Raw genomic sequence first — 58651 nt, 5'->3', positions numbered from 1 at the left:
ACGAGAGTGATCTTTTTGGGAAATTAGTTCTTTTATCAGATGCCTGAGCCTCTTTTTGCATGCTTCACATTTTCCTTTGGAGCTCTACGTGTGGTATGTTCTTATCTTGAGCTCCTCGGCGAGCCTGCCTCGGCACCTCCAGGCACGGCTGAATCACTCCGCTTTTAAAGAAGCCAACTTGCACTGTTCAATGACATGAAGGCCCTTGAACTTTGCATACACATTCACAGAAGTGGAGAAGTAGGACAGCCTCCACGGTCACAAGGCTAATTAGTGACTCGCGCACCGTGATGCAGCGGATCATATATGGACACACACACATTCACTGACTGAGTGCTTTAGCTGCCAGCAGCGGGCATAAAGACTTTAACACATCAAACCAGTCCTTTAATGAAACATCCACCCCCCCTTCCACATGCACACATGCTCTTAAAATGGACTTTGCTGCATTCGTCAGTGTTTGATGAGATGACTGCTGCCATTGGAGCAGGCAGAAATCTCTCCTCTGTGTTGTAGCTGCACAGTAAATTCACTGTTTCAGCTCAGCAGTTCTGTCTCTCCCTCAGTCCGGTCCTGCCACGATAGCTGATCAGATGCTGTGAATGTTCAGAGCACACACTGTCCTTTACATGAGGCCCAGCACAGGGGAACTGTAGCCCTAGTAATGCAGCACATGCTGCAGCAGATACATGTTGGCAGTCCGACCTGTTTACCATAAAATTTTGACTTTTAGTGCTGTTTTTTATCCTACAGACTACTTGGGCTGTTGCAATAACTGAAGGTGTGCGACCCCATGATATTGATAGGTGACCCACAGGGGATGTCACACAACTGCCACAACCATGATCCAGTTTGCACATAAAATATGTCGAACCAAAGTTTGAAAGCATCACTGCCCATTTTCCATCACTCTATTTGAGGCTTGAGGGAGTCTTCTGCCACCTGGCCGTCCACATATTTCCCCACAGCAAAATAACCGTCCTAGACCTCGCTATCCACCAAGATGACAGCACTCCCAGCATGCCACTCAGAGGGCTCAGCAACAGTGCTATTTGAGTGCGGCTGTAGTTCCAAAGGAAGAGCAGTCGTCTTCCAACCGGAAGGCCGACTACAGATTTCCCCTATCCACATCAGGGTGTGAATGGGTGATTGTGACAGGTAGTGTAAAGTGCTTTGAGTGGTCAAGTTGACTGGAAAAGCAGTACAAGACCACTTACCATTTGAGTACATATAGCAGTGGGGTACAGGGTGCTCTTCTTGTGACTCGTGGTGCCAATCCTGAACCTCAACAATAAAAATATCTGCAAACCAGAACAAATGAGCTTGACTTTGAGTTTGCAAGTAACTAACGAGTGTTAGCATGCCAGTACTATAAACTAGGACAATAAAGGTGGTAAAAATTGTGAGCATTAACATGTTAGAACTGTTATGTTGAATATGAAAGCATTTTGGTGAGATCAGTAAGTAAAAATATACAATGCTGAAGAACACTGAAGCTCTGCTTCCACAAGTCTAACAAAGGAATTTCTGCAAGTCTTATTATGATGCAGTTTTCATGCCTATACATAAATGACATTTGTTATCTTGGCTGAGATAAAGTCCCTCATGTTACTCATGGTAAGAAGATGGTACTGAGATTTTACTTTTGGACAGAGCCAGGTTTTTATCAGTATTTATGTCAAGATAAGCTAAGTGGGTTCAGTCAGGTGCTAGAGTTTCTGCTCATCCCATAAAATATAGAACTATCCCCTTGGAAATAAATTGCATTGACATGTACTTGTACAATTCACCAGCTTTCTTGCATCCTGTCTCTTCTCTGAGCTCTCTCCAGCCAGTAAAAGTCTGGACATGTACAGGCTGGAACGCAAAGTTGTGAAGTGTAAATAAATGTCAGTGTGCCATCAAAATGAGTCAGTAGTACAGTTTTAAGGTCAGAAATGTATCAAGTATTGCTTTAAATGAGAATTTGCATGAAGGAAGGACACCTAAACTAATAAGAAAATGTTCTGTCTCAACATTAGCTTATCCCTGATTTCTCTTCCTAGACTAAATTTACAGCAATTCTTCATACATTTATGCAACTTAAAGGGTTGCCTAAATTTGCAAACCCTTTAGCATAAGAATAAAACATTGGTAAAGTTATATGTCTGTATGTAAGGATACCATTAATACTAAACTTTATCTATTAGGACAGATATATGATCTCTGTAATCTAGTGCAGATTTATATAATATATAAACGTACAAAGAAAATTCAAAAGAACGGCTTTAAAATTTTTAAAGGCTTTTCTTGTGAATTTTCCTTGTTTGTACGTTAACAAAGTGAACCAAGCCTTCCCATCCTCATCTCTAAACCCACAGAGCCTCTCAACCTCAGAGCCCTGCTGTAGTAGTGTGTCATCCAGTGACTGTGCGTCTAGGTAATTTGAAGTCCATTTAATCCTAATCTCTAATCCCATTTGACTAAATATTCTCTGCCATCTGGCCCTGGCTAGACAAAAAAATACTCATGCAACTACACGCAGACAGACGTGCTTGCAGCTAATCAGACAGAGACGCAGCTGTAGCTGAAGACGCTGTTGACAACCAGCTCCAAAAAAGTTCTGGTTCATGTGCCGCCTGTTTGGAGACGGCTCAGACTGTGAAATATCTGCAAGCGGCAAAATACTAGACACCACACGGTTGTGTAATCTCATTGTGTGTATTGTGAAGGACTTAGTTCACGGTGTGTTTCTCTTTTGTTTCCACAAGACGAAAACAATTAAGAGCTGCAAAAGGTCAAAAATCAGTCTGCCAGCTGTTGTGTGTTTATGTGAGGCTCATTTTGAACACAGAGTTATCATATTTGCACATGAATGTGGCTGTTTTTTCTTTAAAAGATCTGTGTGTGTGTTTATTGGTCAGGGTCAGTGTTTTGCTGTCTACAGAAGGAGACAAAAACTTGGATGTTGCACAACTAAGTATGAAACATGACACTGTCAGGTGTGACTCAAACAGATAAAGAAGCTTTGTATTGTTGTCTTGTGTTCAGTGTGCGTGTGTGTGTGTGTGTGTGTGTGTGTGTGTGTGTGTGTGTGCGTTCATGCTCTTGTTAATCCAATTTGATTAGAAACAAACCCGAACAGCTTCATGCACTCTACTGCTCCTGTGTCTGAAGTTCCGCCTAGAATAACTCGTATAGATGTGTGTGTGTGTGTGTGTGTGTGTGTGTGTGTGTGTGTGTGTGTGTGTGTGTGTGTGTTGTATGGATTACACACATAAATAGAGCCAGAGGTGCACAATGAGAGATGAGTGTCGCAGCCTAATTCAGCGCAGTCCAGAGGTGTTTGTGTTTTCAAACATTTGAATGCGAGGTATACCTCCAGAGCCAAGTGCAGACCATCATTTATTCATGGACTTGTGTGTGTGTGAGTGCATCTATAGGAACGAACAGAGTTCAACGGGTTCATGCAACTCATCACTTCGTCACGCTGACGAAGAGCGAGAAGCAGCAGAAGGAAGAGATGTGATGAGATGTGAACAGCCTGTAGGAGACTGTCATAGGTGCAGTGTGTGCCTGCCTCCCTATAGCCTGCCTTTCTCTCTCTCTTTCTGCCGCAAATTTCCTGCCTGGTTATGTAATGCGGGGGCTGCCCAGTACTCTTTTTCCCTTCTACCCTCCCCAATCCAGAGCATGACATGCCTTCCTGTTTTTCCAGCAACCCAGTGAACTCGTTCCCAGGGCAGCAGTTACCAGGACTAACACTTGTCATTTATCATATGTAATATGTTTTAGACAAATCTCTTCCTCTGTGTTACATCTGTTTGAATATTTACTGCCACATAAGCACATCATTCCTCACTGTTTTGGCTTTTTATTGAACGTAAATTACTTTTTTTCTCTCATTTCTCTGTCTACTTGTTTTCACTTTTGCTCTTAGGCAGGAAATGGGTGTGTTTTGTGTAAGTATACATGCTTTTTTTTCAGAGAGAAATGTATTTTCTCTGCAGTGCACAGTATGTGAGACTAAGTGTGTGTGTTTGTGAGTCTACATCTGGGTCTCTCCATTGTTATTGTGTGTTGGGTGCTGGAGCCGGCTTTTTCCCGCCAGTGCAGTGTTTTGTGGGTGGGGTGTTAACTGAGCTCAGCAGCAACACAGGGCCACAGCTTCCCGCCCGATATGTAAATATGCTGAGAGTGGGCGGAGCCGGGAACCTCCCCTACTGCAGCGTTTAACACCTGCACTGCCAGGCTGGAACTCAGTAAGGCGCACACAGGCTGCCAAATTTAAGAGGTTCAGCTTTAACTAACCTTTTAAAACCTTTTAAAAACAGATGGCCAAAACTGACCTCACCTGAACTGTCCGTCTTAAAACCTCTCTAATTTTATTCTGCTTCACTTTATGAGAGTTGGCCTTTGCTGAGATGATGTACGCATTGATTTAATCAAGGGACAGAGCTGCAGCTGCATCATTCCAAAGGGATATTCATGGTTATTGTGATTATTTTTTTTTTTGTCAAGCCTTAAACTTTTTTTCATTTCTGCTATGTGCCACCTTCATTTATTCTTTCCAAGTAACACACTTACTGATAATTATACATCTCAACAATTTTAGTATGACTCCAAATGTTTTCTGACAGTGTTGGTGCTGAGATGTACTCATTTTATTATGGGTATATAATTTACAAGCGGAGGCCTAAAAAGTAAGGACAGGGCTCAAAGAGATTGGCATAAATAAAGAAAAGTTCATGAAACAAACTGATGACACAAGCTGGCCTGTTAGTTTTATATGCGAATATGCAACATATATAAAGACACAAAATATGACGTAAATACATTGTTTTGTTACAAAAATGACAGAATGATCAAAGTGATCAAAAATAACATGTACACAAAAAGACACAAAATAACCAAAAATGACACAAGAATGATCAAAATAACAGAAATGTTACACCAAATGATCAAATATAAACAAAAATCTGGCACAAAGCAGCTGTGGATCTAAGAAAGATTCAAAATGACCACAAAGATGCTGAAATTACAAAAACTAGATCTCTGTTGATGAAAAGTCTCTGTAAGACAAACACGGTTTAAATTGCAGCATTCCCACAAATCATGTTTGCGTTAGTTGGTCATGGTTAGGTTGATGTTTTGCGTTCTGCTTCAGATATTTTGACTCAGTCTTCAAAAGGTTTGTCCTATTGGAAAATATCTTTTTTTCTTTCTCTCTCTCCAGCTGCCTTGTTTCAGTCGGACTTCTTTATAGGAATTCTCCTGTGTTGGTGGAGAATGTTGTTGGGGCACAGTTGCAGTTCCCAGTTCAAGACTCTCCTCCTCAGCATTCAACTTAACAGAGTATGACACTGATCTTGTTTTGTTTTTAATTTTAATTTATTCCAATTCTATGGCTCTGGGTTTTATGTTTTTATTTTTACATTTTATATTTTTAACTGATTATTTTGTTTTTATTTTTCAAATTTTGTGAAGCACTTTGGTCAATGCTTGTTCTTAAATGTGCTGTATAAATAAACTTGACCTGCAGATTCGCTGAATATCAGCTGATAAAGGGAGAACAGGGAGATCATGGGCATTTGTGGGTGAACCCATTGACACACAGCAGCTCTGAAGCTAAAGTAATTTATAACTTAAATGTCATTTTTAGTTGTGAAAGTGGTTTAAACTGGGCTGAACTTAAACCATAGCCGCTGTATTTCTCACATTTTCCAAAAACACTTGATCCTGCTCTGATCGTTGGAGCTCCAGCTGAGTTCTTCTGGTATTTAAAACACGTGAGTCGACATGCGTGTGCAAAAACACATGGCTCACTCATGTTTTAAACATATTATGCAACCCAGTGTAACATTAGAAGACATGTAGACCAGCAGCAAGTGTTGGACACACGTGCATGCTCACACCCTCTTTGCCCCATTTCAAGGGCCTCATTATATGAAGTTTCAACATGCCTTGCAGGATGCATTGCTAAACCTGGTCTCACACAACTTGTACACTCAGATATTTAAAATACTTTTATTGTACTGTCATTGTGTGCAGCTGTCAGTTTGTCTGCTTGATTCCTTGGAAACATCGTTGTCATGCAGTTGAACAGGAACACAGATGATGAGCCCAATCAACATGCCAACATTCTCACCTGTATGAGGCCATAACCACACGTACATGAAACTGGCTTTGTGATGATTCGTACTGCACGTCCACATTTTGCCACAATGACACTTACAAAATAAAAAAACATAAAGTGACATAGTGCTATATTACCAGGAAAAATGTTCTAATGATAACTAAAAACAAGTTAAATTACTTGCAATCTATATACACTTCACAGCCACTTTATTAGGTACACCTGCTCTTTTGCTTGTTACTGCAAATGGTTAATCAGCCAATCACACAGCAGCAACTCTGTGCATTAAGTCATATATGGTCAAGATGACTTGAAGTTCAATCTTAGCATCAGAATGAGGAAGAAAGGGGATTTAAGTGTCTTTGAATGTGGCATTGTTGTTGGTGCCAGATGAGCTGAGTATTTCAGAAGCTGCTGATCTACTGGGATTTTCACACTTATCTCAGTTTGCAGAGAATGGTCTGAAAAATAGAAAATATCCAGTAAGCAGCAGTTTTCTCAACCAAAATGCCTCGTTAATGTCAGGGGAGAATAGACAGACTGGTGGGAGATTATAAAAAAGGCAACAGTAACTAAATAACCACTGTTCACAAACAAGATATGTCTGTGACATATCGATCTAAATCTATATTCCTGAACATGCAGCACATCGAACATTGAAGCAGATGGACATCAGGTGACAGTTTGTCGGCTAAGAACAGTAAACTGTAGCTGCAATTCACATAGACTCATTAAAACTGGACAAGAAGTTCAGAAGAATACTGCTTCGTGAGCCCTTATGTGTGTGTTTGTCTGGTAGGGTTCAAGATTCAGCGCTAATTTAGCAAACACATGAATACTTTCTTTCCTTTGGATGCTTGCAGAGAAAATCCGCTGTAACATTCAGATGGTAGGGTTAGAATTAGGAGTAAACAACATAAAAAAAAAAGGATGGACCCATCCTGCGTTGTATAATCATTTCAGCCTGACTGTGGCATAAGAATGTTGGATAAGAATGAGGATATTTTCTTGATGCACATTAAGCCCTTTAGTACCCAGTGAGCATGGTTTAACCACCACAGCCTGCCTGAGTATTGTTTTTGACCATGTCCATCCCTTTATGACCACAGTGTAGCATCTTCTGATGGCTACTTCCACCAGGATAATGCACCATGTCACAAAGCTCAAATCATCTCCACCTGCTTTCTTGAATATGTCAATGAGTTCACTGACCTCCACTGTCACCAGATCTCAATCCAACAGAGCAGCTTTGGGACTTGGTGGAACGGGAGATTCTCATCATGGATGCACCAACAAATCTGCAGCAACTTTGTGATGCTGTCATGTCAATATGGAGCAAAACCTCTGAGGAATGTTTCCAACACCTTATTGAATGTATACAGTTCTGAAGACAAAAAGGGGGTCTAATCTGGTTCAAGCAAGATGAACCTAAAAAAGTGACTGAGTATGTACTGCTTGTATATTCATCAGCATTCAGCATTTTAGGGATTTATCCACGTGCACCACTTTCTTAAAAAGACACATTAGCAGAGGAAACAAGGGGATCATTTTAAAGACTCATAAAAAGCAGTGTTTTCTTGAGCAAATTGGTGTTTTTATTAGACATAAAAGCACCAATCTGCTCAAGAAAACATTGCAAAAATCTATAAACAACAATTCAAAGACTTATGCAACCAAAGGCAGAGGACCAGATCATTTCATCAGTGTTTGTGGGCATCTTGCTGTGCTGTACTTATGCCCTGCAGGAATTTCTGTTCACCTACTTAAAGATAAATGGAGAAAAGAAAAATGTGAAGCGATCAAAACTCCAAACACATTCATTATGTATAAACCCCAGATGGTGGCCACGAGCTGAAATGCACTCATCTTACAGTAAACCTTGAAAAATATTGCTGTAGTTTTGATTTTCTCTGCAAGCATCCAAAGGAAAGAAAGTATTCATGTGATTGCTGAATTAGCGCAGAGTCTTGAACCCTACCAGACAAACACTCACATAAGGGCTTGTTAAAATCCACATATACACATTTTTTGCTCAGCATATTTGCACTGCACAGCAGTTGGTGACCTGCCTTGACAACAGTCTGGCTGATTTACATTAGGTAACGCCTGTGGCTGATATGAACCATGTCAGGAGTGGTACTGATTAGTTGTGTGTGAGATGAGAATGGAACAAAGAAAGTTTGTGTGTGCGTTCTGTGTCAGAGTTCTTAAAAAGGCGGCAGGGGGAAGCCAGCAGAGGGAAACCACTGATCGTGTATCATGCTCCGTTTGGCTGATAAGGTGTTCCCTCCTCGGGGCAGTTAACGGTTAATGCTTGATCCGTTTGGGCCGAGTCCTTCTGCTGTGGCGGGAAGGGGAGGCAACAAAGCAAGAGGGAACTTTGCAAAACATTTCAGAGGAACTTCAGAGAGATAACTTTTGTCTGTTAGGGGGAAAAAACCAAAAATCAACAGAGAATTTCGGTAGTCATGATGCTCTCTGGTTAGATATTATATGATCACCACTTCAGATACATAAAACATGTTTGGATTGTTTGCTTAAATAAGCCACAGTTTTTAATTTGCATATTTAAACACTTCTTTTCTTTCTAAAGTTAATCAAGAATAGGCTCTTTGTTAGACTTAGACAATTAAAATGTTGGGTTGGCTTGAAATGGTGCAGTTACTCCATGAACCCGCAAAGCATCCCTTTATATCAGATCTAACTGGTAAATTGTTTTTCACATTGTCTTTTGAAAGGCACTAAATAACTGTCAAGATTAAGGCTGCTGTGAATTTGAATGGTTGCCATTAGGGAAGTAAATTGAGACACGGGTTCCTTATTTATTGCATGGCAGTTAGGGCACAAAGCCAGGCCCATAGAGACCTGTCAGACTAACACACAGACAAAGATATGAGTTCAGTTTGTTTTATGTCTGATGTTTTACACTTACAGCTAAGGGTGCATTTTGTCTAATGAGATGGTACAGAGTGATCCTGCTGCTCTCTTTTCCATATATAACTTCTGACTAGCTCTCCTGTGTCCCCCTGCCCTACTTTACAGTTCTCAGTGATCGCACTGTACGGCACCATCAGATGGACCTCACAGCTGAACAGACTTGAGATCTGAGCTCAGACTGGAGGTGAAACCCCCAAACTGATGATTAACCATCAAGCCTGTACAAGAGCATTAATGATTAATCATTAAAGTTTATGTGCAACTGAGACTTTTTTTTATTATAAGTGACTGGACTGAAGTTAATTTCTTCTGTTGTGATCCAGGTTAAGCAGGTTACTAGGTTATATATACATGTATTATAGTAGGTTCAGATTGTTGTCTTTTCTTAGGATGATCTCTTGCTGCCTCCTTGTGGTAAGATGTATTTCATGCAACGGTTGGAGATGCCACACAAAAAAAAAAATGATAACATGTTCAATGAAAGTTTCTAAACTCTTTGGGATTTCACACATTTTCCACTGATTTCTCGTAAAATGTGAATGCAACCTTTAAATGTTTTTCTTTTTAGATTAATGGCCTCAATTACAGCAACATTAACAGGATCATAGAGGCATTACAGAGACTAATGAAGCTGAAGAAGGCTGTCATGCAACTCAGAAGAACTGAACTTTCCACAATGAGAAAAACTTACAATAACTAAATACTGATCAACTTTATTAGACTGTTCAAGCATTAATTGCTTAAATAAAATAAAATAATTTAAACAGAAAAATCTCTAGTTGATCAAATCGTTGTTTCCCTTTTTTTTTCATGTTTTCAAGTAAAATTTTCCAACACTGAAGACGAAGTTGCCTAAAGTACAAGCTGCGAAGCACGGTGGAGGAAGCATCATGATTTTAGGGTTGCTTTCAGTGTTGAAGGTTTCCCAAACAACATTTTAAAAAGAGAACATCCAGAAGGGCAGCAGTCTTTAAATTTGTTTGGGGGAGTCCAAAGTTAAGTTGAAATGAATTGGGTTGATTTGAAGAGGCCTCCTTAAGGAAGACATCCCAGAATCATCAGTGGACTGAAACACCTTTGTTGGGACGACTGTTTCTGAATTCTTCCACAACGTCTTCTGAATCTACAAGCGACCGCTGAAAACATCAAGAAATGACTCTGCGTTCATAAAGACAAGAAAAGTTCAATTTTGTTTTTGTGTGTATGTTATTAATTTGATTGTGTTTGCCCATCATTGTGACTTAAATGAAAATCACTTATAATGCCAGGAGTAGTAGTCATGGCAGGACTGAACTGCAGTGGTTGATTACTTATACATAAAAACAAATATTGCAATTTTTCTTATATTTGCACTCAAATATATAAGTAAAGGAAATTTTAACAAATTCACAGATATAAAATTGACACATGGCAACCAAAGCATTTTTACGGAAGCAGGGAGCAGCTGAGCTTGAATATTTTTTTTCTCATTTTCTCAAGATAACTAGAAATTAAACTCGTTATCTAAAGCTAACGATTAAAAAACAATAATAGCCAACAACGGCCACTCTCAGCTTATTTTATAGGAGTCTTTCTTTCTTTCTTTCTTGTTTGTTTTTGGAGCGACTCATAAACACACAGAATGTCAGCTGTTGAATGTAATAAATGACAAGTTTATTGTTGCACAAAATATACAAAATAACAAGCAAATGGACAGCCCCTGCCCCTCCCCACCCTCTCAGTGTCCCTCCCTTTCCCCCTTCATTTGCAATAATGAAGCTGAATTTTTGGAAACCTATGACTACGGCAAGTCCGATGGTCCAAGCCAAACGCATGGTAATTCTGAGAGACAACACACATCCAACTTCAGCATCACTGAACAATTAAAAATGAATAAAAACACCTTATTTACACATTTCTGTCAGAACTTTTACAACATGCCATCTATGTATTTATACAGAATATGCTTGTGCACATACCCCTGTATAGAAAATATATTATAAGGTCAAATTAAATTAGACTAAGGTCTATAGACATCCAAAGTACAGCACTTCTTTATAATCTCCTTCAGAATTTTTTTCATCTTCGATTTTAATTTCTCACTTATTGAAAGACTCATCGGCCTCATACTGTTGATGTTGGTTGTGTTTTTTTCCTTTGAGGACGCAAAGTCTCACTTATTTACAAAGGAGCTCTCCTTTTAAAAGTCTGTGCCGAAGCCTGACCACTCCCTGACTCTTCTGTCATTTCATATCCTTTCTAACCCGCACAAGTAATTAAAATGGATGAGCAGTGACTCCACTGTAGCCTATTCTTTTGACGGATGAATGAGGATAGTGTAAACTAATCAGCTTTGGCACTGGGTGAGAAAGTAATGTGTCTCTCAGATCTTTGCTCTTTAGAGCAGATCTGCTGCTCTCAGAACGTGAGATTGAAACTGAAAAGAGCCAGATGATATCTAAGAAGCAAGCACTGTCATCTAAACCGCTTTAGCACCATGGAGAGAAAGATGCAAAGAGTGAAAGGTGTTGTTCAAGTAAAGCCAGACAATTCACAAAGATTTTGTTCTGGGGTGGAAATGGGTGTCCAGGTACACTACATGGGTGGACATTTTTTTATTGTAACAAAGAAAAACCAGAAATCCTGCAGATGCTTGGATGAGTGGGGAGATGGATGGCGAGGAAGATATCAGAGGATTTCTAAAAACACTGCTTCTGTTCGTTCATCCTGTCCCTCAGCTGCACTGATGTAGAAAAGAAGGTGGGAGCAAATCTCCGGAGTGCATCCATCACATTGCCCAATGATCCACCTGTATGTGGAGATCGGTGCAGCTGAGGGAGACAGGAGAGGCTGGAAGTGTGTGAGTGTTTGTGTGAGGCGGGGATCAGGAAGGGCTCAGGGAACCAGTCTGGAGTCAGATTTCAGGGGAAATAACATGGCATTGTTCTCAAAGTGTGTGCAAAAATACTTGTCAGACTACTGCTGAAACACAAACCCTTTTTTTTTTTTTTTTGTACATTTTGGTTCTGACCTTAAATTTTCCAATATAGCATCCTCTTTTATCCTACCTACTCTTAATCTGCTGCTTGTGTTTTGCTTCTTTTAATATATATCTATATATTCTGGCTTTTTTTCTTCTGTTTTCTTACTTTACAAAATGAGAGACAGAATGATGGACAGCTGACAATATATATAATTAAATTCCTCTTCTTATTATCACCAGGTCGCTTTTAACCCAGAGATGAATTTCTTTGTTCGTTGTAAACAAACAGGTTTTCCAGCCAGTGGTGTTTCTTTCCTCGGCTCCTCCTTTTCTGCCTCTCCTCTCTTCCTTTCATTGCAGGAGGGCTCTGATTTGTTTGGAGGTGCTGTCATCGTTTAGATGCCGTGTCGTATACCTGAAGATGGTGGAAGATAAAAAGAAAAAAGATGAGAATACATTCTTTTCTGTAACATCTATATATTAAGATTTCTACATCCACACACACCTCAGTGCGTTCAGAAGTCCCTCCACACTGTTGGACGGTTGCTCTTTCAGTACTTTGATGCAGCCCTTCATCTGCCAGCCACAGAGACGAAACAAGGCATTAGAGCATAAAAAAACACAAAGGCCAGCAGCCTCAGATCAGCCTCATCTCCAGCTGCTGATACTGCTGCAGCCAAACACGCTCAAAAACACACATTTATGTCAGGAGACCTCACCTACAGGTGTATGACGCCACCTCATTAACTCACAGTAGAATACATTTAAATTACAGGCACATTCACTATAAGTTCATTTGTAATTTTTTTTATAATGTTGGTATGAAGAGGACAATAACTGCATAAGTTCTGGTGGCGTGTTCTTCCTTCCTGGTGGAGCTGCAGGCTGTTAAATCCTGGATCAAGCTCATCAAGCCCAACCACATGCAACTTGGGAGGATGTTTAGGTTTATTGTATCATGTTTACTTATTTACATCCATTTTATTTTCCCCTTTGTAGGTTATTTGGTTTGGTCAAACCAGTTTTCTGCAGCAGAGTTAGTTGCTTATTTTTTGAGTGATCTTTTTTTGTGTATAGTTTTATGTACTGAACCTCTATTTTCAGGTCTGCTACTCATGAGTTCTGTTTGGTATTTACTTTGGCTTGGTTCCCAACAAACTGTCACATTGGACAGGGATCATCACAGATGTATTTAGAGACAGTTTTCATGGCTTTATTCTGTCATCTGTGTGGTCACGTCGCCTCTGTGGTTAGTTTAAATCTTTTAGTCCCCATTTTATTTGTTAGTAAAATCAGTGTCTGTTTGTGTCCCACTTGAGTCTTATTGGAGCCATTTTCCATCTTTTCATGGGTGTTTTTTTCTTTCACTATGTTAATATTTCCATGGTAGTTTTTTTTCTCTTCAACTATTTTGTCACACGAATACCAAAGGATTTGGGGGGAGGCTCTCAGAAAAGTTGCTGTTCACACATTTTCTTCACAGCTGGAGATGCTTTCACAACAAAAAATACTCCAGTCCAGATAGGCCTGGATGGAAAATCTGCAGAATGTAATGCAGAAAGGATGAAAGGACAAGGCTCCTTCATGACTGCTGTCCTGCTGGTATAAACTCTGTATATCTGAACATAACAAAAACATCAAGCATTGGAAAGCACACACAAGTCTAGACGTCATAGATAAAGTAAAGTTTAGAGGTAAAGTATAAAGCAGCAGTTAAGTACTGGTGTTTGTTGCTGTATTCACTGGCTCATCAGCTGGTCAAACAACCTCTGCAGGAAGTCAGTGAAACAGATGTTCACTTTCTTGCCTGCGTTCAGATCATGTCCAAAAAATGTCAACACTGCAGACATCTCACAGACTTGTTTGGCTTTTTATTAGGAGTTTAGATTGTTCCAGTCAAAAACCAACACCAGCTATGATGTTTTTGTGTTGTGTGCATGTCTCGATGGGTAGGATGAAATGTTAGAATACTTTCAGAAATGTGAATAATAGATGTCAATGTGGCATCAACAGAAGTCCAGAGTCCTTAATGCAAAGCTTTATGGTTGGAAAGTTACGTAATGTGTCTTTAAGCATGAAGAACATTTCCTAAAAACTGTTCTTTGCTTGTCAAAGTAAAATCTGACATCAAAGTCAGTTTATCCAGGTATAAAAATATTCATTCATTAGTTTTCTAAACTGCTTAAGCCAATTTAGGGTTGCAGGAAAGCTGGAGCCTATCCCAGCACTTAGCAGGCGACAGGCAGGGTGCACCCTGGGCAGGTTGCCAGTCCATCGCAGTATAAAAGTATTTATGATACACATTTCTTATTGGGTAACATATAGATGCTAATTAGGTAAATATTTGCCACAACTGGTAAGACAGCTGTTCATTATAGCCGCTGCAGAGTAAATTAAACCAAAGTGGATCAAGTGAAAAAAAGTTTTATTCTGCTGCTCTTTAAGCTGCAGCTTTTGGCTTGTTTGCAGGTTTTTGATGAAGTTTGAGACTTTTGACAAAAATGTTTTATTTGTTACAGTAACGTTCATTTATTCTGCTTCAGTTTTTAATTGTATATATATATATATTTATTTTTTATTTATATATTTATTTATTTTTTTTACAAATTTTCCATTCGGTCTCATTTTATGTATGCGATGCCATTGGTGTTAAAAAACTTGAACTTGTTTCATTTAGCTTTAAAAGAAGAAAAATGTCTATTTGTTAAGTGAAAATGGATGATTAAATGAGTTTTTAGAAGCTGTGATTTATCAACAGATGGTGCAGTTTCCCCTAACCTGGAGCAAATTAAGCCAGAGGGACACTGTTTATGAGAAGCAGTAGTTTAAAAAGAAAAACCCTAGAATCTCCTGAAATTTGGTTAGAGGCTTTCACTGTCTTATTTTCTCTTATCCTGAGGACCAAATAAGTTCACACTGCCTCACAGCAACCCATTCTTCTCTGTTAGATTAACCATCACTAGTGATGCCTTTTCTTCTAAATGTAAGCTTTCAAGCACTCACATCAATTTTGGAGGTTTTAGCAAAAGCTCCGACAGGATGAACGTGGTCGTACAGGATGATGACTCCCACCATCACCCTCATGCAGAAGAGCATGGTGTCTGTGTTGGTAAACCGGCAACGGTACTCCCTGAGCCAAAAAAAGTGTGTTACATGACATGGAGTTAACCATCAGATGACAGAGAGATAAAGATTTAAATTTTAAAATAAACACCTCCATAATTATTTACATATTTTCTTTGGATGGGGTCTGTTATTAGAATTTAGTAATCTGACATTCAGAGTATAAGACAGGGAGAGAATGAGCACTTACGGAGTCTCCAACATGACGCGGCACACGCAGGCCATGGTGCTCAGGCAGTCTGTGGTGTCCTCTATGGGCAGGGTCTTATTCTAAAGAAAGACAAAAGAGACTGTTGCTTCCATTTTGATGTTTGGATGTGGGAACATCTTGTGCAGTTTGAAGGGACAAAATGTTCCACCACAAGGTGGAGACAAAATACAGCTGCAGATAAAAACACTCAGTGGCAGTTATGAACATGTCCTCTACATTTTTCATGAATCTTGACAGGATTTCTCAGATGTGCGAACCAACAGGGTGCACTGAGGTGGAAGGTTAGCAAATACTGCTGCTTCTGCAGCAAAACTGTGTTTTGACAGCAAATAAAAGGAGAATTGTTTTACCTGGAGTTAAATGTAATGCAGCATGACACAGTAAGGCTTTAATAAACAAGCAAACCATGAAAAGAAAGCTAAGAATTATGCTTGGCTGTTATTGACAAGGATTAAAAATAAAAAGGCACAAGGAAAGGATGAAACAGACAAAACAGGACAAATTATAAATCACAGCAGGAATACATGCATTGGCATGAGTTTGGGAATGATTAATTTTCAGTACACAATGGCTTTGCAATATCATTATTTAAAAAAAAAGATACTGACTGAGCAGGTCATGTTATAGCTGAGGAGCTCAAACAACAAAACCCCCTTTAGTTTTTAAGCTTGAGGTGGGAAGAGCTGGCAGATTCAGGTTATGTACTGGTTGGTAGAGTTGCATCATTCTGATTCAGGGATCCAGGCTAAGAACTGCTTTAGATGTGTTAAGTTAAATCTTAAAATCAACCTTAATACTAATGGGTAGCCTGTACTGAGACATGACAATAGGGGATGTGATCAGCCTGCTACTAAATTCATATTATATAGTTTAACTCTGTAATGGTAACAAGAACCATCTTTCTTTTGCCATTTTTATACCTACATTAAACTAATGTTAATGTAGTTTCTTTTAAGAAGTTTAAAATGCAATAATTTGCAAATATAATACACCCATATTTTATTTCCAATAAAACAAAAACAACATATCAGATGATGAAATTGGGGCATTTCATAAGTTCTTGGAAAATAATAGCCCATTTTGAATTCAACGGCGGCAACACAAAAGTTGGAACAGGGGCAGCAAAAGGCTGGGAAAGCAATTTTTACTAATCAAAAACAACTAGAAGAGCATTTGACATCTGATTAGGTTAACTGGCAGCAAGCCAGTAACATTACTGGGTATAAAAGGAGCATTTTACATTTCCTCTTAGATGTAAAGATGGGCATAAATATGTTCCTTAACATTTTTGGCATTGGGGTTGTCAGAAAGAAAAATGTTTCTTTTTTTTCTGTCTTCATAATCAAACTTGTCACTCTGACTTGCTTAGTAACCGATCCTAACCGTACCTCTGAAACAAACTTAGTGGTGGCGTTACTCAGAGTTTTCAGCATTGGCGTCGCTTCAGCGTAGAACAGGGACATCCGATTGGCCATCTCATTGTTAACCTCATTCTCTGCTTCCAGCTGTGTGCGAAGACAAAACAGATGTTGCATTTAAAACAACAACAAAAAACAAACAAACAAACAAAACAAAACAAGATTAACCATTAACTGCACAAGTCCAATGATCGTATCATGAAGCTGGTAAAATAACAGCTCTAATTTGTATAAGTTGAAAGCCAAATGAAATATTAATCATGCATCTCTTTGTGCTGGTAGGGGGAAACCAGCACCCCAATTTCAGTCATTAATGATCAAAGAGACAAAGTAATGCCATGCTGCTTTAGATCATCTCATCATGTAAACCTCAACAACCTCACCTGCTGGTTGTTCAACCTGTTCCTGCTTATAGTCCTCCTGTAGTAGCTGAAGTCATTCTGAATGGCTGGATTTGTCATCTGCATGGTGAGAGAAAATGGGATCGGGTTTTATAAGATTATACAATAATTATGATTTTCTGTACAAAGCTTCTGTTTGAGGGCGTTAATCAGAGCAAAAATTATTCCTTTCACCTTTAGCTCATCAAAGCTGAGAGTAAAATGAAGGATCTCAGCAAACTGTTTGGCCAGGGCCTGCTCTCGCTCCAGGTGCTGCATGGGAGCGTAGGGTGGGCTCGTCAGCGCCTCCAGCAGGCTGCGCAGGGCATTCTCTGAAACAATGAACACACCTTAAAAATCCATCTATTCTAGCTGGCATCTGACTGTTTATTCCTCACAAGCTTTCATTTCCCGAAAACTCTTTTGTGCCAGCAGCTTAGAAACAAAATGCAGAAACAACAGGATTTTAATTACACAGGTTTTGTCTTCTTTTTGCTGGATAACAGGACACCTGTTGCCCTTTTTGCTTATGGGATCTGACATCAAGCAGAAAAGTAGACCTTTAGATCCCGTCTGAGCAGACAGGTCAGATCAGCCAGCTGGGAAACTCTAAATGTGACCGCAGTAACTTTGACTCTACAACACAAACTATAGAAACATACATTGCGGTCCTCAGAGATCACATGGTGGCTGATCCTACAGCCTCAGCATCCCCGTGGCTACTGTATCACTTACCATACAAATCCCCTTGTGTCACACATGGTATTGAACTAAGCCTTTTTGTTGCTTTGCAACCTGTAACAAATCAGACATCGGAGGCTGACCTCAGAGGCTACATGCTGTAGCGATGCCTCAGAAGCAAAGCCTCCTGAGGCTCCATCCCTTCCTCTGCATTAAAAATGTATAAGGGCCTTCTATAAATACAGCAGTGAAGTGTTTAATCTAAAGGGCCTGGGTAGAAACTCCAACCACCCTGCTGCTGTTGGCACAAAGCACATCTCAAATCCATCTCCATCCTGATGGTTAAAAGTGACCAGCTAGATGAAAGGAAAAAGCAGCTGTTTGTTTATTGCACATCTTGATTCGTTACCAACTAATTTCATTAATAAATAAATACAAAGGTAGTGCAAGAAAGTGGAAGAATATTTTAGCTTATACTCTCTGCATAATTAGGATTGGATCTCTTTCTCCCCAACTCTGTGGACACTTTGATGTTTTTGATGTTTCTGATGGATACATTAGCACAGAGACATTATCATCAATTATTAGTCAGCCTTCACTCTTACAGTATGGTAAGCTGAGAACACAATGTCCCTGAGATGGAGGTATTATTCGAAGGCAGAGCAGAGGCGGCAGCTGAACTCCGTTTCACTCTCTCTGTCTCTCTCAGTTCTGGACAAGCATGTACCACTGTTTCCGTAGCAACGGCTGCCTAGCTGCTGGGTCAGGATGCTGCAGAGATGGTTGAGAGGACATTGCAGCAGATGAGAGTGTAGGTGTGTTTAGGAATGCTGTCAGACCGAAATGGCATGCAAAACGGCTGAGCTTCTCCACATCACTTCTCATCTTCAGCGGTTTCAAAGAAATCTTTCTCCATTTTTAAGTAAAGGTGTACAATGCCCACTGTGCTGCGATTAGACAGCATTTGTCACATCACAAAGCTCTGACAGTACTGGCTGTAAAGACAATACATTTCTCATCCCAAGCCTGTTGAATCGCTGTTGAGAAAGCACAATAGCATAATAACAGGCATTCCACACAAAATGTAACAAACACAGAAAAGATGTTACATCTTTGTCATAAAACAAGAAAAACCCGTTGTGGTTTGTCTTGCTAAAAACCACAAGATCTCCCTCCTGTGTGTACCCGTCATCTCCTCATCTGCTGCACTTTTTCTGTGCAGTTGAAGTGGAGTTGAAAAAAACAAAAGCACACTTTTTATAGCTACACTGAACGCTTTGCTGTGTTTCAGCTAACCACAGATACTTTCCATTTAGATTTAGCTCAAAGCTGCAGCTATAACTGACATGGCCACCAGACAGTGTGCTGTCTCACTCTCTGAGATCATTTTCTGGACTAAACATAGCTATTGTGCTCACCCAGTCGGAGGGAGAACTCGTAGAACCTCTTCAGCTTGGCAACCAGAGGACATACTGCGTTCCAGGCCTTCTCCTGAAGAGCAAGGTCGCCTGGGTTTTGGATGGCCTGCAGGGCAAGGAACACAGACAGATGTTACTCTCAAAAACTTCCATATTTCCTCCCTTTTTGTCCTTAAAACCATATTTGACATTTGAGAAACATTTTCAGACTTTACATTACTTTCATAATAACTCACCAGCTAATGATCTAGATATCTAAATCGAATGAGATGCAGATGCTGTTTGCCAAACTACCCCACAGAAACACAAATAGAAAACATCGTTCCTTAATGAGGGAGCTAAATTTTTTTTCTCTTACTGTCAATGAATGCCACAAAAAGCCTGAAACCAACATATGTTAGTTGCACTTCCCTGCTCTATTTGTTGCACGCCTCAAGCCAGTTCTGTAAGATCAGATATCTGTTTTGCATGAGACTCATTCACTCCCTGAAGCTTGAACTTAACAACAGTAAAATGTGGTTTTGTTAGGCCACCACTTTCAGTGGTGAATTAACACACAATTGATGCTCCACTGATAGTGAGTATTCAAGGCAAAAGGATGGCACTTGGGGGACTGTTCATTTTCATAATGCCAAATTGGATTTTTAGCAGAAATTTACAGGCAGAGTTGCTCTCTTCAGTAGAATAAATAAGGCAGAAAGTGTCAGTGTATGTGGTAGCACAGCCTGCTGCTGAGGTTTGACTAACTACAGGTGTAATGCTAACAGTAAAATATAATCAAGCCATGTAAAACTGGCTAAGGGTTTGTTCCTTTAACATGCTTTGAGTTCTAAGCCTAAACAAGCAGGGAGAAGAAATGATTTAGCATTTCTGATGTTTATGCTAACAGTTAAGCTCTCTCTTCATGCTGCATAAGAAACAGATGTAAAGCTTAATATGGAAATGAATGATATTGTGACATTTGCCATGAAAGAAAATATTTATTCTGCACATTTCTTGTCAGAATGTGACTGGCAGGCTTTATGAATCACACTAGAGTTATCCTTCCACTTTGGCTCACTAGCTTATTTGTGTTCAAGCACTTATTGACTGCTTCTCACTCACTTCTCGTATCTCCTGCCCAGCTCCGTTATAGGACTGCAGCTCGGCCAGGATCCCGTGAGCCTCCTCCAGTACAGCACTGACCTGGTTCCACACGGCTGTCTCTGCCTCTGTGGGCTGGGCATCTGCGAGGTGGGGAGGAGGAGGAGGAGGAGAAGAGAGGCGAGGGAAGCAAAGAGGAAGACAGTGAGCGGGAAGTGAAAGTGTGATGCAAGGTGCGGGAAGAGATGAAAATATTCAGGGAAGGAGGGGGCAGAGAAAAGAGGGGAAGTGATACATAGAGTGGAGAGAGAATGAGAGAAGATTTAAGGAGAGAGGGAGATTAGAAATGGAGGAAGAGCTTAAATGATTATATCCTAGAAGGCCAGATAAAAACCTAAGATCATTGTCTCCACAAGTGAAGATTACTGCATTTCATCCACGTTAGCAGTTCAATAATCAGTGCAGCTGTAAATATCTGATGTCGAATCTGGCCACTGAATTAATGATTCAATTTACCCTCAGAATTATATCAAGAGACACTCTCTGTCACACAGTGAAGTTTGATTACAGTTTGAAAGCCCAATACAACAAAGAAGATGACCAGTCAATTTCACTTCAGGTAATAATGACGGCTAATAATTTAACAGGGTAGTTTTAACTTGAATGATGTGTCTAAACCTCTGAACTGTTAATGTTTCTACTGTCCAATCAGCAGAGATTTATAAAGACCAGGATGAGATTACTGCCTCATAAGATTCATGAAATAATCCTAACCATCTATTCTCTCTTTTAATTTCTCTCCCTGCCTGCAGATAGGTTCACACTTTTTTTTTTTTTAGATTTTTTTTTTAAGATATGTTATGAGGTTTAATTTTAAGATATGTTCAAACAAACAGGCAGCAGGAGATCTGGGCAGTCTTCTTCTCAGTTCCAGTGCACATAGCGTTTTTTTTTTTTTTTTTTTTTTTTTTTTTGTTTTTTTTTTTTTGTGCTGCAGGCCTCCTCCCAGTCCCAGTTTTGCTTTCTTTGTCTATGTGGTGTTCTGTATGGTGTGCATTCAGCTGGGATTCAGTGTTTGAGCAACTCAATTTAAGACGTGTCCTCTTGAGTCATGATTTCACTTGCTTTTCTTGTCGTTGTCTGACTCAGGTGCAAAGTGAGAGTGGGAGTGTGCCCAGGCAGCTCTTAAAATGCAGCAACACTGATGATTACTTTTTGCACCCTGAGGTGCTGCCACCCTGCAGAGAAATAACAATCTTCTGGTATTTGCTACTCTATGTGCACAGCGGCTGTCCTATTAAGCCCAGCAAGCTCAGCTATTTTTGTAACTTCTTACTAATGCTGCTTTTATTCTTCTTGTAAACAACAACTTAAAAGGTACTAAATAAAGTATAACATGATCTCATTTCCTGACTACCAATGAGATGAAAAGGTCAGTACCACTAGTAAGTATGCAGAATATGGGTTTGCAGCCAAGACATGATTAGTTTAGCTCAGCATAAAGAAAAGATGCAACAGGTTACCTGGCTTTGTCCAAATATTTGTCTTTCCTACAATACCTGAAAGATTTTCAGCTGTGTCCAAAATGGAGTTTTTTTGGAGTTTGTGATATTTTCCTTTATATAAGGATAAATCCTCTTACAGTAAATACATATTGTCTCACCAAATATGTAAATTTAAAAGGTGCTTCCCTTGACGACTGCAGCCACTGAGAACCATAGAAGCATGTAAGACGTCGCCACATGTGAATGTGTTGCTGCATGACTGAAAGCTAACCTACATAAAAAAGCAGATTATTAACCTTCAGGCTCTGGGGACTACACTGTATTCAGAAATGGTTCAGTAACTACCATTACTTTGCAGGGGACAAGCCTGTGAACTATTACAACAGGAAATAATGACATTTCACTGTGTGTTGCAGGTTGTGTTTGACCAAAGTTTCTAATATTCACAACTTTCTGTGATAATAATGCTGTTTTATTACTTTTGACAGGACATTAGTCCAAACAGCGGGAACGAGGGCGAGCTATTAGCTTTCTTGGCATCAGGTAAAATCATTTAATCTTGTCTATTTTGTCCGCAGGTAGCTTCTATTAGTTTTAAAGCATCCATGCGAGATGTTACAGTCTATTAACATCTGCTTCCGTGAAGGTAAAGTGAGTTTTGTCCATTCTTGCAGCCCTGACAGCAGCACCTTTAGCTAACATTAGTACATGCTTCACTTCAATGCTGTTTTGAGCCATACCCATGACTCTGGGCTGAATTTACTCATACACTACGCTACAAACACAATCAAAAGCCAGATTTCAGTGGCTGTTAGCCAGTTTAGTTGAGTGGGTTGATGTGACATTGGCTGTTTTTAGGTCATGACTAAACAAGTGATCCTGCACCTTGCCTGTGACTGAAGTATGCTAGCTTATAAATCAGAATATATGAAGTGTAAAAAGCAAACTGTGTCTAAGAAAAAGTTTCATTATGTCCATCAGTAAAAATCCTTCATCTGTTCAAAATGAAATGATGCCTAATAATGAGTATCATCCACCCTTGTGGTCATATGGCTACGGGATGATGCAGTTTTCTTACACTGATGTCTTTTATGTCCACTCACATAGCTAAGCTCTGTCTCAGCAGTAAATTCATAGTCATTTCTGGGGCAAAAGGAAAAATTAATCTGATCAAATATTTGTTCTTTGAACAAATTAAAGCTTGCACAGAACAAAGTCCATGAAGGAAAATTGGTGAGAAAATATGCAACAAAGTTCCTGAAATTTGACAAATTCTGTACCATATTAGATATAGATCTTTATAACAGGGATGTCGGGGTTTCTGGCTTTCACTGTTATCATGACTAAAAAAATACTTGGTAACTATATTATTTTAATATCAGTAAAAAATTTAAATAAATATACTGCCACCAGATTACTTCTTACTTCAACTTTGTCTTAGTTTTTCTCTCATTTTTGGCAACTTTAAGCAATACTTAGATTTTACTTGATCAAACTCAGGTCAAACCATACGTATTATAAGCTGGATATCAATAGTCGATTACCTAATTATCATGATTATCAACAATACAAGTCTATCTCAACACCCCGACTTTATAGCCCTTTGTCAGTGGAAGCATAAATACCTGACTTGATTTATGGCTAATGTTCATCAGAATTATTTTTAGAAGATATGTTCCAATTCTGGGTGTTGCTTTATCCTGTAGCATAAGAGATTTTGAAAACGTGCTGCTAGCAGAGGAACTGCAGAGTCCTGCTGGGTGTTAGTAACCAATTTAGGGCTAATAATTCAGACTAAAACAAAATCAAAAGTATTATCAATCTTCTCATCTAAATCCCATCCCTAAAATTTCAAAGCTTTTCTTGAAGACATTTTAAGAAATAATGATTTCTTTATTTCAGTCTTCTTTTGCATGGCTTCATTTTCACAGATTATTACTTATGGGATGTCTGTGTGTCAGATAAAATCTTTAAATGAAATCAGCTTGTTTTTGTTTGTTGTGAAGCCTTTTTAATGAAGTGTGATGATTCACTTTTAATGATCTCTGACTGCAGTTTAAAACTTGGATCTGTGTGACAGAGGTGAGTGTGTCCCTGGCTTGAGAGGGAGAGCTCACAGATGGCTCAGGGGATGGGTGGGTGAAAATATAAGGGGGGGTCTACTGCTGCCATTCCCAAGTCTGACTCATTCCACTCGCTTTTGAAGTAGAGTGAATCACATGCATAATAAAAGAGGGGGGAAATTCAACCTATTTGACAGCTGACGTCTCTCGCCAGCAGTGAGCTCTCCCACTCCCACAAAAACATACAGCTGGTAGAAGAGGAGGAGGAGGAGGAAGCCAGCTGTTAAGGGGGGGGCAGAAGAGGAGCAGAATATGCTGGGATCCAGTGCAAAATATCTGCATCTTAACAGTTCATCTACTCTTATAAGCAGTTTTAAAATCTTCAGTCTAAAAGTGAAAACTTAAGAAAATGATCAAAATTTGCCCTGAAAGAAATGACTGAATATTTCAGTTTACTTTAGGTCTTCAGTCATGCAATCAGTAAGAATTTGTAGGAAAATCTGTTAGCAGTTGCATGAGATTTTAATCCTGGAAATAGAATAAAAATGGCTTGTTAGGATGGATGCTTTCACACTGCAAAGTTCACTGATAGGGAAAATGGGAAAGGAAGGTGTAAATATTTAGTTTCTCTTTATCATTCTCACACATACATTTACATTTTAGTAGAACACACACACACACACACACACACACAGAGGTAGGTCAGACACACAATAGGGGATGGGGAGATGATGAGGTGGATGGATGACGATGGACTTTCTTTTGTCAGACATCGTCATCCCTGAGCAAGAGAAACCCACGCGGGACTGACATTTACTGTTTTTCTTCACCTCAGTTTTTGTTGCTGTGGAGGTCTGAGTTTATTGTTGTCTCGTTGCAACAACGTGAGCAATCTTTTGTGTATCTGTCTGTGCCTAATAAGATGGAGTCTTTAGAAAAAAGCCAAATGACTTTCAAATGCCAGTCCCAGGAACAGAAACCAAAAGATAAAGAAGAAAGGTGAAAAGAGGAAGAGCTAAGGAAACGGGAACGGTGGCACAATGGTAAGCTGAGACGGATGGAATGACAAAAAAAGATAAAACAAAAAAAAAAGGAAAGGCAACAAAGAGAAAGGGATAACTTAAAAAAAATAAGAAGCGGATGGTCTCACGTTCAAAGTCAAGGAAAACTATTGGGCCATGCTCAAGTTCGGCGCAAGCCAGCACTTTCAGGAGGTTTCCCATGAGCCCCCTGGAACAGAGAGAGGGGAGAAGTCTGAGGGTGATGAGGGGGTGGGTGTCGGGGCTGTGCGCGTTTGAGTGTGTGTATATGTGTGTGTGTTTTTGTGGTATGTGGGAGGTGAAGGTGTGGAGGTGGGGGGCTGGATGAGAGGGGAGGGTTGTTGGAATGGCATGATGGGAGTATGTCCTGGGTGAAGCATGGCAACATGGACACGGAGCTTCTTTAATCCCACTCTCATGGATTCTCTTTCATTCACGGGTTAAAAATGACCAACATTCGGAGGCACAGATGGTCCCAGGTCTCATGTTAAAGGTAAATTGTTAAATGCAAACTTAAATTTGAAGGGCAGCAGTAAATATGAGACTATGTACCTCAGATACAACCCATTTTGTTGCACAGATTCTATACGTATAAAAGATGAACAAACCGAATAATTGTAAAACTAAATAAGACTGCCTTATTTAATCTGAGTCTCAATAGATCAGGAAAAACCCTTTAAAGAGGTGCATTTCCAAGCAATAAAAGCAGAAATTTCTATTATCAGATGTAGGTTTATGCAATGTTGTAGTGGGGAATACCTCTGATGTAACTATGTAATTTTCACTTTTGTTTCCTTTGATTTCCTTTGATTGCTTTGGGATTCCCCTCAGTAAATATTACTGTTATGATTCAAATTAATGCTTGTTTGTCTCACAGTAATGGCCAAAGCCAGCTGTAGTTGCATATCTTTACTATTATCAGTCAGAGAGTGGGACTAAAGATCATCTGATAATGGCAAACCACACCCTCAACAACACTCCATCACCATCAACAACTCAGCGGCTCGCATCCGCACACGCCCCACTGACCTCCCACCGCACACCTCTGCTCCACACTTACAATTCAAGCACACAGACACATGCACACACCCTGGCGCTCACTTACTTTCAAAGTCCAGGAAAAAATGTGGACAGTTCTCTAAATCCTTGCCAAGGACCTTAATGAGGTTCCCCATGGCTGGCGACCTGGACGGGAGGAAACAACAAAATGCATACAGTACGCAGAACCTGGCAGTCTGCATGAGAACACACAACAGGCACACGGAGAACACAGCAGGTTGTGACCGTTTTCATTTTTTTACCCATCTGCTTTACTCTAATTACCCTGTCTTCCTTGTCTCCCCCATCCTTCTGTTTCAGCATTGTGTCCAGAGAAAAGTCAGACATTCTAGTCATAAGTGACACTGATCACAGTTTGCATCCAATACATAGCGTATGCTGTATTCAATTACAGCAGGGTCCAAATCCACTACTGAATCATTTACATCACTCATTGGAAGTCACTAGAGCTCAGAAGTGGTTTTAATCCATTTACATTACTAAAGTAACCTAATAAAATCCTGCCATGTACGGACTGCTCCCCTCTAATGCTTTTTATGTCCAGCAGTCTATAGATGCTCAACAACAAGCTTTTTATACCTTCTACCCAAAGGCCAGATGCCAGAGCTTTATGAAACCAGTGATGCAAGTTTCATTATATAATACCATGGCTCAGACATACTGAATATACAGGTCTGCATGTCCATACTCTGAATCGGACTAAATTAATTTATTCATAAAAGACCTTTACAACCCTAGTTCCAAAAAAGTTGGGATTCTGAGTTATATGTAAATAAAGACAGGATGCAATGATCTGCACATCTCAGGACAGGGTTTAGGAGTGTTTCAGAGAAGTCACTCTGGTGTAAAGAAGGAAAGAGGTTCACTAATCTGCAACAAACTGCATCTTGATATTGTGTAAAAAGTTTAGAAAAATGTTCCTCAATTTGAAATTGCAATGAAATTGCAATGAAAGATTCCATAATTTACAGAGTACAATATCGTCAAAAGATTTAGAGAATCAGAAGGAATCTCTGTGTGCGTGGGACAAGGCAGAAGGTTAAAACTGGACTTGTGAGCTTTGGCCTTTAGGCAGCACTGCATTAACAATCAAGACTATTTAAAACCGTTGCATGGAATCAGGAAGACTTCCAATAATTATCACTATCTGTGAACACAGTTTGCTGTGCAATCCATAGATGAAGGTTAAAGCTCCAACATGCAAACAAGAAGCTATGTGTGAACATGATCTAGAAATGCTTCTCTGGACAAAAGCTCATTTAAAATGGTCTGAGGCAAAGTACAAAACTGTTCTGTGGTCACATGGATCAAAATTTTAAATTTGTTTTGGAAATCATGGATGCCATGTCCTGCAGACTATAGAGGAGAGGACTGTCCAGCCTGTTAGACCAGAACTGGACATCATTCCTCTCCTAAAATGCCACCAAGTGGTCTCCTCCCTTTTCCAGATGTTTACGGACTGTTGTTAAAAGAAGAGGGAATGATACACAGTGCTAAACATCACCCTGTTTCAACTTTTTTAGATGTGTTGCTGCTATCAAATGTAAAATGAGCTAATATTTTCTGTTAATATTCTGTTTTTATTTACATTTTACACAGCATGCCAATTTTATCTGAATTGGGGTTTTAAAACAATATAAGTTAACCAAACTGCAGCATAAAGTAAAGGGTATAGAACAGGGGTGTTCAGCTCTGGTCCTCGAGGGCCACAATCATGCAGGTTTTCGGTGTGTCCCTGCTCCAAAACTACCTGATTCAAATTAATGAGTAATTGTGCAAAACTTAATTGGCTGTTGGATCTATTTAATTTGAGTCAGGTGTGTTGAAGCAGGAAACACTGAAAACCTGCAGGACAGCGACCCTCAAGGACCTACTTTGGACACCCCTGGTATAGAACTGTGATGGCTGCATCTACAGCCACACAGGAGTGTTGTTTCAGTGGCTCCAGTCCTTTGGCATGGGAACCAGCAGGTGGCCACAGGGTGGAGCCAACTAATTGGACCAGATCACACACCAGCATCAAGAGGGGGGGGAAATTGGGTTTTCCTTTGTTAGCTTAGTTAGGTTTTTGTGTGTTACCCCTTTGTGTCTTTTGTTTGGGCTGATCAGCCACTTTAAGTTTACCCTTGTGTCTCAGTTGTCAGGTCAGTTTGTTACATTTGTTTGGTTGGTTTGTTTGAGTTATTTTTGCGACAAGTTCTTTAAGTAGAGTTATGTTATGTTGACCTCTTTTATGGGTTAGATTATTCATTGATTTACTACTTGTTTGGATGACTTTTTTTGGGTGAAAATAAAACCCTCTTTTTTTGAACTTTAAATCTGTGCCTGATTGTCCTTCACTGCTCGGTCCATCACATTTGGTGTCAGAAGTGGGATCTTGCAGTGTAAGGCACAGAATTTTTTTTCTCTACATTCCCTCCCAACGTACTGGACTATGCAGAAAACAGGAAGGAGTTGCAAAGGAGCAAAAGGAGATGGTCAAAACCAGCCTGTTGGAGAGGAGCTCACTCATGGAGGAGAGAATCATGGAGCCTCTGGGGGGGTGGACAGCACTGAAGGCCAAGGTAGGGAGCCAACCATGTCAGAATTGGTGTCTATTCTCCATTCTCATGGCCATCAGCAGGAGGCTCAGGAGGCAAGACGGAAGGAGGACTTTGCCCGCCAGGAACAGCGTTTTAGAGCACTGCAGCATCAGTTTCAGCTCCTGCAGATGGAAGTGCAGGCTCGTACCTCCCCAGTCTTAGAAGCCCACGAGGAAGAACCATCTGAATCTGATAATCCTCCCTGCGTGGACTCCTGTGGTAAGGAAATGCATGCTCCACCAGGTCAGTCTCGGTTTTGTGAGCCCAGATTGGAGAAATTAACGGATCATGATGACATTGAACATTTTTTAATGACTTTTGAACGCATGGCTCTGGCTTGCCGGTGGCCGGACGAGGATTGGGCTTTTCACCTGGTTCCGCTACTGACGGGGAAAGCAAGAGGTGCGTATGTTCACATGGATATGGATGATTCCTTAGAGTATGACAAAGTCAAGGCAGCCATTCTACAGAAGTATGATGTTAATCCTGAGACGTACAGACAGAGGTTCCGTTCCCTGGAAGTTAAATTGGATGAAAATCCAAAAGAACTGTATGCACGCTTAAAAGAGCTGTATGGGAAATGGATAAAACCAAAAGGAAAATCTGTACAAGAAATCAGTGAAATAATTATTCTGGAACAATACTTGAGAATGCTGTCTCCTGAGTTACAGGTCTGGATCAAGGAACATAACCCAAACTCTGCAGCGGAGGCTGCACAGCTGGCAGACGTGTTTGTGGCAGCACGGAAAAAAGGACAGCCTTGGAGTAACACAGCGTGGAAGGCAAAGGATGGTCAGAAGGCCACCTCTCATTACCAGAAAGTGGGTGTGAGTAGACCTCCAGGGAGTCAGCCATTTAATGGGCCCATGAGATCTTCAGCCAAACCAGTGATTTGTTACTTGTGTGGAATGGAGGGTCACACAAGGCCAATGTGTCCCAGAAATTCTGCAAAGATAACACAAGTTTGTTTTGTGCCCCGACAGAGAATTCAACCAAAAATTGAGTTTGATAATGGGTTAAAGATGACATCTATTGAGCTAAATGGCAGAACAATAAAGGCTCTTATTGATTCAGGAAGTACTCAGACTCTTGTGCACAGAGATTTTGTCCCAGCTAATAAAGTTAACATTACTGACCCAATCCCTGTTCGCTGTGTTCATGGTGATGAAAAGCCATATCCGACAGCCGATATGTACATCAAGGTACAAGGACAAACTTACCTTTTAAATATTGGGGTTGCTGAGAACTTGCCATTTCCAGCGGTGCTGGGCCAAGATCTACCTGTGTTATTTGACTTGCTTAATTCCAGTCATGCATGTAATGTTGCAGTAACCAGAACTCGAGCTAAGAGAAAAGAGGAATCTGCTTACACACTTGGTGCCCTGCCCTTTTATGACGCAGACTTGGAGACGATGCCCGGGAAGTCTCGTAAGTCATGCAGACAAAGAAGGACAGAGAAATTCCAACACACTGCTAAGGTATCTTCTAACGCTGAACCTGAGTTGCCTTTGGGTTTTAAAATCCCTGATAATATTGGTGAAATGCAACATGACGATCCAACACTGGCACCTCTCTTTGAGAAAGTTGAAAAAGAGCCAAAATCTGATAGGGATATCAGCACCAGAGAGGAGTTTTTGCTGAAAAATGGTGTGCTTTATCGTCAACAGGGGTCAGCATTGCAGCTGATTGTTCCTAAAACAGTCCAGGAGGTTGTGTTAGCACTGGGGCACTCCATTCCCTGGGCTGGCCATCTGGGAAAGCACAAGACCATGGCCCGTATCAGGAAATATTTTCACTGGCCTGGATTACGGACGGATGTGGCATTGTTCTGTAAGAGCTGTCCTCAGTGCCAAAAGTCCTCCCTGAAAATCCCCTCCAGAGCTCCACTACAGCCTTTACCACTCATCAGCACTCCATTTGAACGGATTGGAATGGACATTGTTGGTCCTCTGGAGAGGAGTAAAACAGGCAATCGTTACATGCTGGTGATAACAGACTATGCTACTAAATATCCAGAAGTTTATCCTTTAAAAGGCATAAAAGCAAAAGCAGTTGCTTTATGTCTGGTTCAGCTTTTCTCAAGGGTGGGTTTTCCACAGGAAATTCTTACTGATCGTGGAACTAATTTTATGTCCAGTCTGTTGAAACAGGTGTACCAGCTCCTGGGGATCAAGAGTTTAAGGACTACTCCGTACCATCCTCAGACTGATGGACTTACAGAGCGTTTCAACCAGACGCTGAAACAAATGTTACGCAAGTTTGTCAATGAAACCGGTACAGACTGGGATCAATGGCTGCCCTACCTCCTCTTTGCATACAGAGAAGTACCCCAAGCTTCTACTGGTTTTTCACCCTTTGAACTGTTATATGGCCATGAAGTGAGGGGTCCCCTGTCTCTGCTGAGAGAGATCTGGGAGGGTGATCAAAAAGGATCTGAAGCGATTAACGTTGTCTCTTATGTTGTCCAGATGCAGGAGCGGCTGCAAAAGATGACAGAGCTTGCCCAAGCGCATATGGCCAAGGCACAGCAGCACCAGAAGGTCTGGTATGACCAGTCTGCTCGGCGGAGGTCTTTTAGTCCTGGCCAGAAAGTGCTGGTGCTCCTGCCAACAGATGATAGCAAGCTACTAGCTAAGTGGCAGGGGCCATATGAGATTGAGCAGAAACTTGGGCAGACTACCTACCAAGTAGCCATCCCAGATCAGCCCCGCTCTCGCAGAGTGTTGCACATCAACCTGCTTAAAGAATGGATGGAGAGACCAAAGACTGCAGATGTTTTATTGATCCAGGATGTTCCAGAGGATGAGGAAGTGGATGAACAATATTTGCCGGCACCCACTCCTCAGGACCTGGACCTCAACCATCTTTCTGGAGAGCAGCAGGCTCAGGTGAGAAATCTGTGCAATTCACCGGTGTTCAAGGAGAATCCGGGCAAAACTGACCTTGTGGAGCATGATATTGTGCTGAAAGATGGAGCTTCTGTGAGACGAATGAGTTACAGGATACCTGAGCGACTGCTGGTTGCACTGAAAGAGGAGGTCAGTTTGATGCTATCATTGGGAATAATTGAACCATCAAGGAGTGAGTGGTGTAATCCGGTGGTCCTGGTTCCAAAGAAGGATGGCAGTATCCGGTTTTGCATCGACTTCAGGTATCTGAATGCCATATCACAATTTGACTCATATCCCACCCCTCGTATTGATGATATTGGTTGAGCGCCTGGGGAAGGCCAGATATCTTACCACCATAGATCTTTCTAAGGGTTATTGGCAGGTTCCACTTACAGAGCGCTCCAAAATGCTGACCGCCTTCCGGACTCCATGGGGCCTGTTCCAATTTACAGTTATGCCTTTTGGACTACACGGTGCCCCAGCAACATTCCAGAGGCTGATGGATCAGGTACTGTTGGACATGTCTGATTTTGCTGCAGCATACCTTGATGACATTGTCATTTTCAGTTCCACCTGGGAAGAACACCTCAGACATCTGGAGGCGGTGCTGGCACGTCTTCAGTCTGCTGGTCTGACAGTTAATCCAGCAAAATGTGCCTTCGCCAAAGCGGAAACTGAGTATCTTGGGTTTGTCATTGGAAATGGAGTTATCAAACCACAAGTGAATAAAGTTGCTGCCATAGAGTCCTGTCCCCTGCCAGAGACCAGAAAGCAGTTAAGGTCATTTTTGGGGATGGCAGGATTCTATCACCGCTTTATTCCTCATTTCTCTGCCAGGGCGGCGCCTCTGACAGATCTGACAGGTACCCGCAGCCCAAATAAGATCTGCTGGACTGAGGACACCAGAGCTGCATTCCAAGACCTGCGACAATCACTGAGTAGGAGCCCAGTTTTGCATAGCCCTGATTTTGATGAACTGTTTGTTCTCCAGACAGATGCCTCAGAGAGAGGACTGGGAGCGGTTCTGTTGCAGGGACCACCTGATGAGCGCCATCCAGTGGCTTTCATTAGCCGTAAGCTGTTTCCAAGGGAGGTCCGATATTCTACAGTTGAGAAGGAGGCACTGGCCATCAAGTGGGCCTTGGATTCCTTCAGGTATTATTTGCTAGGACGGGAGTTCAGGTTGGAAACGGACCACAAAGCTCTCCAATGGATTGAGAGGATGAAGGACACTAATGGGAGGATTACCCGGTGGTACTTGGCAATCCAGCCATTCCGGTTCACGGTGAACCACATTCCCGGCAAGGACAACTGCACGGCGGACTGTCTCTCTCGCTGTCCCAGCGAGCGATTTGAAGAGGGGGAGTGTGTGATGGCTGCATCTACAGCCACACAGGAGTGTTGTTTCAGTGGCTCCAGTCCTTTGGCATGGGAACCAGCAGGTGGCCACAGGGTGGAGCCAACTAATTGGACCAGATCACACACCAGCATCAAGAGGGGGGGGAAATTGGGTTTTCCTTTGTTAGCTTAGTTAGGTTTTTGTGTGTTACCCCTTTGTGTCTTTTGTTTGGGCTGATCAGCCACTTTAAGTTTACCCTTGTGTCTCAGTTGTCAGGTCAGTTTGTTACATTTGTTTGGTTGGTTTGTTTGAGTTATTTTTGCGACAAGTTCTTTAAGTAGAGTTATGTTATGTTGACCTCTTTTATGGGTTAGATTATTCATTGATTTACTACTTGTTTGGATGACTTTTTTTGGGTGAAAATAAAACCCTCTTTTTTTGAACTTTAAATCTGTGCCTGATTGTCCTTCACTGCTCGGTCCATCACAAGAACAATAACAGCATTACACAATAAAATGGCAAAAATACCCAAAACAAAATACTAAAAATAGTCAAACATAATTAAATTGCAGGGATGGGGAGATCTCAGAGAGATTTAAAGTACTGGAGGGACCAATAGATGCCCTGTTGTAAATCTTTGTCTTACCTTTGAATCTCAGCTTTCTAAAAAGTGAGGAAATCTGCTTGTCTAATATAGAAATTCTATTGAAATTAACTTAAAGTCTTAAAAATAAGAGGCTACAGAATGTCCACAAGATGTTCAAATATCATGACCTCAGTCTTATATTCATTTCAGTTGAGGATGTTCAGGTTACTCTAAAATGCATTTATCAGGTGTTGAAGCACTTCAAACCAGTACATTTTTCCATGATTTTTTAAATCTTCTTCAGATCTGCACAAACTAAATATTATTAAAAGTAGGACAAGCAATAAAAGCCATAAAAACACCAACAATCCCATAATGAAAGTTTGCTTTTGTGCTACCATTCAAGATGAATTATGTGTTGTGATTCATGAGGTGAATGCATTATTAACAGGCTACTTCTGAATGAAAGTTGCCTATTAATAATTTCCTACCATGCAGATCATTTGTCATATTTTGCTCATCTCTAGTTAATGACAAGCCAGTTAAAGTCACACTTATAAATTTGTGTGTAAATCCTCTGAGCAATTTGATTTATGCAAGCAGTAAAGAGTCGGATTCTGTGAGAATCTCTCAGAAGCCAATGTTTCCAACAAGATTATTTTAAATGTGAGGTGGAAAGGGCCTAATACTGTAGAGAATAAATATGTTTCTGACAAGAAGGAGGTATAAAACTGGACATGAAGGGGTTCAACCCACATTTAGCCTGAATGGTCACATGCGGATTAACATGTGCAATTAAAAAAAGAAGAAGCAGCATTTAATTTAAAGAAAAAGACACAGCTGTGCTAGTATGAGTGCTTCCTGCTTTAATTAGCTCCTCTTATTGATAATAGGAGGACTTTGGTAGCAGAAGCTAAGCAGCTGCCAAGTTTTACTTCCTCTGCTGTCTTTATGTGCTATGTTAGCACGCAGCAGGGGCCGATCAGCGTCACCGTGCAGGAATGATTTATGGCCAGCATTAGCATGTTTACGAGATGCCACCATCCTGCACAAAAAGAACAAGGCCCTGTCTTTTTGTTGTTACTCAGCAAGAATGGGTGTTGCAATGCAGCACTGAGGTACACCCAGATGGAGTTACAGTGTTCAGGCGCTGAGACAGCCTCCTGACATTCTCCATAGTCTCAGATGAAGAGCGCATCCACTGTATGATATAGCTGTATACATATAAATCTGTAAGGAGGCCAAGAAATACACAGCTGTATGCTGAGTCACTGCTGTAACTGCCAAACATGTAAAAACGCACCCCATCTCTCCTTGACTTTAGACCACCTGCTCCAAGATACTCTGAGCTGAGGCTATGAATATATGAATAAAAGATTCCCATTCTTTAGTCTGACAAGGTGATTGCAAAGGAGAAGTCAAGCAGAGATTCAGATCGCAGCCTTGTGCAAAACAATGAAAGATTTCTGATGTGTGGAAAAAGCGCAGAGAAGGTGTGTGTGTTAGAAGCAGCCTCACACCAGCCACATCCACACACATATTAACACACATAAACTGAGTCTGGAGCAGCATGCGGTCCATCCTGAGAGCAGAGCTCGGCTGATGGTTGCCAGGATACGGTTGGCCTGGTAATATCATCTGCCCGTTTAAGCTGAAGATGGAGAAAAAAAGCATCTAGCTTTTGCATGCTCTACGGCAGTTTAACAACAGAGATCTGATCCATTGGCTGTTGGCACCTGGGATGTGTTTGCTTAAATTAACTGCACATCATTACTGGTAAACAGACAGGCGCAACATGTCAGGCTTTAAAACAAGGAAAGAAACCAGCCAGCAGGCTCTCACGTCAATCCTCTCTTACCCTCTTTTCCTCTGAGTGCAGTGACTCTTCCTCTGTCTTCAGCCTCAAGTTTCTTTTCCTCGTCCTCTTCTCCTCTCTGCCTTCCTCCTTTCTGCTTTTTGAAATGGTTGCTGTGAGTAAATCCCAGGTTAGTCTGGCTTAGAATCCCACGGTGGCACAGCTTACCACTTTCTGTTTCTCTTAGAGACTAATGTAAACTTCTGGTCTCGCTCTATCTCCCCCTGTCTTGTTGTATGTCTGTGTATTTCACACTTCTCTTTTCTGCCTTCCATTTTAAAGCCTGTGTTTTTTATTTGCTCTTAATGCTAGATACCTTTTTGTTTTCTTATGTTTTCATTTACTCCAAGCTGCGTTTGTAGAAGATGAAATGCTTCTAGTCGAGGTAACTAGTACACAGTGTAGTACAAAGTATGAAAACACTGTTAATGTTGTTCATTTCTGTCTTTTTCTAAGGCTTTTCTGTACCATCTCACATGTAGAGAAAACTCCTTCTCTCTTTTAGTTTCTGACGTCAGAATAGGTTCCTCAAAAAATATCCCCTGCAGCCTTCCTTTCTGCCTCACTTCTCTTTTTCACCACTCAGCAGCACTTTCCTGGCTCCTTTGGCCTTGCCTTGTCACAGCACATATCTGTCATGGTGCCATTCAGTCTCACTGGTGCCCCTTAGGTGCAAAGAAATCTAACATGAGGAAGGGTTATCCTGATAGGGCAATGCAAACGGTCGTTTGCATCCGTAATATACCTTCAGTAAAAGCACAGTAAGTCAAGGTATTCTGTAATTTAGGAAGTGTGTTTTGGTGGCCACTGCTTGCAGTTTCTCATGCAGTCAGCCAGCGTGAAAACGGAGGAAAGTGCTCCTCTTATGCAACAGCACAGCACACACAGCCCTCATGTGTAGTCCAGCAAGAGAAAGCAAAGCAAGGGGCTCCACAAGCCTTAATAAAGACACATCTCAGCACCCACATGGGCTTGAAAGGAAAACCTGGTCCACACTGGGTGCCAAACAGCAGAGCTAAGCCTTCCAGCCTCCTTTCAGCTCTCACTGAAAACTTCCTCCTGTTACAGCCTAGAAGCTTCGTCAGAATGGATTTAATGAGCACAGAAACAGCCCTGATTGTTTGCCAAGTCTAGTTTCTATTAATACACCAATATTCCCATTCAAACCCCCTCTCACCTTCGTGTTTCTTGCTGTCTAACCACAATCGGGCTGTAAGTGATGGACCACTGGCTTGTAAATCAAACCAATTTAGCAGCTGTAGTGCTTACAACAAATGCAGCAACTGCAATCTATCCACTCTCATCTCTAATCTAGCCAATCTAACTTTGTGTCTGCCTTTTGGTTCAGTCTATCAGCCTCTCCTCTTTCCAATACTCCCATATGGTGTCTTTCTGAGATGGCCTCATTTTTTTCCATTGTCTTTTTTCTTTCACTGAATTTTCCCAACTTTCCATTTATTGTCCCTACCTTCTTCACTTGTCTTTATCCCTCTGGAACACTTCACTGCATCAACCAGGGCTTGTCAGCTCCTCACAGTGGTTACAGCATCAGCACCCAACACCTGGCAAGACAGAAAGACAGGAAATAAACATCATAAAGTTTATTCTGAATTAACAATGTCAACCTAGCATTGAAGTAAAACTTGGCACACCAACATTTAAACCTGACGTAACATGAACTTAGACCACTTGCACTCAATGAAGCAGGGAGTAAAACGTCAAACTATGAACTAAATTAAACACGAGCCACAGAATCAAGATCTCTGATTTAATCTGTTCTGCATCTCTTAAGTTAGCAACTTCTGTGTTTACAAGATAGCCACTAATTTTGTGTCTGTCATTTAATGCTGAGTCAGCTGTGAAGATTTCCTGTGACTGAGAATGATGCACAACAGCAAAGAGAGTGAACAAAGCAGAACCCAAAAGCCTTAGCCTAAAGGCATGTAGCCTCGCCAGAAACAGCTTTAACAGCTAGCATGAACCAGCTGGATTACTGTGAGGTATAAAGAGTAGCTTCAGAGTAGCACATTACTAATATAGATCCAGCCATTTGACACATTGCTTCTGTACATATATGATGATTTCAGTTGTTTGTTTTTTATGTAGTAATTCAATTTGAGCTTTAAAAAGTCGGTAACAAAACATGTGTAGCTTAAACTCAAAACTGTGAGTTGAAAAAAATCAAAAAGCTAAACATACCAGTCTGAGAACCTAGAAGGTGATTGTTTCATTTTCATACCTCCATCTAAGCTTTTTAAGGTTATCTAATTTATTATGCATCTCACACTGTTTTACCCACCAACTGGTGTAACTATTAACACTGCTGCTGCTGCCCTTGCATCATTAAATCTTATCAGGGAAGAGTGCAGACAGAAGGAAGGCTGGATATTTGCAGAATAGTTGCCAGGGTAACACAGCCTCTCACTCTCATGGCAACGCACAGTTGGGTCTGTTATCTGTCAGGTGCACTAGAAGGATGTATTGATGAACTACTGTTTACTCGCCTCAATATGTTCAGTGTGCAGGGAACGGATTGTTCACATTTCTTTTTTCCAGGAGGTTTTCACTATCATCTTCTAATTCCTCTGCTTTGAGTTTTACTATGACTGATTCAGGGTAATCACCTAATGATTATTGATCTGTTTCCTCAGTAAAAGGGCAAAGAGTGGGCACTTACTGAAGAAGGGAGGAGAGGTCTTAATCAAAAACACCAAGGCCAGGCAGAGTTATATGTGTGGACAGAGCCGAGTTGAATGTCACTGTTTGACTGAAAGCAATCATTTTCTCTGTGCATCTCTCTTTGTTTGTTTCAATCTTTTGAACAAAATTGAATTTTCCATCATCACAAACATTTTCTTTTACCAACTCTTACAACATAAAGATTTTTTGCAGCTGTTCTTACAATTAATAAAGCATTTACCAGATCAAACTGAGTGCAGGTATCTAATTTTACTCTATCCTAAGGGCCCTTACTACACTGATGGATTCCTATTTTCAGTTCTGCTAATTAGTTGAGTTTCCATTTACTATTTGAGCTCCACGCCACCTGTTTGCTTTCTCAGCACATTTTAATTTAATCACAAACCCTGGTTTACATCTCCAATCTTCTGAAATGCATTTATATACACATTGGTTTAAGATACAGCTGCATGCACATTTATTAACTCATATTGGAGCTAATTTGGACCACTTATTTTCATCTGTCATCCATTTCTGATTAAAAAAAAGGGAGGATCTGGCCTAACTCCTTACATGAAAATGCACAGAAATATAAATAAGCTTTACTAAATTAGGTAAAATGTGCTAAAGAGGCTTAATTGAAATGGAAAAGTCAGCTGGATCATCAATCTAAAGGTATAATTTAACTTTAATATTTATTTATAGAGAGTAAATTGATTGATCTAAGCTCACCAGTTAAACATTATCCTCTAGTGTTACCATATCCCAGTAGTTTGACCTACTTACAGAGTCCAGAAGAACAATGAGACAGGTGCTCAGAGACATGACTAAGGTAAAGGAGGCTGAAAAATGACCACCGCTGTGTAATAACCACAAGCTGATGCAGCAAGATCAGGCCAAGAAATACTGTACATGAAGACAGATTTCTTTTTAAAAGCTTCTATTAACAGTTGAAATGAGAGTGAATTTCTGTGGAGCACATAGATAGGCCTGTGATTGAATCACTTCCAGTCTGGCCCCAGCAGCAGTAGTTGCATGGGTGTGCTGTCATTAAGGATGAGATAGTTGGAATTTCTTTGGGCTGAAGATGGGCTGAAAATCAAATGCCAAGCATGCTGCTAGCTTCTGGAAAATGCCTTCTGTGAAAGGAGTGAGCTGCATTTAAGAAGGCCATGATCTTTATCATAGACAAATTTGAAGTACTTCATTGCTTCACTTGCAAACAAAGCCACAAAGATGCCATATGGTGTGCTTTATTTGTCTTGGAAGTCAGTTCTCAGAGTTGGGAATAATATCACACCAGAACTGATTGTATTGCAGGTACAAGTCACTCTCTGACAAGGCTAGCATACACAAGTCAATAACAATGGATAACAATGTTTCACCCTTCATTCTGCTCATAAAAACCTCATGTGATAGCTGAACGTTGCAGTGTGTGTGAACTGGTTACATGAGACACAAAGCGACAGAAGTGCTGATTAACAACTTATTACTGCAGCTTTCACCACTTTTTATGCAAGGCAGCCATGTCTGATTTTGAGGTTGGACCTTTTGAAGACATTATAACTTTATGGAAGAACAATAAATAATGGCCTGCTCTCCTTCCTCTCCTGACTTCAGACCTACTTAGAAGTGGCACAATACAGTTCTTTGACCAACCTTTGTGAGGCTCAGGCTACTGTTTCTGTAAACGGTAGCTTTGTGCATGGAAGGTTCTCAAAAATAATTGAAAAGAGGAGTGGATATTTATTTAACTGTCATTTTGTGTTGCATGTTGGTTGCATTTTTGTTCAAATTGGGAGTAAACAGCTGAGTTGGTAAAATGTTTTTCTGTAATTAATTTACTTTATAATTATGTCCGCTAATAGATGCCTGATAACTGTTCCCACTTATACATCACCCACTGTATTTGATCAACAATAAAATTAGTCATCATAAAAGCAGTTTGCCCAGTAATTGTGTATGTAGTGTAATGAGAGGCATAAAAATGGTCCACTGGATAAATGTGTTTACAGGAGCACAAAAATGGTGGATTTGCTCCTAAATCTGATATATTATGTCTTTAAAGGCTGCAGCATCTGAATTAGCTCATTGTCAAACTCAGTTCAGTGAGTAGTGAAGTGTCTCATATATAGTGATTTTTGAAGTAGTCAAAAGTGGTCAATCAGATTCCAGGAAGACTTTGGTATTGGCACTGCACTTATGAGCTCCATCATGAATCAGTGTCATGTTAATCTAATACTGGAGTGCTCTGCAGTCTCCAGAGAGCAGACGCCGTCAGAGAAGTCTGGCCAACTGGAGGGGAGAAGCTTTAAATGTGCAAACAGCTGTTTTTTTTTTTTTTTTTTTTTTTTTTCAGCGGTGCGAGAGCTGGTTTGTATTTTGAGATAGTGGGAAAGCTGAAACTATTGAGGTAAAAAAAAAAAGTCAAAGGTCAAAAAGTCAATGTACAGAGACATCTGCTCTGTTGTGAGACACTCAGCTCATGTTACTTCACTCACGGAACAGATTCTCCCATTCTATATATTTAAAAAACAACCTATGTATGATGATTACTATCCTCCCTCCCAGTCTGGCTATTTCACTCATTTCCCACCTTTCAACTAGTTTGTCAACTTATCTCTCTTTGCACCTCTTGTTCACCCCATGCTCTTTGTTGTTGCCTCATTCATACACTCGTCCTCTCACCAGAAGCATGTTTGACCTCTTCTTCATCATTTTCTTGTGTGCCTTTTATAGGAACCGTCTGCCCTTTGTGTCTTTGTTCTCAGCATATTTGCCCTAAAGACAGAGACTAGCACAGGAGGCTGTGATGGTGTCACTGGGCCCGAATGTGACAGAAGGAGAATATGAAAATAACATCAAGTAGGCCAACTGAGCTCATTAAACCTACCATTTTGCTTGCAGGAAAGTAATATAAATGTTCTTTTTTTTTTTGAGCCAAACTAAACCACATAATGGAAACAGATATTTACATTAATAGGAAGGAGGAAGGCAAGAACAAAAGAAAATAAGAAATATGAGAGGACATGGGAGTTGTGAGTGTCAGTTACAGGAGTAAAATGGGAGGTGGCAGTGTCAGACCCAACTAGACCATCACTAAAGATTGAACGCTAATCCTACTGCCAATTTGCCTGAGGGGCCCACACACACACACACACACACACACACACACACACACACACACACACACACTCACAATTAAGCAAAAATAGACACTGCTGTCCTTTGCTGAAGTGACGAGGTAAGAAGACTAAAAGGGAAAGATGGAGGGGGCAGAGTGAAATACTGAGATGTAAATCGAAGGAGGAGGTTATGATTCTCCTCCATTGCCCCCCCTCCTTCACTCGAATTCTCAGACACACACACATGCAGCAGTCCAGAGCGGTGCATGGTGTGTCATGAAAGGGCGATTGCAAATGAGCATTGTGAGTTTGCGCTGCAAAAGCTGACAAAAAAAAAAAGACGAAATCGGCACGAGAGACTGGGTCTTATGGCATGTTTAAACTGGACCTGGATCCATTTCCATTAACCTGCCTCCATGTGATTGTTTCTCCAGTGAAATAAAGAAATGAGGCAGCAACTAGGGGGATTTCCTGGATTTATTTGCTAACAAGAGGATAGAAACTAAGTCATGGTGTCCCTACATTCAAAATTTAAAAGCAGATATTTGCATTTGTTGCATCATTTTTTTGTCAAGTGTCAAAAACAGGAGATTCTTGGTCATATCATAAGCCTTTGGTAGTGTATTTTCTTTCTTTTTTGCACCACAGAAATTAATATGTGCCTTATACTTAATGTCGCTATTAATATTTGAATACCCCAGTTTGGCTGAGGGGCATTTAAAGCCTTATAAAAGCTGAGTTGAAAAAAATGGCTGCTTTATATTCCAATTTTAATAGAACTTCTGCTGTCAGGAGATTCCTGGATGTAGAGTAAGCTCCTGCTATCTTTATTTGAGAAGTGGGATGCTGCTAATTAGCTGCTATCAAAGAGAACACAATTAGCATTTAGGGGTCTGCATGCACTCAGAGAGGGCTCCCGATGTGTGTATTACAGTTGTTGTGAATATTACTTAACCCCAAACCCCCAGCCCACCCTCTTTCTCTTTTTCCCAGAACCCCTGCTATCTGTAAACAAAGACAGGCAAGGTACAGGTCTCTACAGGCAACTGCTTTGTTCTTGTTGGCCTGCTTGTACATTGTCTTACATGGATCAAGAAAATGTATGCATATTTGTGTAGGTTAACCATATTAAATGAAGTTGAATGGGATAAACATATGTGGATTTGAATGGAGTGGGCTCTGATTGTACTGCCTGTGCAAATACCTTTACATAGTTTAAGATAGTGTATGCACCCTTCACCTACAATACAACTTAGTTCATATCATTTAAATGGATCAGGGTGTGTGGAAGTGTGCTTTTTGTATATTAGATAGTAAGTATAAATCAGAATGTGAATGCGTTCCTTTTGTCTTGCTGTTTTTATCTCCTGCTTTATGTTTGTTCACTTCATGCTTGTTTCCCTGCATACTGCAGCCTCTGTTCACTTCGTCGATACATAGTTTGCTTGTGTAGCAAAAAAAAAAAAAAAAACCAAACACTTATATGGCTGAAATTATACATTTCCAAGTATTTTAATACATCCCTAATAAAGTGCAGTGCTGCTGGTAGATTTTAGCTGCAGGCTCACAAACATCACTGCTCCAAAAGACTCACATTCATCAAGCCATTATTATAGCCATTATCTATCAATATTTCTCATTGGAAAGTTTTATTTTTGACTAATTAGCTTTCAGGGATCTCTTTATAGCGCCGGTGTCAAACTTGAGGTTTCAAATTAGCAGCTTACAACACAGTAACTTCGTTGTCTGTTTATTAACATGTGCAAGGATGGCCATGATGTCCCTCCTAACACATATTTCCAAGCTTCTTTTAGAGAGTACAGACCAGCAAAATAACAAGATGAGGTTGATTCAATAAGTCAGCAATGTTCATTAAACTACTTCCTGTGCTGATGCTCAGTTTATCATAATGCACCATAAAGGAGAGTAAGAACAGTAGAGCTAAATTTCACCCTATTTCCTTGTGACACAAAGTAGTAAAGTGTGCCTGACTTCTGAATCTTTGTACACAGCTTAATTTTCACTAATTCCCATAGATCTGCTATTCCCTGGTGACTGTTTAAACAGCTATTAAAGAGACTGGGCTAAAAAGAAACTTTTTTAGGTGAAACAAATTGTTTTTTGTAACCAGAGACAGAAAAAAGTGGAAGGAAAATGGAAGGGACAAGGTGGATGAAGCTGCAGCGCAGTGATTGCTGTAAGCTGACTTATGAGGGGAAGTTTAACAGCGTCAAAGCAGCCAATGTATCAGCTTCTCAGCTGAGTGAAAATTAAGTTGACACATCATGTAGATCTGAATAAAGAAAAGAACAAACTGAAACTATATTTTGCAGCTCACAGTTAAACATTATTCAATGTCATTTTTTGTATATTAGACTGTGATAACTGTTCTATGCGCTGTAGTTGCTTTGAGTAGGACAACTATATGCAGTCCTACACAAATATATTTCATTATATATCGTGTTTAACTGGGGCAATGGATGTGTGTCAATCTGCAGGCTGCAGCTCATAACCAGACAGAAGGAGATGACTTCTGACCCCAGTATAACCCAGGGTCTGTATTCAGCTCTGTGCATCGAGGTTTACCGGGGAGAACCGACGTGTCCTTGACAGAGCCAAAGCTCCGTCACACTGTGCTGCAGTGTGTCTCACATGGCAAAGGATGCAGTGTTACACTAGTCCCGGGGAGGGGCAGAAAAGCAGGAAATTAGCTTCTCTGTAAGGTACGGGGCTGAAGCTGATGCAGAGAAAAAAAGAAATGATGAAACAGGATGAGAACGGACTGAAAAGATGGTTGATTTGGGACATTGAAGTGAGTCCCTGGTGTGAACGTATGGGATCATGGCTGTTTTTCTGGTTTATTTCTGTCAGATGAGATATTTCTGATAGGTGTGTTTCTCTATTTTTTTTATGTTTGATTAAAAAAATATGGGAATGCACAGTAAATACGACCTTACAGACTCCAGCTGACCTCATTAATGTGTGTCTGAGTGGTTATGTGCACAGTAAATAAAAAAAAATAAAAAATACAGTGTATTGCATTCTAACAAGCCTGATCAAACACAACATAAAAGCACAGTTGCCGGCATCTTGGTATGCCCATGGCAGATCTGGCATACATACACGAAAACACACATGCACTCATTTTTCTATCTTTGTAGAGTTCCACTATTTATTGAATACATTTCCAAGCGATTCAGCCCAACTTTTATCCTAATTTTCACCTGATTCTAACGAAGACCCTGATCATGAAAAACCCCTTTAAACAACGAGGTCCACATTTTTAATAGGCACCTCGTTTTGAACAACATGAATCTATAATAAACAGCAACCACGCTGCAACACATGAAAACATATTGTTAAAACTGGGAATTGATGTTTGCTGAGCTCATTAGTTAATACTGCTACACCTGTCAAACTATTTGTTTCTCATGTCACTTCTGGGGTTTCTAATGATAACAAAAGCTTCAGAGCATCACCAGCTGATAGAAAACAGCCACAAAGGATGTCAAATAGGCACTTCCAAACCACTTGATATATTAGTTGCAAGTTGATTAATCATGCAGAGTGCATGGATGGAAAGCATTTTATACTCCAAAAACTGGTCATTAGATGTACTGTGGGAGAATACAGTATGAAAAGGGAAAATAGGAAAATTAGCCAGCTATGGAGTCAAATTTCTGTTCTGTTAGTGGCTTAATTATCAGAAGAAAGCTGCTACTGTCAGTGCAAACATAAACTCTTTAGTAAAGGGTAAGTTGTAAGGAAACTAGCTTAAAGGAGGAGCGGACTGCTGGAGGATTAATTTCTCCTAACCCATGCCAGCCTTTAATCAGGTGCCAGTTCTGATTTCTTCTCACCTAAATCTGCAGCTCCTTGTGGTAACTTACTTTGTTAATGAAATTCCACTCTAGCTGCAGGGTTCTGTATGTTCACAATGAGCCTCAGTAACACATTAGGATAGTTGGAGCTGTTGCTAAGAAGATAATTTATCTCGTCCCTCACTGAACACTAATTGCAGCGCAGTATTGTTTCCTCTCCTCCCCGCTCTACCCTCATCATCCTCCCAGCAGCTTGGATTGGCTTCACCTTATCTTAATTGGGAATATCGTTAATATGGCCAGAGCACAAGTTTGTGAGTTTAATGTTACTGGACGGCAGTTGATCTCATTGAAAGACAGCAGGCCATTATAGTGTCCTCGGTGAGCAGATCTAAAGTAATCTGATTACATCCAGAAATTCCCCCTCTTCTTGTTCGCTGTCAAAGAGATAGTCTGACAATTCAAGTCGAGTCTGGTTAGAGGCAGGAGAGGATTTGCTGTGGACCGTTTCCGTGTCTTACTGGATGCGATGGCACACTTTTAAAAAACCTCAGTACGCCACCCTTAACAAGGACGATAACAGAGTTTAATAAGTCTTTAGTTTCCACAAGTGCCACCCAGCATTTAGAGTTTGGCCATATCATTGAAGTCATCAGATCTTGGCTCCTCTTGTCGCCTCAGTTTATTTCCAGACTTATTCTGTAGGTTGCTTCAAAGATATCTGTTGTATTCATGAATCTTTCATTTCAGAACATGTTGAACTATGAGCCTATTTTGTCTTTGAATGTGTGAAACTGAGAATTGGATCAGTTTATGCTCTGTTAAAATCATCCTTTGATCCCTTATGTGCTAAACCAACAAAAATAATCAGCAACCAACCAACATGGAAGCTGTTACGTCCATAACAAGTTGCTCATTATTCTCATAACTGCTTTCTATCTCTAGCAAACACAAAATGTGATTTCAAAATCACTGTCATGGATAATTAACATCATGTCAATGTGTTCTCAGCTTGTTAATATTAAGGTTGTGTGTTTCACTCAATTTGTCCATAATGCATCTCCTAATTGCAGCATTGCTGGTAGTGGTCTCTTTGGAGCAGTTTGTCTTCAGAATTCCAAACATGCCAAGCATCTAACACACCCCAAGATACAGATCCACTAATGTGCATGGAGAATCAGGTCTGCAAACAAGTATGTGCTTAACAACAGACTGACAATGAAGTGGATGTCTCCACAGAGCCTCCCTCTGATAACACGTGTCTCATGATCCTTTCCAGAGTCTGTACTTGAGGGCGTGCAATATGAATCACCTCTGTTGATGTTAGAATGAGGGTCAGAGAATATACAATAGTAATTTACCATCTTTGTGCAAGCAAATTCTCCAACAAGAACCAAACTACCACTTTACGATTTCTCAGTTTGTTGGAGCAAATTACCTCACCTTATTTCACCCCATAGGGCAGAATCTGCAGCTGAGTTTCCACTTCTGCAACAAAAACAAATGTTGCAGTCCACATCTGAAAAATGTGAGCTCATAATGTTTCCCTGGACTGTTGTTTTTCTTTTGTTTGCTTTGTCCTTTTTTTTAGGGAATCGTTCACATGACAAAATGGGAGTACTGATACAGAAACATGAAAATGCATTAACCATGGCCATGCAGATTCTTGCAAAGGTATAACCATGCATTTCACAGCATTTATAGTATACCAGCAATTTCATGCATGACTTGGATCAGTGCTACAAAGGTCAGTGAATAATCTTCTTCTACCCTTATGAGAGCATTTGTGGCTAAATAAACATGTAACAGAGGAAAAGAAGAGGACTTTATCATGGAGGAACACATAGAGATCGATGATGTCGATGTGTAAAAAGCCAAAGCTGTATCAGTAGAAAACAGAATAAATAAAACACATTAATTGTTAAATGATTGAGCCTTATTGTCAAACTGCAATGTTTTGATCTAGACTTGTGTAGTTTATTTCACATTAATCTGTCATGAAACATGGTTAAATTTGGAGAAAATGTTGGGTATATCTATTCCAAAACATCTCTTGTTTCATTACATTAGCACAAGTAGATTTCAATAACTTAATTTTACTTTACATCAGTATGAAATTGTGCTATCAAGTTTCATTAAAGCAAAAAAACTTTCTTAACTTTCTTTTTAAATCAAAGCACTTTTTTCTGGTCCTTTGAAGATAATTTACATTTAGATATTTTTAAAGTATGCTTACAGAAATGATTGTAGAAGACTAATGTCTGAGGCTTGCCTTTCTCCCTGCCAGTCGTTAACCAGCATCATATTTACAGGCATATTTCTATTGATTTTTCCAATTACATCTTGTCAGGAGTGTTACTAAGAATATTTATAAAAATATAATGTTAGTGTCTAAAAGTCATGTGCCTAAATCAATATAGGTTGTCTCCCACGTTCCTATTTCATCCCCAGTGAGTCCTCTGGCTTAAGAACTACTGTACATAAAGCCTCGAGCATCCTGTTCCTGGACCCGCCCTCTTTCTGTGCCCTCTACCGCTCCACTCTGTGCCCCTTTAACAGGATCATCTAAGCTCTGAGGAAATAATCCCTAATTCCTGCCAACAATGGATTAAAAACCAGAAGATTACCAGTTGGAGACGGATCACATTTAAAAGTCATGATTTTTTTTTTTTTTTTCCTGGCCCTGCTCACATTGCTAGCCTAGAACCCTACCCCAAAAACCCTGAATTCAGGTGAAACATCAGCACCTATGTGTAAGAGTTCAAGCAACAGAAGTTTGAATGACAGATGTTGCTGCTGGACAGATGCAAATGAAGAAGATTAGACGTACTAATAAATTAGGAATTGTCAGGGCTTTTTGAGGAAACCTGTTGGGCCACATGGATAAACATATGGATGATGCTGTATTTAATTATGGGATTGCAGGCAGCTATACACACATGAGCGAAGGTCTGCCTTTTTAGAAATGGAGCAAACATTAATTTTTGAATTTTGCATTTTTCTATATACATTAACTAGGCATGTATAGTATAGTTTGGAGTTCATTCAGAAATATTTGGTCTTATAAGCTGCTCCAATGAAAGGAAATGTTCTGAGAAAAACATGTATAGTGACAGCTGGGGTTTTTGCTGCAACTTCAGGCTGGATATGATCACACATCATTACACCTGATGGACTGTGTTGACAGAGCTTTTAAGGATGTGAGAAACAGTGACAAATACCCCTAATGTTTGCCTTCTTTCCCCCTGCTAACCTTACTTTGCCCTGTTTTCTATTCCCACTCCGTCAGCGTGCATTAACAGGCATGCCAGAGCTGTGAGACTGCACACCTAACTACTGTGAATTACACATCTTTACAGGAAGCTGTGAACCTGAGGCAATCACGGTGATAATTTGAATGAGCAGTACAAGTGAGGAGTAAAGATATAACACTTAAGGTGATGCACTTTGTGCAGAAATGAAAGGTAGCTTCCTCCAGAGTGACACCCTACCCCCGTTTCTGCCTTCATGCCCTATCAAACCTGATCACCCTGACACATGGTAAAACAAGCTAATAAGATGCCTCACCTCAAATCGTTACAGGAAGTGGGACAGAAAATGCTAATCCCGCTGCAAGACAGCAGGAGAGTATGAACGAGCAGGGCCACATGCTTTCAGCATCATTTTGCAGAGAGCAATTAGACTTCATGAGGGAGAAAGAAGTGACAGAGAACGTTGACTTGATCAGGACTGATGCAAGGAGAGGATTATTGAAAGCAGGAATTAATTACATAATGAAGTAATGACAGAGAGGTGGGATGAACGTGCGGAAAGGACATGGAGATCTCTACTGACAGGGAAGAAAAAGAAAAAAGGAGGGGGAACGTGAGACAAAGAATGACAGCGAAGGAGTGAGGAGAGTGGAGGAAATGTAGACAGGCATGTTTCTATGGGCGCTCAGGAAAGATTTGGGGTAAGAGAATCTTGCATCATCACGGCAAGCCAATGAAAAGGCTCCGTTAAAATGTTCAAAGGGAGTGTCCTAGCAACAGCAGAGTAAATACCATAGCAGTGACACTTTAATCTCAGACTGGGGAAAAAAAAATTCTATATATACACATACACACATTTAGATTAACACACTTTCATGCTTTATTTACAGACACTTGCAACTATTCAGATATTCTCATTAATTAAAAATAATTAACAACGTGTGTGTATGTATTCACACATATTTATATTTATTACCACATCTGTTTAGATTTACCATATGTATATAGATATGATTATATACTTCCTTATTGTGAGCATATGCATAAAGAACGTACATGTATCTTGAAACAAATACACTGTACATTGTGTGACTTGCATTCTGTGTTTCAAATTAAATCCAAATGACAGCATAATGTGTGTGTGCGTGTAAAGAGAGTGTCTGCATGGCTGTAAAATCATCTGTTAATCTAGATTATCATGGATTATCACGGGTTATAACCACAGTCAGCAGATTACAGGTACAGATAGACATCAGAACTTTCACTCATCCTGTCAGTTTCTGCATCCCCTCCAATCTCCTAATGCCAACACAACACACTTTTATACACATTTCACATTTCATCCCTGCTTTCTCTTTCTGTATTTCTATTTAGCCATAGCAACCCCCTTCTCTCTCTTTCTCTCTCTTTCTGTCTCTCTGACCCCCCACACAAAGAAGACCTGCAGAGTCACATGGCAGCACAGTAGGTTGCTTCACCCTTTTCGGTTCCTCTTTTTTCTCAACATATTTTCTTGTTTTTTCACATCTGAAAGAACAAAATTCCTCTAAAGCCTTAGCCCCTCATTCATTTGTCCTTCCATTCAGTTTTTTCCCCCTACCCACCCCCCTCTCTTCCTTCCCTCCTCCCTGTTTTCCACCCCAGTCGCAAAACACCCACCCCTTCTGATGGGCACAACAATCTGGGGCTATTGTTTTTAGCAGGCTGTTTGCCGAAACAACTTGCGCTAGCTCACACCTCAAACATCCTCATCGCTGTGTAAAACTGAACGCCTTTTGTGCTCATGTCAACCGTTTCTGATACAATGTGTGCGTGCAGTACCGGATCTAGAAAAGCGAGGAAGTGTGCTTGACATGCATTTTATCAATGTGCATCAATGTGATATATGATGCATGTGATGTGATGGTTCTAGGTCACATATGTCCTGTGACCAAACCACCATCCATCACCCAAAATGTCCTCACATTATTACACATCATCAGCGGACTTCATGTTCTCCGTACTGATTTGAACTATCGATCCTCGCTAAAGCAAGGATATGTGTGTGGTGTGTTTTTGTGGCTGTGACAGTGAACGTTCTGCTTTGGCTAAGCACTGCAGTGAAAATAGACAAGACCTGGCCAAACAGCCACACAGGGGTTAAATTCAATGCACATCCTCCCTGCCTACCCCTGAGATCATGACCTACCCTTTCACATTCATCCCTTCTAACAACATTTACTGTACACACCAGACACCTGCCAACCTCCAATAAGAGTCTGACCCACATCCACGCTCCTCAACCTCCTTCACCAGCTCTTCATCCTCTCTTTTACTGTTGGTGCAGGGTGGGACAAGCAGGCTCCTTCCTGTTATCATTGCTATCAAAGAGAAAAGATATCAGCTTACCGGCTGGGCATGCGGGACAGGAGGATGATGCCTCTGACTCGGCTCTTCCTTCCTTCTCTCTGGACCAGGGCGAAACAGAGATGGATGCGAGGAACAAAAGAGAAGGACAGGAATAACAAAACACAAACACAGGCAGCCAAATGAAGCAAGAGAGGGAAGAGATGATACTAAAATAAAGGGCAGGGGGAAAGTCCTTGTGTTGCTTTTCTTTATGTTCCTCTGTGAGGATCCTTTATCCTTGTGAGCCAGAGGGCTGTGGATTCACCTAAACACTGAGCACACGCACTGCCTCACGCCACACAGCCCTCCCTCTTCCTCTCTCTATCTCTGCACTAAAGACAGCAGCTGTTGGTCTATGAGAAATAGAACGCTCTGTCCCCCCTTCTCCCTCTCTTCTTCTCCTCCTACCTCTCTCACTCACAAAGACCCCCATCACACACACATTCAGCATGCCCTCACAACACCCCCTCCCCCTTTGACTAACAGCTCCCACTAGCCTGCTGGCAATAAGAGGAGGGGGCACAACTCTGTATGTGTGTGTGTGTGTGTGTGTGTGTGTGTGTGTGTGTGTGTGTGTGCTATCTTGTGTTTTTATGAGTGTGTGTAGAGTTGTATTGTGTTTGACAGAGTGACTTTATCTGTCCGCACAGTGTTGAACTGAATTGTGGTGAGTAGAGATGTGCATCAGGGTATTTTTGTAAACTGTGTGGGTGATTGCTGAGCATCATTTGATTGTGTGCTGCAGAAGGGAAAGAAATTCACATTATTTGTGGTAATGTGAGTGTAAGGGTGTATGTGTTTACTGTTAGGCTGTAAAGAGAAACTAGAAGCAAATGTGAGCAGGTATGTGTGAAACCTTGCACTTGATGTGTTTATTAGTGAGACTGTGTGTGTACTCCATCTGTTCTTATCTTTTAGGAAGAATTCTGGATGTTGACATCACCCATTGGGGACCCTATCAGGGTCACAGCCTAGACAAAAGGGCAACTTTCAATGAACCATGGCTAAGTTTTCACTCTTTATGTGTATAAGTGTGTGTATGGGGGAACAGAATGTCCATTGTCTACTGGTCTTGTACCCAAACCAGGGCTGATGGCAGCCCACCCGGGGGGCTGGAACAGAGCAGAAGGGCTGAAGACCAAATGCTGTTCTGCAATACTTCACCACAGTTTATTATGATGCCAAAGTTACTGCCATAGGGTGGCTACACAGACTTTGTGTCCTTTTATAGTTGGGTCATGGGAGGGACTTAGTAAGGGGAAGAGTCCAGCTGATTAACTCTTACCACTGTTGCCATTGTTGATATTTAATCAGGCTAATGGATCAAACAGGACATTTGTCATCTTGCAATCAAATACTGTAAGACTTTAAAGTGGTTTTGTAACCTTAACTCTCAACAACCTCTCATGAAGGAAAAAGAAAATTCAGGGTGTGAACTCACATAAACTAATCTGACAAAATGGCATTCAACATCTGTCAGACTGCGTCTGAAGTAAGTTGAGCTAACTGTAATTTTTTCATTCATGTGGAATTTTACTGTGTAACTAAACTACATACCAAACATGCCTGTAGTAAATTATATCACAAATTAGCATCTAAATTGTCACTAGATAACATGCTAACAATGTCAGCTAGCTCTGTGCTAGCTCTGTTGCTTTACATGTAGCTTAATGACATGCTTAAAACAACAGCTAACTCTGTGCTTTCTGCTGAGGCTAAATGTAAAGCACAGAAACAGTTAAATGCCCAACAACACAAAGGCCTATAGCTCTTCCTGTTTTTGTGGTTGTATCTGTGAAGTGAATCTTCTAATGGCTACTTTCAGATCACCAAACATTGTCCCACATTGCTTAACAGACATCACATAGTGTGATTGTAATCACATGCAAGCATTTGGCACAACTTCTTTCTTACCTCATCTTCCCTGTAATAGCAGGCTACTGTCAACACTTCAGCAATAACTAGTGTTAGACTCGACTGGCAAGCTTTCAAAACTAGGCTGAATTAATTGCAGAACTCAATGTTCTAGCAATCAACTGGGATATCTCCATAACAGAAGATGATACACACAGAAACATGGTGCTTATAATGATAGAAAAGTCTGCCATAGGACTATAGAGCTGGTGTGAGACTCAAATATACAACTCTATTGATATGTGGTTAGCACTACTTCCCACTTCTTAAATATAGCACGACCTCCTTTGAGTGAATTTAATCCCATGCAACATCACTGGAGAAAAAAGGAGAGAAAAAAAAGCAGTATTTAACTGTTAAAACAAACAATAGGTTTGCATTCAGTTTAAGAGTAGGTATCTTCTGTTGCTTTACTTAAAAATGGACAGTTTGGACTTAAATCTGTTGAAGCCACTCTAATGTATAATTTTGCTAAAGACTCTAACATAGATTAAGATAATTTTTGATTCAGACTTTGGCACATTTTCAAACAATCATATGCTCCAGTTTCACAGTTACACCAAGCAACAACACCCCCCTACTCAAATATTCACAGAACCAGATGTTTTCTTTGAGACAAAAAGAAAAAAAAAGTTGGGGCAGTTTTGTCTGTTTTCTGTTAATAAACACTGTCTTTTATTTTTATTAGTTTTTTTATTTCATTTAATACTTCATTAAGTATCCATCCAGTGAAATTTAGTTCTGAATGGTGTTAAGGCAAGACTCATGTCACTGTGTGTGTGTGTGGGTGTGGGTGGGTGTGGGTGTGGGTGGGTGAGTGGGTGAGTGTGTGCATTTATAGCAAATTCTCCAGCACATACAGCAAACTTCATCTAAGACACACGATCATCATCTGATGTATGAACATAGAATAGATTAAAAAAGAAAAAAAATGAATCTCTGCAGTGAAGCAAAATGAATAACTTGTATCCACGGATACTGAGGGAGGATGATTTGCATAAGCTTCAGGGGAAAGATTGTCAGTGTATACAGTTCTTTGGTGTGTAAACCTTAAGGACAATTGCTAAGTCTATTTAATTGCTTGAACGTTTTGTTTTAAATAAGACTCAGACTTTAACTGTCCATTAAATTCACATCTGCTGTGGATTTCAAACCATTTTTAGTTTGTTCCATTTCCTTGATTTTGAAGCTCACAGAAAGGACAAACTGATTTTTTCTTTCTTTTTTTCTTTCTTTCTTTCTTTCTTTCTTTTTTTCCTTGGCCTGTAATGTCGCCAAGTACAAGAGGTCTATTTAGCTAAAATATTAATACCTGAGCATTATTGTCAGCCAACATAAGGTGGAACACCTTGGATTATTCATAGTGTCTGTTACTTTTTAGGTCAGGTTTTTCTTGCATGCTTTCCATTGCATGAATGGAAGAGACTGTCTGTGATGTGCAAGCATGTCCTTAGATGAGTTCAGTTTCTATAAAGGCTTGCTTTAAGAATTATGAGGACATGTAAAGTTCAGTTCTGGTAATCAGGTGAAACAATGATAAAAGGAAATCAGAGGTGGGCAGCATTTTATTTTATTTTATTTTATTTTATTTTTATTGAAATGCCACAATGCAAACCCAAAAAGAACTGGGGGATTCAATGATAAATAATAATGAACAGGTGTTTATAACTATTAAAATCAATAGTAAATTTAGCCACCAAAATATGGTGGATAAGATTGTCCAATAAGAAAAGTAAGTAAAACTTTATTTATATAGCACCTTTCAAATCAAGATATAAAATCACAAAGTGCTTCACAAGACCAAACAAAGCATAAAATCAAGAGAAATGAATAAAAAGATTTATTTTAAGTGGCTTTTAAAATGGACCACAGAGTCCATCAATCTCAAGTCCAAAGGAAGAGAGTTCTAAAGTCTGGGGGCCGCTGAACAGAAAGCTCTGTCTCCTTTTGTTTTCAGCTTATCATTGGGCACCATTGGCAGGCCCTGGTCACAGGACCTTGGGGACCTGCCAAAGAAATATAGGTGCAGAAGCTCTGTGATATAACCTGGTGCCTGTCCGTGAAGAGCTCACCAAGTCAGTAAATTAAATATGAAATTCCACTCTGAAATATTTCTCAGATGATAAAAAAAAAACAGGTACAAACCAGAGACTTGATATCTGCACCCCAAGTAAAACCAGAATCAAATGTTATGCCAAGGTTCTTAACAGAGGATTTTGCCAATGAACCAAGAGGTCCACTGTTTAGGCACTTTAACTAACTGTGGAATTTAGACATTTCACTTGGGTGAAACGAGGTGTATAATTGAATCTAATCTGCATAGCAGTGATAAGAGATGTTTTTAAAGATTGACAGAATGTGCCCAAGTGGGAGCAAATACAATAAAAAAGAGCAGAGGCCCCAAAACAGAGCTTCTCAGTCCCACCAAAAGGGACAGAATAAGGGGAAGATCTGTACTTAAAAGTAACTAAAAAATCAATCTGTCAGATGGGTATGAAGTGAGCCAGTCCAAGGCAGATCTTGATAGACCAACCCAAGCAGAATGTGATGGTCAACTGTATGGAAAGCTGAGGTAAAGTCCAACATAAGCTGTACATATAAACATTAGAACAACTTTTTTGCAAAAAACAAAAACAAAAAAAACAGTTGACCTTTAGAGGAAGCAAACCTCATGCTGATTCTTTACCCAAGCTGTATAAAAGAAATGAATGACCAGATGGAGGTTTGCTTAGAACCAGTTTGATGGTGTAACAAACTTGTTTTTGTTTAGTGCTGTGGGTACGTCAACAACGCAGAGAATGATCCAGTGAGCCTAATCACTGTTGAAAAGTGGTATAATTTCAACCAAACCACAAACCTAGATTAACTTTTTTTTAAACTTTACCACATAAATTTAATATCTGAAGCTAAACTACTAGTTTCAGCACCTTACCAGAAGATAGTTTCACCCTAAGTAGTTTTTAGGTATAAATCAAACCAACTTTTACCACTTAAACATTTGTTGCCTAAACCTAACTAAGTGGTTTTGATGTCTAAACTTAACCAAACAATGAGAGAAACTGAAAGACAACAGTGAGCAATTAGGAAAGAGAAAACAAGGAATCTGGTCTCATTCTAAATCCTTTGACATTCTCCAATACCACCAACTAACTCCCACTCTGGAAAGTTGTTGCTTGTTGTTCTTTTGCTCTAAGCATCTGATATAGAGTGGCAAGAGAATAAAGATTTCTTAATTATTGTTCACAACCTTTTATTAGTCAAGCTGAAGGACATATATTGAATGAATGAAACTGTAAATATAAGCAGAGATAAGAGAGCAGAACTGCTGTCTTCAGTCCTCTGTGGCACCAGGTACCACAGAGGATAGAATTCCTGGTCTTTACCTAGAACATGCAACTCACCCAGCAGATCATTATGCATGTTGGCTATTTGTTGATCGTCTCAGTGCCTATCAATGGATGTTCAAATACAGTTGCTTCAGCATCCACTTGCTTTGGAGTTACAACAAATTTGGCCTATAATAAACAAATAATAGGACAGGAACCAAAAAGAATATATCAGTGACTCCATCTTGAGGCTTTTGAGCTCTAAAAGTGATAGAGACCCGTTTAATGTTGGTTGGTCGCTGTTTTGTTTATCTTATGCACACATGAGGATGCACATAAACACACCAGTGGATGATCAGAGAATCATTTCTGCTGAATTTATAAGAAAGAAAGCATATCATGTTTGTTGCAGCTCAAGGATAAGTGAGTCACACTAAACTGTAAACACAATGTAAACATAACTTTTGCATGGCTAAGAAATGTCAGTCTGAAGTAACATGGTCAGACTGCACACAAGCATGTAGAAATGTATAATTATAAGAACACACCATCTGCTTGACAATGTGATGAGACGTCTAAATGTGTTTGATTTTGAAAATTCATTTTAGGTTGGTGCAGATTATTCAAACACTGCCTCTGGCTATGAGTGAAGACCAGCTTATGCTTGCCCCTTTAAGAGATAGCTAGAATAATTCAATACAATTCAATTCAGCTTAATTTGTATTGCATGCACATGCACAAAGGAGCATTCTGGGAAACCCTCAAGGGAGCAGGGATTCCCACAAGGCTGTTCACCTCTATTAACAACAAATTAGAGATAACAGAAATCTCGAAATAGAAATAAGAAAATAAAACCAATATTTTATGAAGTATCTCTTCCTCTAACCTCATGTACTTAAATTAAATTAAGTTTGCAAAAGTTAAACCCTTTTTGATAATTGTACTCAATCACTGAAATTAACAAAAACTTAATTTGTTTAAAGCAGCGAGTTTGCTTACAAATTTTAATTAGGGCCAAATAGTACAGGTGCTAACCAAGTAGGAGTTTATCTAGACCAGGGGTAGCCAACGTTGGTCCTCGAGGGCACCAATCCGGCAGGTTTTCCAGATTTCCCTGCTCCAGCACACCTGACTCAAATTAAATAGATCCAACAGCCTATAAGGATCTCCACAATGACTCGTTAGTTTAAGTCAGGTGTGTTGGGGCACGGAAATCTGGAAAACCTGCCGGATTGGTGCCCTCGAGGACCAACGTTGGCTACCCCTGATCTAGACATTTTCAGATGATTGGAAATAAATGAAAAAAATTTAATGTATGCGGAACTCTGATAAAATTGATGCAAGTTTAATTGGTTAAAGTTATAACAAGCAGCTTATTAGACGAATAGTTACCAAGGATCCATACTTACACCATCTACATGTGTTTTGGCACGCTCAGAATTAACCTGAAAGCTGCCTAAAAACAATATGTGACCTGGTGAGTGGAAACGAAGTGGGTGAAAGGGCTCGTTAAGGAGTGTTGTTTCTAAATATTTACCTCAACTTGTGCCCCCCACATTGTTTCACTGCAAAGGTGTCTCATTCAAGTGTTAGAATTGTTAAAGTGAGCATCCAGTTATCATAAACACGTCAGTGATTTGATGAATTATGCTGTAGCCTGAATTACTCACTGAATGAATTAATTAAATAAGCTTTAGTGGTATGGCATCATGATATTGGGAATACATTTTTATCGTTGTATCTTTGAAGTAGACATTTGGGATCTTGCAGGTCCTTTAATATTTACATTTGTCAAAAACTAAGTCAGACTTAATATTAGCCAAACCCAATAAATTTTACAACAACAACTATAACAATAAAACTTTATTTATAAATCCCTTTTCTAAACAATGATACAAATTGCTTAACATGGCATTTGAGAATTAACTCTGTTCCTACTTTTTAAGTCTCTTCTCAAAATGTCATACCCATAATTAAATGAGAACATTTCTGGAACCAACTTATTTGAATACTATTGGAGTTGTAGTAACGGGGACAATTGTGAGATTTGTTGACATGTATTATATGTGTTATTGGTGAAGAATAAAAGTTGATGGCACGTAGTACAAATGAAAAAAGCTTCAGACTAGAATAAAAAAACAAACACTTTTAGGGTGAATATGAGTATCCCTTTGGAATGATGTAGTTGCAGCTCTATCATATCGTAGTACAATATGTGAGACCAACTCTGATAAAGTCTAGAAAGTGAAGCAGAACAGAATTAGAGAGGTTTTAGTTCAGATAGGTTAGGCTAGGTCTCAAAAATTGCTATTCTGGCACAGCTTGGGAACCATCTGTTCTCAAAATCCCCCACCTGGGCAACATCCGGTTTTAATGGGTTAAAATCAAGTAAAACCACTTGAGACAACAACCATAATAAGTATATTGAAATTTTAGGGCAGCTTTCCGTTCAATAAATAAATAAAATCATAAAATTAAAAAGGCTATCTGATGAAGGTCACAGTAATTATAATGGCGCCCCAAGAAAAGAGGAGACAGGAAAGCCAGGTTAGCAGTGATAGAATATATTTGTCAGACAACACCAAGAGGCTCTCTTAAAAAGGAACATTTAAGAGGGGATTTAAAGTGTGTGCAGGTTTCTTATGGAACTGTGATTTGGGGATAGTTAGAAGGACACTATTTGTGGGTCTCAGTGGTTCAAAAGGCACAAACCAGGTCAGTAATTCCTCAGGAAGGAGCCCTCACTGATACCTGAGTGCAAGGTGTTAAGGCGAGACTAGACAAAAAGAAGTTTAACATTTTTAAATCAGTACTTTTTGGATTGTGTCATTTTAAAACTGTTTTTAAACATGCATACAGTAGGCTATGATTCCTATATAGGAATGAAATTGTTATAAAA

At 40.1% G+C, this 58651-nt stretch overlaps 2 protein-coding genes across 5 annotated transcripts; one reads left to right on the top strand and one right to left on the bottom strand.

Annotated features, from left to right (window-relative positions):
- Window positions 1-10683: 10683 nt before the first annotated feature.
- fam49al (family with sequence similarity 49 member A, like) lies at window positions 10684-50856 on the bottom strand. 4 transcript variants are annotated; one of them, XM_042012154.1, is made up of 12 exons: window positions 50513-50856; window positions 36717-36810; window positions 25047-25126; window positions 20350-20471; window positions 19246-19351; window positions 17342-17478; window positions 17150-17227; window positions 16737-16853; window positions 15328-15407; window positions 15018-15144; window positions 12520-12590; window positions 10684-12429 (listed from the first exon to the last, which is right to left on the bottom strand). In XM_042012154.1, the coding sequence occupies exons 3-12, from the start codon at window positions 25117-25119 to the stop codon at window positions 12366-12368; spliced, it is 975 nt and encodes a 324-aa protein (XP_041868088.1). In that variant the 5' UTR covers window positions 25120-25126; window positions 36717-36810; window positions 50513-50856; the 3' UTR covers window positions 10684-12365. The 4 variants fall into 4 exon arrangements, with proteins under 4 accessions (XP_041868088.1, XP_041868091.1, XP_041868090.1 ...); XM_042012157.1 differs by lacking the exon at window positions 25047-25126 and adding an exon at window positions 26042-26121 and having other exon boundaries at window positions 50513-50852; XM_042012156.1 differs by lacking the exons at window positions 36717-36810; window positions 50513-50856 and adding an exon at window positions 35252-35396.
- LOC121628054 lies at window positions 28470-32999 on the top strand. The gene is made up of 3 exons (XM_041966953.1): window positions 28470-28559; window positions 28616-29398; window positions 32460-32999. The coding sequence occupies exons 1-3, from the start codon at window positions 28470-28472 to the stop codon at window positions 32997-32999; spliced, it is 1413 nt and encodes a 470-aa protein (XP_041822887.1).
- Window positions 50857-58651: the final 7795 nt, after the last annotated feature.

This window comes from Melanotaenia boesemani, chromosome 17 (assembly GCF_017639745.1).
Source record: "Melanotaenia boesemani isolate fMelBoe1 chromosome 17, fMelBoe1.pri, whole genome shotgun sequence".
In the NCBI taxonomy this organism is placed as follows: Eukaryota; Metazoa; Chordata; class Actinopteri; order Atheriniformes; family Melanotaeniidae; genus Melanotaenia; species Melanotaenia boesemani.
This window is presented reverse-complemented; position numbering and strand designations above follow the sequence as displayed.

What these genes read in the sequence shown, in the direction of transcription:
- fam49al (XM_042012154.1), bottom strand. Translation starts at nt 25,119, where the DNA reads ATGGGAAACCTCCTGAAAGTGCTGGCTTGCGCCGAACTTGAGCATGGC. An exon ending in CGAGTTCTCCCTCCGACTGG is followed by an intron (nt 17,479 to 19,245) that starts GTGAGCACAATA and finishes TCATTGTTTCAG; the next exon opens with AGAATGCCCTGCGCAGCCTG. An exon ending in TCAGCTTTGATGAGCTAAAG is followed by an intron (nt 17,228 to 17,341) that starts GTGAAAGGAATA and finishes CTCACCATGCAG; the next exon opens with ATGACAAATCCAGCCATTCA.
- LOC121628054 (XM_041966953.1), top strand. Translation starts at nt 28,470, where the DNA reads ATGGTCAAAACCAGCCTGTTGGAGAGGAGCTCACTCATGGAGGAGAGA. An exon ending in GGACAGCACTGAAGGCCAAG is followed by an intron (nt 28,560 to 28,615) that starts GTAGGGAGCCAA and finishes CATGGCCATCAG; the next exon opens with CAGGAGGCTCAGGAGGCAAG. An exon ending in CCACCTCTCATTACCAGAAA is followed by an intron (nt 29,399 to 32,459) that starts GTGGGTGTGAGT and finishes TTTGTTCTCCAG; the next exon opens with ACAGATGCCTCAGAGAGAGG.